This window comes from Lycium barbarum, chromosome 10 (assembly GCF_019175385.1).
Source record: "Lycium barbarum isolate Lr01 chromosome 10, ASM1917538v2, whole genome shotgun sequence".
In the NCBI taxonomy this organism is placed as follows: Eukaryota; Viridiplantae; Streptophyta; class Magnoliopsida; order Solanales; family Solanaceae; genus Lycium; species Lycium barbarum.
In genome coordinates, this window is record NC_083346.1 from 49,909,232 (window position 1) to 49,981,320 (window position 72,089).

A 72,089-nucleotide genomic window follows, 5' to 3' on the forward strand; every position below is an offset into this window, starting at 1 on the left:
TAGTAAAAGAGATAAATCATTTCTTCAATTTGAAAAGTCTTAAAAGAAATGAAAAGAATAATTTTTGAAAGAGGGAATTTTTGGACAACTCCTTAAAGGTTTCTTTTTGAAATGATTTTTAAAACTTGTTTTGGGCCCAAGCCCACCTAATTGAAATAAAACAAGAACCATATTGTCATGACCCAATCGAAGGGTCGCGACGGGCACCCGGTGCTAGCCCACGCGGGCACCTCTTAACATACCTTTACATTTACATTTAGGTGAGCCACATATTGAATCATACACTTCTATTCATCAACCATACTAATCCCATTGGACAACAATACCTTTATATCAACATTAGCAATTATTCCCATATCAATGTACATAAGCCGACGAGGCTAACAAAATGATGTCCAAAATATAGACCGACAAGGCCAAACACATCTAACTATATACACATGTCTACAAGCCTCCAAGGAGAGTATGTCATATTATATAGGCGGGACAGGACCCCGCTATGCCCATAAATATGTACACAAAAGAATAAGTACCAAAATCTATAGCTCCGAACGAGATGGAGCTCCGCTATGTAGTCCTTGAGAAATATAGCTATGGATCAAGCCTGTCTCCATGGCCACCTACGGGCATGACGCAGTGTTCACAAACAAAAGGACGTCAGTACGAAGAATGTACTGAGTATGTAAAACATGATCAATATCAATATAGAATCATAATAAGAAACATAAGAAATAGCATAATATGGGAGATAGTAGTATCAACATCATAAGCACTTACTTGCCTTTTATAGGGACTTTACATTTCTAGTGTGTGATTGTGTACATACATCCGTATCCGTATGCATATCCGTACTCATTTACATTCGTATCCATAATCGTATTCATATACATATTCTTATTCATATTTGTATCATGTTCGTATTCATACTCATATCCATATCATATCCACGGGGATGAACTAGGCCTGATAAAGCCTTTCTCAAGCAAGTCTTTCAATTGCTCTTTCAACTCTTTCAATTCTGCGGGAGCCATTCTATAAGGAGGAATAGATATAGGCTTGGTGTCTGGCAACACATCAATAGCAAAATCAATCTCCCGCTCAGGAGGGAGGCCTGGAAGCTCTTCCGGGAACACATCCGGAAATTCATTCACCACGGGAACTGACTAAACAGTCGGCGGTTCAGCTTCTACATCTTGAACCCGAACTAGATGATAAATGCATCCTTTCGTGATCATTTTCCTTGCCTTTAGATAGGAAATAAACCTACCTTTTGGTGACGCGGTATTCCCCTTCCATTCTAAAACTGGTTCTCCCGGAAATTGGAAACGAACCATTTTCATTCTACAATCAACATTAGCATAGCAAGAAGCCAACCAATCCATGCCCGTAATAACATCAAAGTCTACAATTTTTAACTCACGCAAGTCAATCATAGTACGACGGTCACAAATCACAACTATACAGTTTCTATATACTCGGCTAGCTATTACCGATTCACCAACGAGTGTAGACACCTCAAAAGATTTGATCGACTCCGGTTCAGCTCTAAACTGACCCGCAACATTCGGAGTAACATATGACAATGTGAAGCCCGGATCTATCAAAGCATATACATCATGAGAAAATACCGATAATATACCTGTGACCACATAAGGAGAAGACTCAAGATCTTGACATCCAGCCAAAGCATAAATACGGTGCTGAGGACCGCTAGAACTGGGGACTCTCCCTCTGCCTCTACCAATGACGACCGGCGCATGTGAACCTGGCCCCATAGGGCGTATAGATGATGAAGATCTGGCTACCGACCCTGAAGGCTGGGTCCTACCTCTAGCACCAACTGAGGGGCAATCACGCATAATATGGCCTGGCCGACCACATGAATAGCAAACCTCTAAACCTAATCGGCATAGACCCTAATGTAACTTCCCACACTGGGAGTATCGTGGCATGGGTGGCCTCGCCTGATCGGAATAACCTCTGAACTGCGAACTGGAAAAGCTCTTACTCGGTACGGAATGAGTTGATCTATCAAATCTCTGGGCTGAAAACCGTGGGGGTGTACTAGTCATAGAATGGCTTGAACACCTCGAAAACTGTTGTCTGTGCGCACCTCTAAACTCACTCATCGGACCCGAAGATCTAGCCCTCTTGCTATGTCCCCTATAATGCTCACACTCACGTCTTTGTTGTTGTAGGCTTTCTTCTAAATTCTGAGCATGGGCCTGAATGCGTGAAATATCCACGTTGTCCTGAAGGGACGTAGTCAAGCACCTATCCATCAAATGTGGCCCTAGGCCTTTCACAAATCGGTGCACTCGGTCACTCATATCGCTACCATGGCCGAGGCATACCTAGCCAAAGAATTGAAGCGGAGACTATACTCTAAAGCACCCATGCTTCCTTGCCTAAAATTCAAGAACTTATCAGCTCTAGCTCGCCGAACCTCTGGAGGAAAATAATGTCGGAGGAAAGCATCAACAAATTCTTGCCATACCGGGAGAGGCGCATTGGCTCCCCGTGAAGCCATCCAAACCGTGTACCAATGAACCGCAACATCCCTCAACCTATAGGATGCTAATTCCATCGATTCGGTGTCCGAAGCATGTATCAAGCGAAGCGTCCTCAACATTCCATCAATAAAATTCTGAGGGTCCACATCCGACTTTGATCCAAAAAATTCCGGAGGGTTCAAGCTAATGAACTCACGGGCCCTTGCACTAACAACCCTATCACCTTGCCCCGTACATTGCCGCTGAGTCTGGCCAGCAACCAATTGAGTAAGCAAATGAATGGCCTCTTTTACATTTTGGCCTGAAGCATCCGGTGGACGAGCCGGAGGTGCTGCAGCAGGGGTTGAGGCTCCCTCACGCTCCTCAGAATTAGGCACTGACTGGGAGGACTGAGATTGAGCCGTATTCTGGGACTCACTTTCCTCTACAACTGTTGGCGGTGCTTTTTCAGCCCGCTTTTTTGCCACTGTCTTGCCCTTTTGGGCTGCCGTAACCTTTCTCTTTACAGGCATTTCTAAAATACATAATACATACGGTTAAGGAGAAGGAAGTTCTTATATCATAGCTCTATCGCACGATGTTATGAAGAAAGAAGGCCATTCATTCCTAAAATGCTCGCAGCCTCTTATTTATAAGTATGGCGCATAACACACCCATAACAAAGACTCTACTGGACACGGCTCGTAGACACACCCTAGGATAGAACTGCTCTGATACCACTTTTATCACGACCCAACCGGAGGGTCACGACGGGCACCCGGTGCTAACCCACCCGGGCACCTCTTAACATACCTTTACATTTATATCTAGGTGAGACACATATTGAATCATACACTTCTATTCATCAATCATACTAATCCCATTGGACAACAATACCTTTATATCAATATTAGCAACTATGCCCACATCAATGTACATAAGCCGACGAGGCTAACAAAATGATGTCCCAAATATAGACCGACAAGGCCAAACACATCTAACTATATATACACATGTCTACGAGCCTCTAAGGAGAGTATGTCATATCATATAGGTGGGACAAAACCCCGCTATGCCCATAAATATGTACACAAAAGAATAAGTACCAAAAGCTATAGCTCCGAACGAGATGGAGCACCGCTATGTAGTCCCTGAGAACTATAGCTATGGATCAAGCCTGTCTCCCTGGCCACCTGCGGGTATGACGCAGCGTCCACAAGCAAAAGGACGTCAGTTCAAAAAATGTACTGAGTTTGTAAACCATGATCAATATCAATATAGAAGCATAATAAGAAACATAAGAAATATCATAAGATGGGAGATAGTAGTATCAACGTCATAAGCACTTACTTTCCTTTCATAGGGACTTTCCATTTCTAGCGCATAATTGTGTACATACATCCGTATCCGTATCCGTATTCATATCCGTACTCATTTACATTCGTATCCATAATCGTATTCATATACATATTCTTATTCGTATTTGTATCATGTTCGTATTCATACACATATCTATATAATATACATATCCATATCATATACATATCATTTACAAAGCATACCCGACCACGAAGGTTCGGTGTTTCACGTACCCAGCCATGGTTAGGCTCGGTTATCATACATACCTGGCCAACCAAGGCTTCAAGGTTACACATACCTGGCCCTACCAAGGCTTCAGGGTTATCCGTACCCAACTGCAGTGGTGCGCGCACATCGTCATATATATATATATATATATATACATCTATATATTCTACCCGTCCATATAAGCTCGGGGTTTCATAATAGCCATACATAGGCACACATACATATAAGCTCATAGGCATCTTTAGCATATCACTATTATGACTGTCATCATTATCGCTATTGCTATTATCGTCGTCTTCATTATCATCATCGCCATTATTGTCGCCATCATTATCGTCGTTCATTACATCTATCCTTATAGGATTACTCGTCACATGAGGAATTTAGTACAATCGTGATATATATCAAGAATTATAAGCTTTGTAGCTTTTTGAAGATAAAATCATTTGGAGAGCATCATAAGCTCATAGAAGAATAGATGTTTGTCCAAAGAACCATGCCTTATGAAAGAAGGGTTAGCTTTACATACCTTTCCGTTCAACTATTCTATCACTTGAACGTTCTCCTCCAATGCTCACGTTTCTACCTTCATTAGAGTTATACTATAATTAGAAAATCGATAGCCAGCATACATGACTAAAGCCAGAGAAAACTGGACAGCATCTCCTTTGTTTATATGACTTCCTCCATATAATATATCAACTCCCAAACATCAATGATACATTCACAACATCATAATAATAGTCTTTATTCTACTACATTATCCATATTCTTCAATTCACTTCAAGTCACCCATATTTGTGGTCATAGAACACTATTACATTCGTTCGTATACAATGTCTATCCCATGTTCTTAACATCATTTACAACATGATTATAATCATATCATATCACGAATCATTACTCAATCCAAACTATTACTCAAAGATGACACTATTCCCACATTCAAAACCCATTTTCTATATTCTCTTACAATCCAAGTGTTTCAACTTTCAAACACCTTAAACAACATATAAATACCATAAAACTTACCTTAGATGGTGTGGGAATGAATCTTGAGTGGAAATACTTCACTTGAACCAAACCCTAGTTCTCCTCCAATGGAATTTCTTGTGGTCCACTAACCCTTGGATGCTTTCTAACACATAAACACTCTAGCCTTTCATCTTTGTGTTCATTGAACTTGAGTGGCATATGCTTAGAGGAGGGTTTTTAAGCTCTCAACACTTGTAGAATATGAATAATGAAGTAAAAGAACCCAAGGCGTCTATTTATACAAACATTGAAAATCAGCCCATCAGGACTTCCACGGACACTTATACGGTCCGTATAGTATTGTACGGTCCATATAAGTGGTCGTGGTTCACGAACCAGAAAATCATCTGCCTGGTGGGAGTTATACGGACACCTTATATGGACCGTATAAGTGGTCGTATAACTCCGTTTCTCTGAAATGGTTTCCGTCGTTTCGTTCAATCTCCAATCCTTATGCAACCTTCTTAACACTTTTATAATACTTCACTGACAATCTAAGGGATGTTATAACTCTTCTCCAAAACATCATTAAGTCATCATTAACTTGGTACTCGTAAATATTTTTCGATACATAACATATACCTTGCCTTTCCTCAGCAGCTTTCTTCCCTTATCTCGAATGTCTTTGAAATCTTAATTAGGGGCATCAAAATGTCATCTCTCACTTATCGAAATACCATACACTTCGTGCTCTTTGTTAGTCTATTCACCGTGCATCAACGAAAAATTTTCCGAGGTGTAACACTTACGTAGGCCTAAGTTTGAGAAAGGGTTTAAAGGGATATGGTTGGCCTTCAAAAAAAAAATAGAATGACAATTTTAAAAGGACACTTGTATGATCTTCTGGCATATTTCTTACAAAACATACACTTTGAAAATCTTTCAAAACTTATAAGGACAACAAATAGGACATAACATTGGACAAAATAAAAAGTTGGACTCTACTCAAAGGGAAACTTTGGGTGTGTCTTGGTCCAAAAATGAAATTACTATTCGGACCTTATATGAATCTTTCAAGAAAAACTCAACTCTTTTAAAATAAAAGAAGTTTTTAACCCAAAAGAATTCAAATGATATGCCATGACTTTGTATACAAGAATTTGAACTCTTTTAAGCAAATAAACAAAAAAATTACACTTTGAAACTCCAAGGTCAACCGTGTGAAACTCCTATTTTGACCTATATCATCCCCCATCATCGGCTGTAAATTGGAGAGAAGTGATGGAGCTTGAGAAGTCGGAGATTGTTGATCAAGTTGCTTCTTTCTTTGTTCAAGTTTAACCTGTGTGAGAGTAGATAGCTCTAACAATCTTTTAATTTAGGTAGCATCAAGTTAAGATAAATTGACCTTCACCTCGTATATTTGATTGTACTTGATTTTTATTTTCTTTTCCTTGTTTTTTTCTCAATTTTCCTAATATTAGTTTCTTGTTTCTCCAACTTTTTTAAAAGGTAGGTTTCAAGTATAACTAACTTTTTAAACTTTTCATTCTCAGTGTGACTCAAATACCTGCTTACTATAATCTTAGCCTCAACTTCTTCTGGCGAAATAGTAGGAAAGCTTTCTCCAGAACTAAAAATTACAAGGGCAATTGGTATGTCACATAGGATAGACAAGTCTTCTGCTTTTTGGACAAACTAGCTATTCTTCTAGCTTTTCTTCCACTTTAATTTGAATTCCTAGTCATGTCTAGTAACACAAACACACACACACACAAAAAGACACTTTCGTTCAGAGCAAAATATATGAATGAATACTTAATAGTGAAGATAGAGGAGGAGCATTGAAATGTATAAATATATGAATAATAAGAGTTGTTTATACCATTTGGGAAATGATTTTGAGTAAATCTAGATAATTTGATCCGAATTTAGTTATAAATTTATTAGAAAATTTTGAATTTTAAAAAATTAAATATTTTCTTAAAGTGCTACAAAAATTCAGGATTCTAACTACAATCTCATACTATATTTTGGGAGTTGTAAAATCCTAATGATCCATGGATGATTGTAACGACCCGTTTGGTTGTTTAGGCTCTTTTGAATATTTTACCCCGTTGACCCTTCCTCTATCTCCGTCAGAGTTATTTTGACCCGTGGGGATGGTTGGCACGATTCCCAAGGTAGTCGGGTGAGACTTGATGGAATTTGAGGGAGTTAGAAGTTTTTAAGTTGAATAAGTGAAAAATTATTAACCAATAGTTGACTTTTGGGTAAATGAATCTTTTTGGGAATTCCGTCGGTTCCATTGCGTCCAGACAGGTCAATTATAACTTGGTAGGATGTTTGGTTCAGTTGCCGAGTCACTCGGGGGAGTTTTTGTCTTTGGGTCAAAAATTTTATTTTTTGGTGGTTGACTTGGTCAAGATGACCAATTTTGGGATTTTAAAGGGCGTGAATGGGTTCATAGCGTGTTTTTATAGTGGGTTGCTTGTTTCGTTTTTATCCGGAAAGTCTCAGATGAATTTCGGGTTTCGGGTGGAACTTGGTGAAAAACTAGATTTTTCTAGTGTCTAGTGTGTCGCATCTGCGGACTTGGTTTCGCATCTGCCAGCCCGCCTATGCGGGACTTGGTTCACAGATGCGAGATACGAGGTGTTATGTATGGTCGCATCTGCGGACAATTCTCTACAGATGCGAGGTCGCACCTGCAGAAAGGGGTCTGCAGGTGTGAAATCGCTGGAAAATCAGTATCTTAAATTCCCAAATTCGAAGCCTTTTCTTCCATTCACCAAAATTGAGACCTAGAGGGTTTTGTGAGGAGATTTTTAGGAGCTTGGTGAGATTCTTCCTTTGGGTAAGTTCCCTATCTTCATTTTATGGTTATGTTACCTCTAATCATGGGAAATCATGTTTGAAACCATGTTATAAGTTGGGGTTTCGGGTGATGAACCCTAAATTGGTTTGATCTATTTTCTACTGAATTGAGTTTTGTTGGGAAGTTTCTGTCACAACCTAACCCGAGGGCCATGACGGGCACCCGGAACTAACCCACCCGAGTACCTCACATGCTGCTTACACAACCATATCTAGGTGAGCCACATGGCTGACTCGCAATTCATGTGCATCAATAACAAAAATCTTATCGGGAAAGGGTACCTTTATATCAACATCATCAACCATACCCATATACATATACACAAGTCGACGAGGCTAACAAAATGATATACAAAATGTGAGCCGACAAGGCTAAGAGACATCTAGCTATACACAACTGCCTACGAGCCTCTATGAAGAGTATGTAACATCATAAAGATGTGACAGGGCCCCGCCATGCCCATATATATATGCACAAAAGAATAGTACCAACAGCTGCAACTCCGGATCAAATGGAGCTCTTCTAAGCAGTCTCTGGATAAGAAATCTAAGGATCAAGTCTATCTCCCTGTTCACCTGCGGGCACGACGCAGCGTCCACAAATCAAAAGGACGTCAGTAAGAATAATGTACTGAGTATGTAGGGTATAATCAATAACATAATAGAAGTATGAAAGATAACATAAGAAATAAGAGTCAGGGGATGATAAAGCCATTTATACCTCCAACAACGTTCATTGCAATTACTTACCCTTTTTCTGGTGGGAACCTTCCCTTATATATACTTACATTTATAGTAGTACCATACCCGGCCATAGAGGTTTGGTGTTTCACATACCGGACCATGACAAGGCTCGGCGTTATACATACCTGGCCCTACCAAGGATCAATGTTATCCGTACCCAACCTCAGTGGTGCACGCGCAATATATATTGTACCCGGGCATGTAAGCTCGGTGTTACATACTGGCCATATATATATGCACCTAGGAGTACCTACACAATGTTAACATCATCATTTTCAATATATGTTTCCTTGGAGGCTCAACTATCATAAGGTGAGATCAACGATATTATCAGCTTCTGTGATTCTAGAAATAAAATCACCGTGGAAGATATTGTGGAGTTCACATGAAGGTATACATCAATGGGATCATGCTTTAAGAAAGAAGAGTTGGCCTTACATACCTTTGTCTCCTTAATTATTTAACGTTCACCTCCAAAGCTTGAGAAATCTACATTTAAAAGGATTCATACCATGGTTAAGTCTTAAAGACACTCTTAAATTCAAACTAGAATAATTCATGAGTTAACGAAAATTGGGAAGCGTTTCCCCTATTTCATCGACTTCCGCCATATCGTAAAACAACTCCCCAACAACTATAAGAACATCAATAATATAATAATCAAGTAGTCGTATTCCATTAAGTCTCAAGATTCATTCTCATAATCAATTTATATCCACAACTTAACCTTAACCCTTTGTACAATTGTATGCAACACTTCCTTGTCAGTATTATCACCCTTCTCAACAAGAATTTACTCATAGCATTGTAAGGATCATATCTGAAGCTAATTTACTAGTCAAAATATCATTAATCCTACATTTGAGCTTCATTTTCTACTTTCTTTCCTCACCCAAGTTATTCAACAACCAAGCATGCTTAAAAACATGAAATATACGTGAAAACTAACCTTTTATCTCATAGAAATGAGCTTGGATCAAGTTACCAACTTGTATGAAAACCCTAGCTTCAATACCAAAGAAATTCTTGAAGTTTACCAATCCTAGTGAGTCTCCCAACACATGGGTATCTTGATTCTTGCTATTTGATCTTTGATATCTCTTGGGTTTGAGTGTAATATGCTTGACAGAAGGCTCTAGAGCTTTTAAGAGTTTGGGAGAAGTGGGAAATGAAAAATAAGACAAGGGTCGTCTATATATAAAAAGAAAAAAAAAACCGGCCCGACTGATTATATGGTAATTTATGCGGTCCGTATAACTTATACAGTCTATATAAATGGACCGTAAAATCTCACCATGGGATTATCCTTCTTTGGAATGGTTATACGGACCATTATACAGGCCGTATAAGTTATACGGTCCCTATAAGTTATACGGTCCGTATAAGTGGATGTATAACCCAAATTTTTCGGAAATATCGTTTGTCGATTCATTCAACCTCCAATCCTTATGGAACCTTATTGACACTTATATAACACTTCATTAATCATCTAAGAGGCCCTATAGCTCCTCCTCAAGACATTACTAAGTATGTATTAGCTCAATTATTGCGAAAACCATTCCAAACATTACTTGCATTTCACTTCCTTTGACAAACTTAGTCCCACCAATTCATATGATTTCAAAATCTTGTGGTACGCTCTTAAAGCTACCAAATAATATCCTTAATCTCATAAGGACTTCATGTTCATCTTAATCTCGCGTTAGTCCACTCACAATGCAATAATCCGAAAATTTTCGAGATGTAACAGTTTCTTAGTCTCTAATTATTTAATCAATGGGTAATTGGTCCCTAAGCTTAAATCTCCGTTTTTATTCAAGAATCTTGTTATGGAAGTTGAGAGTTTTCTCCAAATTGGGGATTTTTGATTATTGATGAAATTGAGGTTCAATTGGGGTTAGCATTGCATGAAACTTGAGGTATTGACTACTTAGACTTTGGGTAACCTAATCTTTTCTAATGAATTCCTATTTTGCCCATGTGGACCCGGGGTAATTTTCAGGGTAGTTTTAGAAGTATTTCGATATGTGTGTCCTTAGACTCGTGTACTAACATAGAGTATTAATTTGATAGACTTTGACCATTCCAAGGAAATCCGAAAGGGGAAAGCTCTAGTAGAGTAGTTCGTGGCACTTGTTCAGCTGTTGAGGTAGGTGATGGCTTACCTTGGGTTAGCCTCCAATTAGCGAAGCATATGTAGATGTTATTTATTGACAGAGAAAGCATGATAGGTATAATGATCCGTTTGGCCGTTACCAATTTTTTCTCAATCTGTGTCCAAACAAACCTTGTTCAGATAGGCACCGTTAATTGTACGTATGGGATTTTTAGTTAAGGTTGACCTTTAGTCAATTTGGAACGAAATTAAATTCGATCTAAAAGCTCCAGGTTTATTTCCTTCGCCCCAACACGATCTCTTCCGCCATAGCGGAAGAATTAGAATTAATTGTGTCCGACCCCACGAATGAATCTTCATCAGCAGGTGATCGCCCTAGCGGACCCAGAACCACCCCAGCGAGAATCGTTGGGCAGACCTAGTATTTAATGCCCCATTTTGGGATTTGAGCACATTTTCCACAAAACATTTATTCCAAGCCAATTTGAAGAGCATTTTCAGGGGAAATTCAGTGTGCCCTTGGGAAGGGTAAGTTCTAAACCTTATATACTCTAGCTCTCTTTAATTCCCTCTTCTACTTATTAAGGAATTGATGTTAGGGCTTAATAAATTGGGAGATTTCTTGACGTGTAAAACCCTAGATGGGAAGAATGGCTTTTCCTAAATTAATATCATAGATTAGTTGAATGAATTTCTCGGCCTCTAGTTTAAGCTAGTTACCCAACACAAAGCTTCTATTCTTTAAAATTGCAAATGGGTAAATTCTTGAGTTATCTTGAAATTAAGGGTTTTAAGGATGAAAGAAATTGGTGGCTTGCTTGGGTCTAGATGACTATGAAACTTAGGTTATTAATCAATGGAGACTTAGAAAATCTAGTTTGAGAAGAAGTTCTGAATTTCACTTGTGGGTCTGAAGTAGTGTCTTAGGTAATCTAGATTTCTTATAGAGTTGTGCCTTTCTTATATTTTTAACACTTTGCTTACTCGAATTACTTACCTTTCCTAGTGTCACGACCCAACTAGGGGCCGTGACGAGTACCCGATACCTGTACCGAGCACCCCGTATCTATCATTTTACCTTTTCCTCTTAGCAAGCCATATTAACAGTGCCATATTTTTTTTCTCGTTACTGAACATTAACATTAGCAGCGTCATTATGAACATAGACTAGTAAGCTTCGCTATTACTTCATACAGCAGCATTAAGATGCCAAAATACCACATATTTAACTATACATAACTGACTGTGCATATCTGTCTACGAGCCTCTAGACATAGTACACTTATACATAGGAAGGGCCGAGTACTGTCGTGCTCGAAAATACATACACAAAATAGTACCACGGAAGTGAGGCTCCGGAACAACTGGAGCGCTGTCAAGTGCGGCTGGTATAGCTCTTAAGGATCAAGTCCACCTGTATGCTGACCTGCGCGGCATGAAACGCAGCGTCCACAAGAAGGGACGTCAGTACGAATAATGTACCGAGTATGTAAGGCATGGAAGATAATACAAGCAGTAACATAGAGTACGATTAATAATATCATGGAATCATAGGACATATAATGAGGCAAGGAGGTAACCTGTACATAGGAAGGCCCCTTTTTGGGCGGCTATCATGCATGGCTTGTCTTTCCTTTTTAAAAATGTTTCCCCTCCATGAACGTAGAAAATAGAACTTATATTATGTCGTATCTTATCGTATCATATCCTATCGTGCACTACCGTATCTTATCGTGGCGTGTCAGGTCGTGTCCTATCGTATCTTATTATGGCATATCGTATCGTGTAATATCATGTCTTATTACAGCATGTAGTATCGTGTCATATCATGTCAATGTCATAGCATAGCGTGTCATAGCATAACTCGTCATATCCTGGCATAGCTTATCGTATCATAGCATAGCTTGTCGTAGTATGTCATGTTATGGCATATCATAGCATATCATGTCATAGCATAGCTTGTCGTATCCTAGCATAGCTTATCATAGCATAGCTTATCATATCATAGCATAGCATGTCATAGCATATCGTATCATAGCATGTCTGGTCATGACATGGTAGGTCATATCATAGCATAGCGCCGAATGATGCCGGCTCACCCACATAGCGCCGATATACACCGGCTCACCCATATATCCCGCGTCCGGGCACCCCGCGTCTGGGATGATAAACCAGGTGATCAGGTGGCAATGAAACATGTTTCCCTTCCCATTCCCCCATATATCCCTTCCCCCCATCCCAGGGTCATATACATATCTTACATACATATACATGTCTTTATATTCATGTACATAGTTTGTATACATATACATGTCTTATATACATTTACACATCTTATATACATATACATGTCGTTATATTCATATACATAGCTTGTATACATATACATGTTTTATATACATATTCATATCTTATATACATATACCTGTTTTATATACATATTCATATAAGCATGCAAGGGAGCCCAAAGAAAAATCATGTAGCCATCGGAGTGACGTAAGGTCGGTGACCTCCGATTACACTATGGAATACTCGTGATCGCTTCGTCTCGCCTTGAAGGGACGAGTATTTTAAGGTGAGACTATCAACGGAGAATAATATTAAAGTAAACATAGAATGAAATCGGGGGCATCATAGATGTCAGTTCATAGGCTTTGAAACCCTTAGAAAATAATGTCATAGCTAAGGAATATAAATAAGATTCAAAAATTAGTTTGTCACTTTCATATTCACATAGAATACTTAGCTTAGGAATCTTAGTCATAGAATCGTTCCGGTAGTACTTATCATAGGCATATCCCCTCGTCTAGCATAATTGTTATCATTATCATCATGGAAGTCTCCTCGTTAGAGTAGTTATAGTACTTATCATTTGGTAACAAAATCGGGATCAAAGGATTCCCTTGGATTCAACTTCTAGTAAGTCCAACAAGACCATAAGGAAAATCCGAGAGTAATGGGCCCACCTCGGGCCGGATGAGGTAGCGTATACTATTTGCATATGTTACATGTCATAGCGTTACTTGTGAGGGTTCTAGGGTAATCGGGTCCCATTTGTGCAAGTTCTAGGGGTTTAGGAGGTCTTTCCATCATTTTGCACTTTCTAGTTCAATTCTATTGAACAAAAGGAGAAAACTTTAGGTGCGGATTCCGGGGAACGGAGTTGTCCCCGAGGCTCGTACCCAACTTATTACAGCTAAGACATGCCATAAAAGGAAGGGTTAAGCCTTACATACCTCTTTCCGCTCCTTTTGCTATTCCAAATTCATGTTGCAATCTCGTCAAAATCTGCAAATTGGTCATGTTTACCAAAAATTCTTATTAGGATACTTAGCGTTAGAATCTTAATGAAACACTTGGCTACCGAAATTTCGGCAGCACTTCCTCTGTAAATATACCATCCTCAACATTCAACATAGCCAAATTCTCATCATCCACAATCCGGGAATTCAAACCCGGCCAAACTATTAACATAATTCAACAATCACACTAGCAATTCACATATTCCATTCAAGATGCATGATCTCGATTTACTACTTTCTTCAAAACCTTCCGACTTCAATGAACACAATAGCAACCTTATAATATATATTCCAACAACATCATACTAATATCATGACATGCTATCCATGCAAGAACATTATTTTTCAATATACACAATCTTCCAATTGCCAATACTTCACCAAACTTATCAAGTCTTTATTTGCGATATAACATCTACAACACAACGACTAAGATATTAATTACAACTCGCTCATTATTCTTTCACAACTCACCAATATACACGACTATACATCAAGTATACACGGCCACATACACACCACACACTACACGGCCATATCATGCACACACAACTACATTATATCCAAATTCATTCCACTTCCATTTTCCACATATCATTTACAACCATAACAACCAAACACTAGAAAACATAATTGAATCATGACTCCTACACATATATATATATATATGCACGGCCATATACTATATTTCTCTCCTTCATGAATTTCATCCATTTTAGCATACTACAACACATATAAACCATATATAACACATAAAACAAGATTAAAACTCACCTTTCTTCTTCAACTTCTCACTTGGCTACAACTTGGCAACTTGTATGATTGTGAGTTTTTCTTGCTCCAACAACAACTCCACCTTGTTAAGCACCCTTTAATTGGTAGGAATTGATTTTTAAGAGAATTTTTTCAATTTTTTCCTAGGAAATCCTCTATGGCCGAATGGCCCCTTGGATTTTCTCCTTCTTTTCTTTCTTTTGTTTTCTTGAAATTTCTAGACAATTATATGATAAAGATGACTTAGTCATCTATTTAATACCATGAATTAATTCCCCACATGGGCCTAGCCCATGCATGGCCGGTTGGGCCTCTTGTTTTGGCTTAAATTTTCAAGCCCAATTACCTTGGCTAGTCCTTGTAGTTTATGGAAATAATTTTTTTCCAACTTCCAAATTTGCCCTTCGTCTTCCTTCATATTTCCACGAGTCATATTGCGAGTTTCTCTTTTATGACCTTGACCTTTACTAATACTCCCACTTCAAATTTTTTATAAACAACTTGTACACCAAACAAGATCAAAATTATAATCTTGCTCTTAATCTCCCGCAATTACCTTAAATTATCCGAATGCGAAAAATGCGGGATATAACATCCTCCCCCCCTTTAGAACATTCGTCCTCGAATATTAAACTAGCCTCATAGTGTATTGTAACACTTCGGGGAGGTCTCCTCTGTAGATACCTCATGTTACTTAGCATATCCATCTTAGGAGCTTAGGTTGCCTTTTGCGATCTTTACGGTTGTAATCCCTTATTCGTGGCGTCCATCGCGTCTATCCCCTCACTAGACATGTTCCCGTACATCAACACACCAGGGATTTCTTACCTTAGTTAGTGTGGACTCAATATCGGTCTCACCCTATGACATCTGTACTTTTCTCCTTCATCCTCGAAGCTTTCTGTCGTCATGCCTTCCCCTTTTCTGTTAGTTTAGTCCGTCTCAGCCTACATGACTCGTATGGGGTTTCTAACCACTTTCCACACCCCAATTTACTTTGGGCTGCCTACTTTTACACTCGTCTCTTGTTCCCGCATTTATGAAATTTTTTGGCATATTTCCCAGGGGGTCACCCATCATGAAATTGCTCCCCCCTGAGCACGCTTAACCTTGAAACTTTAATGCATTTTAGTGTCTCAGTGTTAGTATTTTTACCTTCGTTTCCCCGCACTGCCTACATCACATAATACGGGGCAAGTTGGGGTCTTGACAATGTTTAAAACGCACTCGTAACACATATTTCTCCTTTAATGACTATTTTAGCCTTCGTGGTCACTAATATTCACCTTTTTACTCATGTGTATGGTTGCTCTTGTCCTGCATTTTCCCGAATTCTTTATATGTTCCGTAATACAAGGAACGGTGCAAGATAAAGAAAAATCCAATTCAATTTAACTCCCATATATTATAGAAAAGATGCCGAAAGTGTACCTGCGGCCGCATCGGTGGAAGGTCCAGGATCCTGCCGTCCTGTCAATGCATATATACGGTGTGGAGGGCCGGCTGAACTGGGTGTCCCTCCTCTGCCTCGGCCACGGCCTGCTGGAGCCTGAGAGGCCTGTCCCGGAGGGCGCACAGACGGTGATGAACTCACTGCTGACCCGGCGGGCTGAGCTCTGCTTCTCTCATTCCTTAGCGGACAATCTCGCATCAAATGGTCAGTCCGTCCGCAAGCATAGCACGCACCTGTATCCCGGTAACACTGTCCCGAGTGTGGCCTGCCACACCGGGTACACCGTGGCGGGGGTGGCATCATCCTGCTGGATTCAGCTCTATACTGGGACCCCGAAGCTCTAGTGTCCTGACCTGCTCCCGAATAAGTAGAACGGTCAAATCCCCTATCCGCAAATCGAGGAGGTGCACTGGCCGCCGATTGGTCTGAATACCTAAATTGCTCCTGTGCCTGTCCCCCTCTGTACTCGCTTCTAGTCCTGGAAAACCTGCCTTTTTTTTCTGGAACCCCTATCTGGATAACGCTCCTCTCTCCGTGACAGATATTGTTCCTCCAGATTTTGGGCGTGGGCCTGGATGCGAGTAATAGTCATCCCATCCTGGAGTGAAGCCGTCAAGCATTCCTTAACCAAGTGTGGCCCTAGCCCGCTCACAAATCGGTGTACATGATCTCCCCTATCCGCTATCATGGCTGGGGCATACCTGGCTAACGAATTAAAATGGAGGTTGTATTCTCGAACGCTCATATTTCCCTGTCTCAGGTTCAAGAACATATCAGCTCGGGCTCGTCGAACCTCTGGCGGTAGGAAATGTCGTAGAAATGCCTCTGTAAACTCCTGCCAAACCGGAGGGGGTGCATTTGCTCCCCTCGAAGATATCCAGCTGCTGTACCACAGAACTGCCACATCCCGCAGCCTGTATGAAGCCAACTCTACGGACTCCGTATCCGAAGCATGTATAATCCTCAGAGTCCTCAGCATCTCATCTATGAAACTCTGCGGGTCTTCCTCTGGTTTTGATCCATAAAACTCTGGTGGCTTCAGGGTAATAAAGTCACGAGCCCTTGCGCTTAGCGCCCTGTCTCCCAGGCCTACATCTTGCCGCTGAGCCTGTGCGGCAACTAACTGGGTCAATAACTGGATGGCCTCTGTCATCTGCTGGCCCGGAGCTACCGGTGGTGGGACTGGAGGTGCGGGGGCTGGAGCTGGAACTCTTTCCTGCTCTGCTGGTGCAGGGGGAGCAGGAAAGGTTTGAGGGGGAGCTTCATTATGAGATTCTCCTTCTTCTAGCTCCCGTTCAACTCTCCTTCCAGCCACTGTCTCGCCCTTCTGGGCTGCCCTAGCTTTCTTCTTCGGCGGCATTACTGAAACCATAACATAGGATTAAGAAAGGGGTATGGAAACTTGGTAGCATAGCTCTATCGCACGATCTTAGAATACAAAGAAGGTCATATTTACTAAATGCCCTATAGCCTCCTGTCTATAAGTGTGGCGCGCTACACACCCATAAACAAGACTCTACTGGACACGGCTCGTAGACAAACCCCTAGGACCGAACTGCTCTGATACCACTTCTGTCACGACCCAACTAGGGGCCGTGACGAGTACCCGATACCTGTACCGAGCACCCCTTATCTATCATTTTACCTTTTCCTCTTAGCAAGCCATATTAACAGTGCCATATTTTTTTTCTCGTTACTGAACATTAACATTAGCAGCGTCATTATGAACATAGACTAGTAAGCTTCGCTATTACTTCATACAGCAGCATTAAGATGCCAAAATACCACATATTTAACTATACATAATTGACTGTGCATATCTGTCTACGAGCCTCTAGACATAGTACACTTATACATACGAAGGGCCGAGTACTGTCGTGCTCGAAAATACATACACAAAATAGTACCACGGAAGTGAGGCTCCGGAACAACTGGAGCGCTGTCAAGTGCGGCTGGTATAGCTCCTAAGGATCAAGTCCACCTGTATGCTGACCTGCGCGGCATGAAACGCAGCGTCCACAAGAAGGGACGTCAGTACAAATAATGTACCGAGTATGTAAGGCATGGAAGATAATACAAGCAGTAACATAGAGTACGATTAATAATATCATGGAATCATAGGACATATAATGAGGCAAGGAGGTAACCTGTACATAGGAAGGCCCCTTTTTGGGCGGCTATCATGCATGGCTTATCTTTCCTTTTTAAAAACGTTTCCCCTCCATGAACGTAGAAAATAGAACTTATATTATGTCGTATCTTATCGTATCATATCCTATCGTGCACTACCGTATCTTATCGTGGCGTGTCAGGTCGTGTCCTATCGTATCTTATTATGGCATATCGTATCGTGTAATATCATGTCTTATTACAGCATGTCATATCGTGTTATATCATGTCAATGTCATAGCATAGCGTGTCATAGCATAACTCGTCATATCCTGGCATAGCTTATCATATCATAGCATAGCTTGTTGTAGTATGTCATGTTATGGCATATCATAGCATATCATGTCATAGCATAGCTTGTCGTATCCTAGCATAGCTTATCGTATCATAGCGTATCATATCATAGCATAGCATGTCATAGCATATCGTATCATAGCTTGTCTGGTCATGACATGGTTGGTCATATCATAGCATAGCGCCGAACGATGCCAGCTCACCCACATAGCGCCGATATACACCGGCTCACCCATATATCCCGCGTCCGGGCACCCCGCGTCCGGGATGATAAACCAGCTGATCAGGTGGCAATGAAACATGTTTCCCTTCCCATTCCCCCATATATCCCTTCCCCCCATCCCAGGGTCATATACATATCTTACATACATATACATGTCTTTATATTCATATACATAGCTTTTATACATATACATGTCTTATATACATTTACATATCTTATATACATATACATGTTTTATAGACATATACATATCTTATACACATATACATGTTTTATATACATATTCATATCTTATATACATATATCATATAAGCATGCAAGGGAGCCCAAAGAAAAATCATGTAGCCATCGGAGTGACGTAAGGTCGGTGACCTCCGATTACACTATGGAATACTCGTGATCGCCTCGTCTCACCTTGAAGGGACGAGTATTTTAAGGTGAGACTACCAACGGAGAATAATATTAAAGTAAACGAAAAATGAAATCGGGGCATCATATATGTCAGTTCATAGGCTTTGAAATCCTTAGAAAATAATGTCATAGCTAAGGAATATAAATAAGATTCGAAAATTAGTCTATTACTTTCATATTCACATAAAATACTTAGCTTAGGAATCTTAGTCATAGAATCGTTCTGGTAGTACTTATCGTAGGCATATCCTCTCGTGTAGCATCATTGTCATCATTATCATCATGGAAGTCTCCTCATTAGAGTAGTTATAGTACTTATCATTTGGTAACGAAATCGGGATCAAAGGATTCCCTTGGATTCAACTTCTAGTAAGTCCAAGAAGACCATAAGGAAAATCCGAGAGTAATGGGCCCACCTCGGGCCGGATGAGGTAGCATATACTATTTGCATATGTTACATGTCATAGCGTTACTTGTGAGGGTTCTAGGGTAATCGGGTCCCATTTGTGCAAGTTCTAGGGGTTTAGGAGGTCTTTCCATCATTTTGCACTTTCTAGTTCAATTCTATTGAATAAAAAGGAGAAAACTTTAGGTGCGGATTCCGGGAAACGGTGTTGTCCCCGAGGCTCATACCCAACTTATTACAGCTAAGACATGCCATAGAAGGAAGGGTGAAGCCTTACATACCTCTTTCCGCTCCTTTTGCTATTCCAAATTCATGTTGCAATCTCGTCAAAATCTGCAAATTGGTCATGTTTACCAAAAATTCTTATTAGGATACTTAGCGTTAGAATCTTAAGGAAACACTTGGCTACCGAAATTTCGGCAGCACTTCCTCTATAAATATACCATCCTCAACATTCAACATAGCCAAATTCTCATCATCCACAATCCGGGAATTCAAACCCGGCCAAACTATTAACATAATTCAACAATCACACTAGCAATTCACATATTCCATTCAAGATGCATGATCTCGATTTACTACTTTCTTCAAAACCTTCCGACTTCAATGAACACAATAGCAACCTTATAATATATATTCCAACAACATCATACTAATATCATGACATGCTATCCATGCAAGAACATTATTTTTCAATATACACAATCTTCCAATTGCCAATACTTCACCAAACTTATCAAGTCTTTATTTGCGATATAACATCTACAACACAACGACTAAGATATTAATTACAACTCGCTCATTATTCTTTCACAACTCACCAATATACACGACTATACATCAAGTATACACGGCCACATACACACCACACACTACACGGCCATATCATGCACACACAACTACATTCTATCCAAATTCATTCCACTTCCATTTTCCACATATCATTTACAACCATAACAACCAAAAACTAGACAACATAATTGAATCATGACTCCTACACATATATATATATGCACGGCCATATACTATATTTCTCTCCTTCATGAATTTCATCCATTTAAGCATACTACAACACAAATAAACCATATATAACACATAAAACAAGATTAAAACTCACCTTTCTTCTTCAACTTCTCACTTGGCTACAACTTGGCAACTTGTATGATTGTGAGTTTTTCTTGCTCCAACAACAACTCCACCTTGTTAAGCACCCTTTAATTGGTAGGAATTGATTTTTAAGAGAAGTTTTGCAATTTTTTCCTAGGAAATCCTCTATGGCCGAATGGCCCCTTGGATTTTCTCCTTCTTTTCTTTCTTTTGTTTTCTTGAAATTTCTAGACAATTATATGATAAAGATGACTTAGTCATCTATTTAATACCATGAATTAATTCCCCACATGGGCCTAGCCCATGCATGGCCGGTTAGGCCTCTTGTTTTGGCTTAAATTTTCAAGCCCAATTACGTGGGCTAGTCCTTGTAGTTTATGGAAACAATTTTTTTCCAACTTCCAAATTTGCCCTTCGTCTTCCTTCATATTTCCACGAGTCATATTGCGAGTTTCTCTTTTATGCCCTTGACCTTTCCTAATACTCCCACTTCAAAATTTTTATAAACAACTTGTACACCAAATAAGATAAAAATTATAATCTTGCTCTTAATCTCCCGCAATTACCTTAAATTATCCGAATGTGAAAAATGCGGGATATAACACCTAGACACCTCCCGTCTCGTCTTTCTTTTCCATCAATAGAAGGTGAAGCTCAAGTGGGCGTTCGCGGCACCTCTCGGCTTCGAGGTAGGTTATGGCTTACTTTAGTTAGACTTTGATTAGGATTTCATATGTGAATAGTAGAGATTGACAGTGAAAGCATGCTTAGGTCCTCGGACATGGTGTTGGGATGGATACTTCTAGGGTGGTACTATTATGTGTGGCTTGTCTCCTTTGTGATGTTAAACTCGATGCCTTCATTTGACTATGTGGACTAGTAGTTTCTTAGTATGATTGGACTAACGCCATGTAACTTATGGACTCCATTTGGTGAAGTATATGTAGAGTTAGTTATTGATGGAGAATGCATGTTATGCCTTCAGGTATGAAGTTGGGTGTTATATCCTGTGTTTTCACACCTTTGGAAAAATTGGAAATAATTTTGACTTGTAAGAAATAATGTTATAGTTGATTTTATTTAACATAAGAGTTGTGCATGAAATAATATTAATGTGGAGGTGTCGAGGAAGACTAAGGGCAAATTTGGAATTTTGGAAATTAGTTTCGGGAATTACAAATATGATATATAAGCCATTTGGGCTCAAAAATGAGAATGGAAAAATTGAGGCCCAAATCTTGGAGCATGGCCGGCCATGGGGTGGCCCAACCCATGGCCTTATAACATTTTCCATGTGATCAATTAACTATGGGACCATATTATATATATTATATATCATCTTCATCTTATCTTTTAGAAGACTTAAGATAAGAAGCAAGAAAGAAAAGCAAGCAAGAAAGAAGAGCAAAAAAAGGGGGTTCGGGTTTGGCATGGAAAAATTAGCCCTCTAAAATCTTGCCTCAAAAATTATTCTCTTGTTAAATTCTCACTAATTCAAAGTCCCTTTACAACTTGGTGTAGTTGGTTTGGAGAGAGAGGCATTAAATTCATCAAAGTGACCATACACTCAAGTGAAGAAGAGTGAGGAAAAAGGTAAGAATTATTCCTTGTTCTTGTGTTATGAAGTCATGTTTGTGTTGTATTATGTAGAAATGAATTGATTGTATGTAGAAATGGAAGTTTGCAAAGTGGGTAGGAGATATAGTATATGGCCGTGTGTGTATATATGTTGTATAATTATGGTGAGTTGAAATTATGTTATATTCTAGTTGTGATTGTGGTAAAATGCATATTGGGAATGAATTTAGTTGAAATTGGTAAGGTGGTGTTTGGCCGTGTGGTTTGGAGTGTGTGGGATGGAAATAGATTAAATTTGTTTAATGTGTTAGTTGTGTTATTATGATGCTTGCAATGTATATGGAGATAAAATGATATAAGTTTGTATTGAAATGGAATGTAGAAGCTTATGTCGTTTTAGTACGATTTTACGACATTATGTAAATGAAGTTATTAGGTTGCTAAATTATAATGATCATTGATAGATTTGGAAGTTGGAAACATGTTATGAATATGTATGCCAAAGATTAGAAGCTTTGGATGAAATATGACTTTGGCGGAAAGTTTGCATATTATGTATATCGTGTGTATAATTTAAGGAAACGATATGAAATGCTGCTAAACTATATCGTGGTGATCTAGATTGATGATGAATGTGAAATCATTGAGATTAGTTTGAAAGTGAAGGTTATGACGTTGTATTGAAAAGATGGCTAAATAAGTTATATTGCGTTTATAGTGGTTGTTGTTGTTGTTGATGTTTGTTGTTGGGTTGTTGTTGATGGTTTTGAGCTGAGTTGAATTCTCGGGGATGCTATATGTACAGGGGAGGTGCTGCCGAAATTTCGGTAGACAAATACGAGTTAAGTTGAATTCGTAGCATCAATAACTCACAATTGGTAAATGTGACCATTTGCAGATTTTCGACGAAACGGGGAGTGAGCTTGGACAGGCGTGGAAAGCTCAAAAGGTATGTAAAGATACCCCGATCCTTCTTTTAGCATGCCTAAGTGTATTAGAATCGGATTCGGGCTTCGAAAGATTTTCTGCCCATCGGAATCCGCAATTGAAAATCTCGTTTTTCCTTCAGTAAGATTGAACCCTTTTGGTTTGTATTCTTGAAAATCATGCGAACTTTCCCTAAACTACTTGGAAAGCTATAGAACGTCCGTAGAACCTTTGTAGGTGACCCCATAAGTTTAAAATATGTAATTTGAGCCCACCGCCTTGCTTGTCCCGAGGTGGGCCCGCTATTCCCGGTTTTGCCCTTATTGTACTCCAGTCTTACTTTCGAGCGATTTTTGAAAGAAATGTTTTGACTACCATTCTAATTACTTAACAAATATTGTTTTAAATATTCCATTAAGTCTGATAAATTGTTTTGACACTCGGAACGACTTCAGAAAGGTTATACTCTGTAATTCACTATGATATCCGAAACTCATTTATTATGATCCCTTCCGACTTCATTGGATTGGTTTGTTTTTGATATGCCTCATCGAGTCTATGGAAACATTTATGATATTTTAACTGCATTAGTCTCTCACTACTCCATTCGTCGATGCCCCAATGTTTCCCACACTGAGCCCGGGCCAGGATATGTTGTCAAGCGTGATCCTTTGCATTGTTCGCCGTGCCTCGATGTGAGGGGGCAGGTATACGCGTACATGGGTTTGTGGAGTATGCTGTGCCATGTACGCTTGTTCTGATATGATTTGCTATGGCCATCTGATATGACATATTATGTTACGGGGTTATGCCCCTATTCTGATTCTTCTGTGTTGTGGCACCAGCGTCGGGAGGGTGGCCACGTTCTGTCTGCCGAGTCCCTTGGCAGGGGCCGGATTTAATATAACATATGTTTTTGTACATACTCTCACTTTTCTGTACGTTCTGTACCAGTTATGATTCTGTCTCTATAATCCAGGCTTTACATATTCAGTACATATTTCGTACTGACCCCCTTTCTTCGGGGGCTGCGTTTTTATGCCGCGCAGGTACAGACGACAGGTTTGCTGATCCGTCCGCTTAGGATCTTATTCTGCTATTTTGGAGCGCTCTCTTTTCCAGAGCCCATCTTTTGGTATAGTCTGTCACTACTGTATATATATATTCTCGTTCATGGGTACAGCGGGGCCCTGTCCCGTTATATGATTCTGTCGGTCTGTTTAGAGGTCTGTGGACATGTTTGTGGGTTGGGGTCTTTCTGTACAGATGCGGGTATATGTTGTGTTTGGGCGATCTCATTCGCCGCGGCGGCCTGTCCGCATATGTTAAAATGCTGCTTTGTTGGCCCTGTGTGGTCTTTTGTTGGTATTTTCTGTGGGCAGGGTTATTTTGGATAGTCTGTAAAAAAAAAAGGAAACTCTGCCGAAATTTTTCTTGAAATTATCTAACTTCAAATTACAGCCTTGTCGGCTTCTGCTATATACTTGAATGTGTTGGATAAATATGGATATAGAATTTGATAAATGTGTTTGGGTGCCCAGATCGGGCACTAGTCACGGCCTGTTATATATAGTCAAACTGAAGCTAAAATCAATACGGAAACTGGCAAAGGAACTCCAGAGGTACATACCGTCATCATATATACACATACTCATATAACCTCTCCTGAGGAGTCACAACTAATCAAAACATAATATGATACGCAAGCTGACAAAGCTGCCACTACATATCAATATCATACGCAAGCCGACAAGGCTGCCACAACATATCAATATCATACGCAAGCCAACAAGGCTGCCACAACATATCAATATCATACGCAAGCCGACAAGGCTGCCACAACATATCAATATCCATAGCACATCGTATAGACACAGCTGAACAAACCTATACACAACCCACACATATGTCTACAGACCTCTAAGAGTATCAAAAATGACATATGACGGGACAGGGCCCCGCCGTACCCCTGGATAAACATATATATATACATACACCAAAAGGATATGTACCCAAAAGTCTAGGCTTCGGAACAATGGAGCACTCCAAGATAGCTGAGTAGAAGTCCTAAGTTGGAGGATCACCAAAGCGAGCATCTGCACCTGTAGGCATGAAACGTAGCCCCCCGAAGAAAGGGGGTCAGTACGAGATATGTACTGAGTATATAAAGCATGAAATACATTAAGGAAGATCATAACTAAAGTAGAGACTCCAGGAGACAAGTATGGTAATCAAGAAATCATTGTACCTGTGCCTTACGAAAAAAATCATGCATATCATTATCATATACCATACCCGGCCCATTATGTGACTCGGTGAATAAAGTCGTGTACACGTATACCATACCCGGCCCATCATGAGACTCAATGCCATACTCATATCATCATATCATCATATCATCGTATCATCATATCATCATATACATATACCGTACCCGGCCCTCTAGTGAGGGACTCGGTGAATAATGCAGCGAAACTGTGCACGAATACATACCCAGCCCCGGACTCGGTGAATGATACGATAACAGCATGCACGAGTAGAATATCATGAGGAACCATACACAACTAAATCATCATCTGAGACTCAATAGAATAAGTAAAATAAACTAACACTCGAGTATCAAAGGCGATAGTCATGTTAAGTACCCTTTGAATGTCACTATGGACTATATCAAATAGAGCCTCAAGAATCATAGACATGTATCAAGATAATATGAAATAGCTTATGGAAGTCAAGGACATTAGTCATCGTAGAGTCTCTACGCATAGGAGCTTATACAGGCCGACTACTATCCAACGTATAGAAGACTTGAGAGGCAAAAACTCAAATACCTTAAGAGTTCTAACATCAAGAAGTGAATAAGAATCATGAATCACACTCGAAACTTATGAATAGAATTACCCCAAAGCTCATATCATACGTCATTTATATCTAAGACATCCCAAAAGAAAGAAGGGATAGCTTTACATACCCGTCGTAGATCAACCGTAACCAAGCTTGCTTCGTCGCTTCCTTTAGCCCATTAATATGAGACTAACACTATTGTCAATAAACTACGACTTCCCAAACTTAAAAATCTACAACCCATCACTTATGGGAATCACTTCTTAATTCATACTTCTTGATTAGTGTTTGATTAGGTAAGAACTTAACGAAAAGCAGGCAACATTTCCTCTATATAACTTGCCTAACCCGAACTTCCAATTAATCTCTGATTATCACAACAATACCAACAACAACGATAACAGAAATAATCATATCAAATCTTTAAATTCCAGCCCATAAACAACTCAATCAACCACCAACCACCTACACGACAACAACCACATCCACAGTAACAACAACACGACAACGACATCAACTACCACACGTTCAAGTACTATATCAATTAGCCAAAACAAGATTCAAGAATGTTCCGAGACAGCCCGCACAACATTCCAAATCAGCCCACACATTACGACATTCCATAATCTTTAACATAACGACTACGACATATTCAAGTTATTCTTAATAATCTATAGCCACAACACTTTATCGCCACGACCTTACAATAGTCCAAAAATTACAACAAGAACAACAACACAACCAGAACCAAATCCTTCTCGAATGCAATACAACTATTACTTTCAATATCAAATTCCTTCACTTTCATCATATAGTCAATGGAAACAGTAACGACAACATTAATCAAAATTAATCCACCATTTTTTTATTAGAATAGACCCAACATGGCCCAACGGAATCTTAACATTAACATATACAATTCCTTCACGTTTAAAACATAATTCATAACAATAATAACAACAACAACAATCAAACCAATTCTAATTTAAACAACTTCAATTCTGTCCATTTCAACACCAACACTTAATCATGCAATTTTGTTACTTCCAATTCCACTTAATACAATTTAATCTCTCCATTATCACATCATTAACTCCAATTTCATGACAAAGGAAGAAATATTACCTCAAATTTAATTTGGACAGACCTACAATAGCTTGCACAATTCGCACCACTTCATCTTCTTCAATTTAAATCCCTAACCTTGTTGTTCCTTTTAATACTTAGAACACTTTAGGAATTTGCTTCTTTTACCATCAAAACATGGGTTGATCAAGGGCTGCCATGGCCGTGAGCTTGGCAACCATGGTTGGTCATACTTCCTTCTTCAATTCAAGGTGAAGATTAGCAACTTATTGGTGTAAAAACAAGGCTGGCCGTGAGCTTCAAGGGCTGCTTCCATAGTCGTGACTCTCTTTCTCTATTTGGTGATGATAATAGCTTCTCTCTCTTGTTCAATTTAATTGTGAATGATGAATTATGAATAAGCTTGATCATCAATTTGCTATATATATGCTGCCCATATTAGTGACACATGTCCAGCCACAATGACATGTGTCCCACTCAACCAAGCACCAATCAAATTCAGCCACATTTTATGGGGCCCACTTAGTGGTCTAATTAAGTTAATTAATCATAATTAATCACTAATCCCCACTTAATAATATAATCATGGTTAATTAATCCCTAATCTCCACTAATATTTCTATACTAACAGAAAATTGCAAGCAAGTCGTGCACTTATTAAAATCGGGGATTAAAAGTCCTTGTCTCATATCCATAAATAATCTTGTCCTTAAACTTATCTCGATTAGCTTAAAAATTTTCCAATGTATAAAAATACGGGATATAAAATCCTTCCCCCCTTTAGAACATTCGTCCTCGAATGTTAACTAGCCTCACAAGGTCTTATAAGGAGTTCGGGGGAGTCTCTTTTATTGCTATAACATATGGTGTCATCTACCTATCAACATAATCAATTTAGGAGTTTAGTTTGCTTGTAAGCATAGGTCACAAGTAAGGATACTTATTCTTCATCTCCCTTTCGGCTTCCCAGTTCATCTCTTCCCTATTATTATTTCGCCACAATACTTTAACGGAAGTCACATCCTTAGTATACAACTTTCTCACTTGACGATCAAGTATAACTATAGGGTTTTCCTCGTAAGACAATTCCTCCGTTACTTGGACATAATACTCTAGAAGGGTCAATAATACATTTGCGAAGCATCGATACGTGAAAGACTGGTTGCACTGCTTCCAAATCAGATGGTAGGTCCAACTCATAGGCAACCTTGCCTACCCTACGAATAATTTGATAAGGCCCAATGTACCTCGGGCTAAGCTTCCGTCTCTTGCCGAATCTCATTACACCTTTCATGGGTGACACCTTCAGGAATACCCAATCGCCAATCTGAAACTATAAGTGTCGACGTCAATTATCTGCTTATGACTTCTGTCGACTCTGGGCTGCTAATAACCTTTCCTGAATAAGCTTCACATTGTCAACAGCTTGCTGATTCATATCTGGGCCGATTAACTTGGCCTCACCAACATCGAACCAACCAATAGGTGACCTGCACTTCCTGCCATACAAAGCTTCGTACGGTGCCATCTGGATACTAGAATGGTAGCTATTATTATAAGCAAACTCAATAAGTGGAAAATGATCATCCCAGCTACCTCTGAAATCAATAATACAGGCCCACAACATATCTTCTAGCGTCTGAATAGTACACTCGGCCTGTCCGTTAGTCTGAGGGTGAAATGCTGTGCTAAGACTCACCTGTGTCCCCAATCCCTTCTTGAATGATCTCTAGAAGTTAGCTGTAAACTGAGCTCCTCTGTCTGAGTTAATATATGTGGGAACCTCATGAAGTCTTACTATCTCCTTGATATGTAACTTCGCATAGTCCTCAGCTGAATAAGTAGTCCTGACTAGAAGAAAATGGGCTGATTTTGTCAGCCAATCTACAATAACCCATATAGAATCGAATCATACTTCCGCGGGGTGCGAGGTAAGCCTGTAATGAAATCCATATTCTGGAATCTTCAGCCTCATGTATTACTTCTCGACTTCTTTAAAAGACTTTAACTATCACTCTACTTTTTAGCTCTTAATATCAATCCTTAGAATTGGCTACCGAGTAGCGCTGGAGTTCCCTCATATAATAACTTTACATAGTTGCTATGTGCTCTGTCTATCATTAACTGGTATAATTCTGAAAGAATTTTTCTGATTTGACATATAAATTCACTATCTTCTAGTAACCAGCTAGTTCTGATCGTCTCGCTTACCATTTCATAATTTCCCCTAACCTAATTTGTAACACTTTAGGCACATTATCTCGTGTCGTTTCTTTATCTTTAATTCAAATTCTACTATTGCCTCTTTACTCATATTTTGCTCGTAGTTCTCCTATCACGCGCCCTATTGCAATCCTTACAAGAATATGCGTAGGTGCTCAAATTAGCCCAAGAAATACCTTAGCGTCGTCTCACTAGTCTTCATGCTTTACCTTGCCTTCTCCTCTTCTTATCTTACAATCGATATCGTGATAAACCTTCGACTCAACTATGGTCATGTCCTATTTTCCCTTAGTATTAATTCCATCTCGGTAATTTAGCTTAAAACATCTTTACATCTTTCCTTGATGTACCTAAATTATCACAGTTGCATTGTTATTACTAAATCCTTACTCTTCTTATCAAGTACCCACTTGGTCTCATTCTTAGTATACAAATATTCGTTGGTTGCATAACTATTCTTGTACCACTTGTATAAAGTATACTCAATCTTAGTCATAGTCTTTCCTTCTCCTGGTTCATTCTGCTTTACATATCTCCTCCATACTAAAATTTGCTCGTAGCCTATCTTGTCATACTTCTTTCCCTTCCTTTATTCACCCTTTGATTTTCTCACTTCCTACTATATGAGATTTTCTATTCCTTCTCACTTGCTACTTTTAGGTCATAATGTCATTAGCGAACAACTCTATTGCCAACATCTTAGCCTCTAATCCAGCACAGCATTACTATCCTTTACAATATCTCTTAAATTACTCGATACCATTCTCTTGTCGTACTCTTTCTTTTTATGAGCACCCACTCTCTAATGTCATATCATTCAAGATCTCTACAAATAATTCTCAGCGCTATCTCGAATACCATCCTGACTTCTATCCATTTATTGCTGGCTTTTAGATCTTACTAACCTGTTTCAGCAGAGGATCTCACTTGAAGTTTAAACATCCATATCAAATATATTGCAGTATCAATTGTTTCCATCTTATACTTGCATTTCTCTTACCCCCTTCCCTCCTTAAGGGTGTACTTATACCATTATGTGTTTATATTCTGCTCTATTGCCCTACTTCCAATCTCAAATGCATCCGATCCTTTTTCTAATTCACTTGGTACTGTACCATATCCATGTCTTTTCCTTATAATCTATAACTTTGATTATCCACATACCAGACCTTAACAAAATCACAAAGCGGCGAGAACCTTTCTATATATAGTAGAAGATCTCATCTGATAATCTGTACTCGAGTAATGCGACCAATGTAGCAACTCATCCAAGGCCACATTCCACTTATTCCAATCAATAATTAATTAGTACTTGTAGTCGTTCCAATCTCAATTAGGTGGCACTTATGTTCCAACGATAAGTGTCCAAAGTTCTCTTGTAATATTATCTTTATCCTAACCTATATCATCTATTTCCTTTAATAAATTTACAATACATCATTTGCTCCTCAAGCCTACCGTCTTTGTCCTTTAAGGATTCCACTATTTCCGAGGCGAAGTCGTGTACACACAGTACTCCTTTATGCCTTATGCCCTTTTACCCTTGTTGTGTGCTCAGTACTGACTTCTAACTTACTCAAAATCATGTCAAGTTCATCTTAATGATAGTCTTATCTTATCACCTTGTCATCGTACTACACCTTTAAGTCCGTAGCTATATATTTCCCTTTTATTTTACTCTCATACTCCATTTATTACGTCTATCTTGGGTACTTCCTTTAGAATTCCCTTATCATTTCTCCCGTCTATGTCTATCTTTTATTCTATGCACGAGGAATCTTATGCTACCTCTGTATCCTTCGGAAAACATCACTTGTGCATAACCCCTTTCTTATTTTCAAAACGTATTCTGTTTATCCCTGTTTATTCTTATCGTACCAGTTATTCCTCTCACTCATTCTACATCGTTGCTAATTTTTCTATAACTTGGTCTTTCACAGTTCCGTCACTTATAGTACTCGTGTCCTCGGCTACACATGACCTATTACCACACTGTTATCTCGCTTCCTTCTTATTTCCTTCTTTCAATTACTCCTTCTTTTCTTGTACTGGCTATCATTTTCGTTATCATATAACCTTTACTCTAAACTTTCCCTATAGAACTTGATAAGTCTTTCTTATTCGTTCTATAGCTCGCTTTTCCGTTTCACACTTACCATTACATTCTAGTCATATAGATCACGTCATATCTTTGGCCACTTCCTCACTAAACTTTATTTATTTTCATAACAATCATCATTATATTCACATTATACCTTGTTCGTATTCGATCCCATAGTGTAACACTTCTTAACCTTATTCACGATTCGTATTATGGGTTAATTACACCCTGTGGAGTAAGCATACTTAACCTTTTACCCTTCCTAGTCAATCTTATCCTTTAATACCTCACAAGCTGTCTTACCAATACATTCAAATCCGTCACAATTCTTTTTCCTTTGTACTCTTATCTTAATTATACTATTACTTCTTTTAACTATAAAATCGTCATAATTTATCCCTGCTTATTAATTCAGCCGGTACCTTAATATGAAATTCTATCAAGATTTGCTAGCCTTTTCTAAATCATCTCTTAGTATCACAAGCCCTTTCCAAATTCAAATTCCCTTTTTTTCCATATCAATATCGACCTCCTAATTGCTATTACCATCAATTCAGCAGTTAACTTATTTCTCGAGGTCAGCCGTACTAGCAACTTAGTCAAATCCTATCATTACTATCGACACGACCTTTCAGGACATATTACAAACCGATATCTCATTCTCTTTTTATTTCTAGGAAAATTTTCGCAGAGTTTCCTCTGTATTTCTTACTATCTCAAAACCTGCACGCAGGAAATACCAACAATGCCTCATAGGGCCAATATATATATATATATATATATATATATATATATCATATCATATCACAGCCACACAGGGCTCCCAATATCAACAACAGTATGAAAATGATGAACTTACCTCGTATGTCCAACTCAAACTGCACCTGTTACACTTTCCTGTTTACTTTCCCTTTCAATCTTCAACTTTACATTTCAATCGAACTTCAAATACCTTTCCCGACATAGATCTTTCGTACCGTTGCTTACCTGCGTACTTTATAACTTCCAATATCATCAGTCACTTTCTTCTGTCGATGCCATTCTTCTGCTGAAATCAAGGGTTAGTATAAGGAATCTCATTTCCTATGGCTTGTCTCTATCGCATGATCTTAGATATGAAAGAAAGGTAACATCCTAAATGTCCTGTAGCTTCCTATTTATAGATGTAGTGCACAACACACCGATAAAGAAGACTCTACTAGACATGGTCTGTAGACATTCTGAGGATGAACTGCTCTGATACCACTTTTGTCACAATCCAACCCCGTGGGCCATGACTAGTGCCCGACCTGGACACTCATATACGTACCTGTTATATATAGTCAAACTGAAGCTAAAATCAATACGGAAACTTGCATAGGAACTCCAGAGGTATATAACGTCATCATATATACACATACTCAGATAACCTGTCTCCTGAGGAGTCACAACTAATCAAAACATAACATGATACGCAAGCTGACAAGGCTGCCACTACATATCAATATCATATGCAAGCCGACAAGGCTGCCATAACATATCAATATCATACGCAAGCCAACAAGGCTGCCACAACATATCAATATCATATGCATGCCGACAAGGCTGCCACAACATATCAATATCCATAGCACATCGTATAGACACAGCTGAACAAACTTATACACAACCCACACATATGTCTACAGACCTCTAAGAGTATCAACAATGACATATGACGGGATAGGGCCCCGCCGTACCCCTGGATAAACATATATATATACATCAAAAGGATCTTACCCAAAAGCCTAGGCTCCGGAACAATGGAGCACTCCAAAACAGCTGAGTAGAAGTCCTAAGCTGGAGGATCACCAAAGCGAGTATCTGCACCTGCGGGCATGAAACGCAGCCCCCCGAAGAAAGGGGGTCAGTACGAGATATGTTCTGAGTATATAAAGCATGAAATAAATTAAGGAAGATCATAACAGAAGTAGAGATTCCAGGAGACAAGTATGATAATCAAGAAATCACTGTACCTGTGCCTTACGAAACAAAATCATGCATATCATTATCATATACCATACCCGGTCCATTATGGGACTCGGTGAATAAAGTCGTGTACACGTATACCATACCCGGCCCATCATGAGACTCGATGCCATAATCATATCATCGTATCATCATATCATCATATGCATATACCGTACCCGGCCCTTTAGTAAGGGACTCGGTGAATAATGCCGTGAAACTGTGCACGAATACATACCCGGCCCAGGACTCGGTGAATGATACGATAACAGCATGCACGAGTAGAATATCATGAGGAACCATACACAACTAAATCATCATCTCAGACTCAATAAAATAAGTAGAATAAACTAACACTCGAGTATCAAAGGCGATAGTCATGTTAAGTACCCTTTGAATGTCACTATGTACTATATCAAATAGAGCCTCAGGAATCATAGACATGTATCAAGATAATATGAAATAGCTTATGGAAGTCAAGGACTTTAGTCATTGTAGAGTCTCTAAGAATAGCAGCTTATACATACCGACTACTATCCAACGTATAGAAGACTTTAGAGGCAAAAGCTCAAATACCTTAAGAGTTCTAACAGAAAGAAGTGAATAAGAATCATGAATCACACTTGAAACTTATGAATAGAATTACCCCAAAGCTCATATCATACGTCACTTATATCAAAGACATGCCAAAAGAAAGAAGGGATAGCTCTACATACCCGTCGTAGATCAACCGTAACCAAGCTTTCTTCGTCGCTTCCTTTAGCCTATTTAATATGAGAGTAACACTATTGTAAATAAACTACGACTTCCCAAACATAGAAATCTACAACCAATCACTTATGGGAATCACTTCCTAATTCATACTTCTTGATTAGTGTTTGATTAGTTAAGAACTTAACGGAAATCGGGCAGCATTTCCTCTATATAACTTGCCTAACCTGAACTTCCAATTAATCTCCGATTATCACAACAATACCAACAACAACGATAACAGAAATAATCATATCAAATCTTTAAATTCCAGCCCATAAACAACTCAATCAACCACCAACCACCTACATGTCACACCCCAACCTTACTTGGGTGTGATGGGCACCCGACCCCATATTCGGAGCCGAGCGAACCCGCTAACTCTTATTACACACATAACCTTTTTGGGCCTTTAAATCAAATAAATGTGATATACATAGTAAGGCTAGCCGAAATATTCTTTTTCTTTGTTCTCAAATCAAAAAATTTGTAATCATATGGAATTTATCATATAATACAAAATGACACATCGGCTGATGGAGCCGCTTACAACACTGACATTCTATGCCCACGACTCTGTCTGCAAAGTCTCTAACATCAATCAGAATCATAGCACATATACCCCCTCTAACATCTTCTATAATAGCGTCAACTCATCCGGGTGTACCTGCGCAGCATGAAACGCAGCCCCCGAAGAAGAGGGGGTCAGTACGGAATATGTACTGAGTATGTAAGACATGGAATACAGAAAATATAGACATAACCGGAACAACGGTACAAAAGTAAGTACATTAGTCAGAATATTAAAGTGCTTATTTTTCGAACGTAAATCATGCTTACCGATGTCATATGTCAGAAAAAGTACCGAAAATGAGTAAAACATCCAGAGTACCAAAATACTTGCTTTCCAAACACAGATCATACGTGCTGACATCATATGTCACCATATACATATACCCGATCCACCTGTAATATGATAGTGCCGAGGAACGTACGGCCCGGTCCATACATAACATATTAGTGTCGAGGAACGTACGGCCCGATCCATATATATATATATATATAACATATACTGCCGAGGAACGTTCGGCCCGATCCATATACATATAACATATACTGCCGAGGAACGTTCGGCCCGATCCATATATATATATATAACATATACTGCCGAGGAACGTTCGGCCCGATCCATATATATATATATAACATATACTTCCGAGGAACGTTCGGCCCGATCCATATACATATAACATATACTGTCGAGGAACGTTCGGCCCGATCCATATAACATATACTGCCGAGAAACGTTCGGCCGGATCGATAAATATAATATATATACTACTGCGGAACGTGCAGCCCGATCCATACATATATTTGACTGCTGCGGAACGTGCAGCCCGATCCATACATATATTATACTGCTGCGGAACGTGCAGCCCGATCCACAAATATATTATATACATATGTCCATAGTAATACTTTCTTTAAAAAACATTCCTAGTCCATATATATATATATACAGAAAACAGAACATATCATGTTGCCGAGGCGTCGGCTCCGATCCCTTTACCCCCATATAATATTGCCGAGGCGTCGGTTCCGATCCATTTATAACATAACATGTGGGTGGTGAGTATAACATGGTGCACAGAATGATATATCCGGCCCGAGACTTGGCGAACGATTTAATAGTAGTACGCACGAGCGGAGTATCGAGAACCATATGTATATAAATCAATTCTACGACTCGATGGATAAGTATACTCACCGACCCCTGACAGCTCAGAAACAAGTTTCGGGTCAATCCGACATAGTATGAGAAAGTTACGAGCGTTTGAAGTACAGAACGCTCTATAAGCATTTCAGGAGCTATTTTTGGGAAATTAGAGCCATAATCATGTCAAGTGGCCTTCGGATATCGTTATGGATCAAATCAAATAGAACCTTGGAATCATATGTACGTATCAAAACATATCAAGGCTCGATGGAACAATCGAATGTGTTAACATTTGGAAGGTCAAAACTATAGTCATATCATTTGTTTCTCAAATGCCATTCAGAAACATATTGGCCAAACTTCGGACATCATAGGTACACATCATCGGGCATCATAGATACACGTCATCGGACATCATAGATGCATAGCAAAACCATACAGAACAGCTTATGGGAACTCAAAGACGGTAGCCACCCTAATGGCTCTAAGAATAAGAATCTTTCTGAAGTCGTGCAAATACGTCATATACTTATTTTATAAGGATCATGCCAAAATGAGAAGGTTAGGCCTTACATACCTGTGCCACGCCTTATTAGCTACGCTTATTCGTCCAAACATGTTATTCTACATTCAAGAGAATTGACATAATCATTAGATTCATCGACATATACTTGTCTAAGTCTTTCAAATGAATTCATTTGTATTCTACCGAAATTTCGGCAGCATTTCCCCTGTAAATACAACATCCCCGAGAATCTAACTCGGCCAATTTAACAACAACAAACCCGAGAATGCAACTCGGCCAAATTATCAATAACAATACAAACAATCATATCTTCCAACTTCAACAATTAATTCAAAATACATTCCAACATTAGTAGCTCCTTTACATAATTCAATAACATTTCCTTTATATTCAATTCATAATTGTTCACATATTCACATATTAATCCGAAACCATTCAACAATATTCAAGAACACTTCAAAAACCCGCACAACATTTCAAACGGCCCAACCAACACATACACTACCCGAATTCTTCCAAATTCAACAAGAACAATTGCAACACATTTCCTTTCTTCCAAATTCATAGACTACATCAACAATCTATACTTTAGCAATGTCATTCATTCTTATAATCATAAGAAACCATACTAATATCACATTAACTTCTTCCATAATCCATAAACGATTACAACTTCATTTCAAACCATTAAATCCTTATTTTACATCATGGAATTCACAACCACAACAATCAAATTACTAAATAAAAATCAATTCATCTTTCCTACACCATCAATCCCATTCGGCCACCCTCAACATACATCGATTTCATGAATTTCATCTGTTTCTTCATGCTACAATACTCACAAGTCATATATAACACATGAAAGAAGATTGGATACATACCTTTTCCACTTGGCTCTTCTTGCTCGGCTAGGTTCCCAACTTGCACAACAGGTGCTCTACTTTCTTCAAAAAACACTCCATGTTAAAAAGGACATTTAAATTAGTTAGATTGCTAGAAGAAATAATTTATTTTGATCATCTTCCATGGCTTCCATTTTTGGAACCATGGCCAAATACCTTAGCTCCCTCTCTCTCTCTTTTTTTTTTTTTTTTTTTTTTTTGTTTCTTCTCCACTCTTCTAGATTTAGAAGACAATTATAATATATATATATATATATATATATATATATATATATATATATATATATATATATATATATATATATATATCCTTCCACTACTTATCTATATTTATAATTAAGTCCCTTAAATAAAAATATGGGCACATGGCCCTTCTCCCTTTTTCTTGAATATTCTAGGTAATGAAATGAAAATATGACTTCTTGGTCATCTTTTATACATGTGGAAAATTCATTTATTTGGGCTAAATCCCACCCCATAGGGCACGGCCACATGGGCCTCTTTTATTCAAGACTGATATATTTATTTTTTTGGTCTTGCAATTCATGAAAAATAATTTTTCCTAATTCTAAATTTGCCCTTAGCCTTCCTTCATATTTTATGAGTCGTCTGGCGAATTTCCCTTTTCGCCCCTAGCCTTTCACAATATTTCCATTCCAATAATATTCATAAATAACATTCATAACAACTTGCACATTAAAGTAATAATTTTTTAAAATGGTCTTGCCCTTAATTTACCACGACCATCTCGAAATATCCGAACGCACAAAATACGGGCTATAACATCCTCCCCCCCTTTAGAACATTCGTCCTCGAATGTTCAACTGACCTCATGGGGTGTCATAGTACTCCGGGAGGGTCTTTCTCATAGTCATTCTTTTCTTCATGCCCATTCCCTATCTTTTACGTTACTTTCTTTATGGTCGAACCTCTTAGTCTTTACATGAGTCTTCATTCCGTGTCATGGGTTTTCCAATCCATTGCACCAACTTATTATTCTTGTCCTTCCTAGGTCATCTCTTCTGTTATTGTTTCGTCACCACACCTTAACAGAAACTATGTATTTGGCACGCAATCTTCACTTGACGATCCAATATGGCCACAGGTTGTTCCTTACTCTTATTTTATCTATAGTGTCACAGTCTCGCTTACCCTGCCATAAGTTCCCATTGGCCTTTGGTGTTATCTTTTCTTCACCCCCTGTTTCTTTATATCTTTGTCACTATCCCTTTTTAATCTTTCATTCTTTACCTTTATGTCGGCCTCACGGTACACTCATTGTCAATTCGTTTCTACTTCTTCTATGTATCCTTTTGATGTGCCGACATGTTTCGAACTCTGGTCCCAAGCTAATAAATTTTTCCTCCTCTGGAGCCTGTCAGTTTTACGGTTCCTTTTTAAGTCTAACTTAACGTGCTCTCCCTCCCCCCTTTTTAGGGGTCCCTCATATATCAATAGTGTTCGAGTACCTTCGTCTACGATAATTACCTTATTCCCCGTATTTCTTTCCAACTCTGTGCATAATATATCGAGACTTTTTATTGTAAGTTTTTCTTTCATTTTGCGCCTATATAATCATTCTTATCTATGTTTCCATGTCCTTCCATCCACTATTAATCCTTTCATTCATTTAGCTCACTTACTCATGATTTTTCGTAGCGCTAGTCGCTGGGGCACACATGCCCACCGATGCATTCACATGTGGAATATCGTACTCCTCCATATATACATATATATAATTACTATCAACTAGCCCGCAAAATACCTCCAAACGTCATTCAAGCCTATCTAAATTTCAGAGCTGTGTTGCACCTTCTGTCGTTCCTCCAGTCTAGCCTACCTCGTCTTACGCGACCTCTTAAGGTTTTCCAGCTACTCCATATACTCTAGTTTCCCTTAGGTTACTCTAACTTCTCATTTGTCTCTTATGTCTGGATATATAGAATTCTTGCATACTTCCCAGGGGGTCACCCATCCTAAAATTGCTCCCACCTTAGCACGCTTAACCTCGAAACTCTGATGAAATACAGTGCCTTAATGTTAATATAATCGCGTTCGCTTCCTCACATGACCATTATTACATGCTTTGGAGCGAGTCGAGGTCTTACAGATTCCGAGACATTCTCGTAACACGTCCTTCTTTGTACAATTACTATTTTACCCTTTTCAATTCCCAATGTTCACTTTTCATGTGTATGATTATTTCCTGTCTTGGACTTCCGGATTCCCGATGGCAGCGAACGTACCTTCGTCGCCGTTACTTATGCATACTGGATTATTAGCCTGTTCGGACTTCCACTCACCATCCTTACATAATAATTTACAACAAAACCAATTGTCGACCTTCCCTGAATTCTCTAACGGATCTTGGTCCTACTGAGCCTCGAACGTCATCCATTTTAATCCTTCAGACTGCTACTCGTCTTTCTCACAATCATTTTTCACGCCATGCCCCAATTCGTAGCTTTTCTAAAATATCACATCCCACTTATCGTCTATTTACATTATTTCCTTTCCACGTTCTTCCTGCTAGGTGTTCCAGATCAAATATCCTGATTTGAAAAGCATTCGGACCGGGTCTCCTTTACCATTCCTACTATTCAAAATTTGTACATAGCAAATATCGACAATATCTCACAGAACATACGGCTATATATCACATCCCAACCATCCAGAGCTTTCTGTTTCGGGTAACAGAACAAATATATCCAGACTTACCCTTATAACCTTTCCATATCGTCACTTGCCTTCTTCCGTTGTATATAAGGCTCACAGAAAGAGTTTCATTTTCCTATGACTTGGCTCTATCGCACGATCTATGACAGAAAGAAGGTCAACAATCCCTAGATGCCCCGTAGCCTCCTGTTTATAAATGTGGCGCGCTTCACACCATAAATAGGACTCTACCGGACACGACTTTGCAGACAACCCCTAGGACAGACCTGCTCTGATACCACTTTGTCACACCCCAACCTTACTTGGGTGTGATGAGCACCCGACCCCATATTCGGAGCCGAGCGAACCCGCTAACTCTTATTACACACATAACCTTTTTGGGCCTTTAAATCAAATAAATGTGAAATACATAGTAAGGCTTGCCGAAATATTCTTTTTCTTTGTTCTCAAATCAACAAAATCTGTAATTATATGGAATTTATCATATAATACAAAATGACACATCGGCTGATGGAGCCGCTTACAACACTGACATTCTATGCCCACGACTCTGTCTGCAAAGTCTCTAACATCAATCAGAATCATAGCACATATACCCTGACTTGGCAACACTCCAGGAGCAATAGGAGCTCGCCATCTCCGCTGGAACATCTTCTATAATAGCGTCAACTCATCCGGGTGTACCTACGCGGCATGAAACGCAGCCCCCGAAGAAGAGGGGGACAATACGGAATATGTACTGAGTATGTAAGGCATGGAATACAGAAAATAGAGACATAACCGGAACAACAGTACAAAAGTAAGTACATTAGACAGAACATTAAGGTGCTTATTTTTCGAACGTAAATCATGCTTACCGATGTCATATGTGAGAAAAGTACCGAAAATGAGTAAAACATCCCGAGTACCAAAATACTTTCTTTCCAAACACAGATCATACGTGCTGACATCATATGTCACCATATACATATACCCGATCCACCTGTAATATGATAGTGCCGAGGAACGTACGGCCCGGTCCATACATAACATATTAGTGCCGAAGAACGTACGGCCCGATCCATATATATATATATATATATATATATATATATATATATATATATATATATATATATATATATAATATATATACTGCCGAGGAACGTTCGGCCCGATCCATATACATATAACATATACTGCCGAGGAACGTTCGGCCCGATCCATATATATATATATAACATATACTGCCGAATATAATATATACTGCTGCGGAACGTGCAGCCCGATCCATACATATATTATACTGCTGCGGAACGTGCAGCCCGATCCATAAATATATTATATACATATGTCCATAGTAATACTTTCTTTGAAAAACTTTCCTTGTCCATATATATATACAGAAAACAGAACATATCATGTTGCCGAGGCGTCAGCTCCGATCCCTTTAACCCCATATAATATTTCCGAGGCGTCGGCTCCGATCCATTTATAACATAACATGTGGGTGGTGAGTACAACATGGTGCACACAATGATATATCCGGCCCGAGACTTGGCGAACGATTTAATAGTAGTACGCACGAGCGGAGTATCGAGAACCATATGTATATAAATCAATTCTAAGACTCGATGGACAAGTATACTCACCGACCCCTAACGGCTCAGAAACAAGTTTCGGGTCAATCCGACTTAGTATGAGAAAGTTACGAGCGTTTGATGTACAGAACGCTCTATAAGCATTTCAGCAGCTATTTTTGGGAAATTAGAGCCATAATCATGTCAAGTGGCCTTCGGATATCATTATGGATAAAATCAAATAGAACCTTGGAATCATATGTACGTATCAAAACATATCAAGGCTCGATGGAACAATCGAATGTGTTAACATTTGGAAGGTCAAAACTATAGTCATATCATTTGTTTCTCAAATGCCATTCGGAAACATATTGGCCAAACTTCGGACATCATAGGTACACATCATCGGGTATCATAGATACACGTCATCGGACATCATAGATGCAAAGCAAAACCATACGGAACAACTTATGGGAACTCAAAGACGGTAGCCACCCTAATGGCTCTAACACTAAGAATCTTTCTGAAGTCGTGCAAATACGTCATATACTTATATCATAAGGATCATGCCAAAAAGAGAAGGTTAGGCCTTACATACCTGTACCACGCCTTATTAGCTACGCTTATTCGTCCAAACTTGTTAGTCTACATTCAAGAGAATTGACATAATCATTAGATTCATCGACATATACTTGTCTAAGTCTTTCAAATGAATTCATTTGTATTCTACCTAAATTTCTGCAGCATTTCCCCTGTAAATACAACATCCCCGAGAATCTAACTCGGTCAATTTAACAACAACAAACCCGAGAATGTAACTCGGCCAAATTATCAATAACAATACCAACAATCATATCTTCCAACTTCAACAATTAATTCAAAATACATTCCAACATTAGTAGCTCCTTTACACAATTCAATAGCATTTCCTTTATATTCAATTCATAATTGTTCACATATTCACATATTAATCCGAAACCATTCAATAATATTCAAGAACACTTCAAAAACCCGCACAACATTTCAAACGGCCCAACCAACACATACACTACCCGAATTCTTCCAAATTCAACAAGAACAATTGCAACACATTTCCTTTCTTCCAAATTCATAGACTACATCAACAATCTATACTTTCGCAATGTCATTCATTCTTATAATCATAAGAAACCATACTAATATCGCATTAACTTCTTTCAGAATCCATAGACGATTACAACTTCATTTCAAACCATTAAATTCTTATTTTACATCATGGAATTCACAACCACAACAATGAAATTACTAAATAAAAATCAATTCATCTTTCCTACACCATCAATCCCATTCGGCCACCCTCAACATACATCGATTTCATGAATTTCATCTGTTTCTTCATGCTACAATACTCACAAGTCATCTATAACACATGAAAGCAGATTGGATACATACCTTTTCCACTTGGCTCTTCTTGCTCGGCTAGGTTCCCAACTTGCACAACAGGTGCTCTACTTTCTCCAAAAATCACTCCATGTTAAAGAGGACATTTAAATTAGTTAGATTGCTAGAAGAAATAATTTATTTTGATCATCTTCCACTCTTCTAGATTTAGAAGACAATTATATATATATATATATGCTTCCACTACTTATCTATATTTATAATTAAGTCCCTTAAATAAAAATATGGGCACATGACCCTTCTCCCTTTTTCTTGAATATTCTAGGTAATGAAATGAAAATATGACTTCTTGGTCATCTTTTATACATGTGGACAATTCATTTATTTGGGCTAAAGCCCACCCCATAGGGCACGGCCACATGGGCCTCTTTTATTCAAGACTAATATATTTATTTTTTTGGTCTTGCAATTCATGAAAAATTATATTTCCTAATTCCAAATTTGCCCTTAGCCTTCCTTCATATTTTATGAGTCGTCTTGCGAATTTCCCTTTTCGCCCCTAGCCTTTCTCATTATTTCCATTGCAATAACATTCATAAATAACATTCATAACAACTTGCACATTAAAGTAATAATTTTTTAAAATGGTCTTGCCCTTAATTTACCACGACCATCTCGAAATATCCGAACGCACAAAATACGGGCTATAACAACAACAACCACATCCACAGTAACAACAACAACACGACAACGACATCAACTACCACACGTTCAAGTACTATATCAAGATTAGCCAAAACAAGATTCAAGAATGTTCCGAGACAGCCCGCACAACATTCCAAATCAGGCCACACATTACGACATTCCATAATCTTTAACATAACGACTACGACATATTCAAGTTACTCTTAATAACCTATAGCCACAACACTTCTTCACCACGACCTTACAATAGTCCAACAATGACAACAAGAACAACAACACAACAAGAACCAAATCCTTCTCGAATGCAATACAACTATTACTTTCAATATCAAATTCCTTCACTTTCATCAAATAGTCAACGACAACATTAATCGAAATTAATCCACCATTTTTTTTATTAGAACAGCCCCAACATGGCCCAACGGAATCTTAACGTTAACATATACAATTCCTTCACTTTTAACACATAATTAATAACAATAATAACAACAACAACAATCAAACCAATTCTAATTTAAACAACTTCAATTCTGTCCATTTCAACACCAACACTTAATCATGCAATTTTCTTACTTCCAATTCCACTTAATACAATTTAATCTCTCCATTATCACATCATTAACTCCAATTTCATGACAAAGGAAGAAATCTTACCTCAAATTTAATTTGGACAGACCTACAATAGCTTGCACAATTCGCACCACTTCATCTTCTTTAATTTAAATCCCTAACCTTGCTACTCCTTTTAATACTTAGAACACCTTAGGAATTTGCTTCTTTTACCATCAAAACATGGGTTAATCAAAGGCTGCCATGGCCGTGAGCTTGGCAACCATGGTTGGTCATACTTCCTTCTTCAATTCAAGGTGAAGATTAGCAACTTATTGGTGTAAAAACAAGGCTGGCCATGAGCTTCAAGGGCTGCTGCCATAGCCATGACTCTCTTTCTCTATTTGGTGAAGATGAAAGCTTCTCTCTCTTGTTCAATTTAATTGTGAATGAGGAGTTATGAATAAGCTTGGTCATCAATTTGCTATATATATGCTGCCCATATTGGTGACACATGTCCAGCCACAATGACATGTGTCCCACTCAACCAAGCACCAATCAAATTCAGCCACATTTTATGGGGCCCACTTAGTGGTCTAATTAAGTTAATTAATCATAATTAATCACTAATCCCCACTTAATAATCTAATCATGGTTAATTAATCCCTAATCTCTACTAATATTTTTATACTAATAGAAATTTGCAAGCATGTTGTGCTCTTATTAAAATAGGGGATTAAAAGTCCTTGTCTCATATCCGTAAATAATATTGTCCTTAAACTTATCTCGATTAGCTTAAAAATATTCCAATGTACAAAAATACGGGATATAACATCTGGGCTGTGTACGGAGTGACTTGTTCATGGACTTCGCGGGTCCCCCATGGGTCATGACTATCGAGGCATGAAGGATATCCGTCCGTAGCATATGTGTACGATTGGTGGTATTGGGCATTGCATTGCATACATTTTCATGCCTGAGTATTGGATTTATATCTTGGTGATTTTTTTGTGTTCTATTCCTTGGGGGTGGTTTGCTCATTAAAAGATTTTCCAGTAACGTAGTAGAGTTTTCCTTGGTAAAAATGTCAAAAAGTAGGGATTAGATGTGCGACTTTGAACGTGAACCAAATACAGTAAGACTACTTCTAATTGATGAGTTAAAACAAGTTTTACGTGTATGAGTACGTATTTATAGAGCAAATGGAATTGTCACGACCCAACCCCGTGGGCCACGACTTGCACCCTACTTGGGCACCCAGACAGACTTACATATCCAATTATCAAATCCAAACTTAACTCAAATTTCATATTAGCCATTTAAACATAATTCAAATCAAAACTTGTCTTAAGCGGTCACACGTATGAAAATATCATATCAGAACAGAAAGGAGCGGCGGAATACACATCGCCGTACAAATGCACATATACAAATATACAGGCCATTTGGCCGTATCCAAATCTGATAGGTTGGCGGAATATACGTCGCCAATCGTATGTACAGATACAACATAAGGGCCATTTTGGCCACCATAACTGACGGACCGCACTAAGACACAAATCGTGACTAAAGCAGACACACATAGGACCCTCAAAAACATATGACAGGACAGGGCCCCGCCGTACCCCAAATAGTCAATTATACATATGCATATACATCACAAGGGATATGTACCGACATATGGGCTCCGGATCAAAGGAGCACTCTGTAATAGCAGAACGTGTGGCCTACACTGGCAGCTCACTGATCTCTGTACCTGCGGGCATGAAACGCATCCCCTGAAGAAAGGGGGTCAGTACGAAAGATGTACTGAGTATGTAAAGCATAGAGTACAGAAATGTAAATCACAACTGAAAAACAAACCGGATACAAAAAGGGAAATACTGACCAGTATATCAAAATTTGTACCAAAACATATCTATATATAATGCAGATAAAATCATGCAAAGCTCAGGAACGTGGTCACCACTCCGACGCTGGTGCCACACACAGCATAACACCAGAAGGTTCAAATCTCCGTACATCCCCGAACACACATATCATCATAGCTTATCGCCAGCCATATCACAACATAACTCCAAACGGAACCCGACCCTATGGCGAGGTCTCGGGAACCGTAACACAGCATACGACCGAATTAATCATAGGGCGCACGAATCATAACCGGCCCGGGAACCGGTGAACGAAATCATAAATAAGGGCACGAGCGGAGTCGTGAGCAAACAATGCAATTTGTATGTCAAAAAATTCTTTGAAACTTGATAAAATCATAAGTAAACTCCTTAGTCAAAGTAGTCGAACAATTAGTTAGTACGGAGTTCATTTCACAAAAGTGTTCCCGAAATGGTATTTATGGCCCAAAATATAGTTTAGCATATTGTGGTAATCAAAACATTATTTTGTAATAAATAATTTCATAAACAAAGATCCCTTATCAAAATTTTACAAAAAGAGAGCCTAATAGAGCAAACAAGGGAATCTCGGGGTTAGCGGGCCCACCTCGGGTCAAGTTGAGGTGGCGGACACGAATCACTAACATTTGGGGTCTATGGGATCATACATGAAGGTTTCGAAGTGATACGACTACAATTGCTTAAGTTTCGGACATTTGGTTACTTTCCAACCAAAATAAGATCTTTAAGGTTCAATTCGATTGAATGAATAGTGTGCATTTTCTAATTCGGATTTCGAGGAACGGAATTGCCCCCAGGGCTCCGATGTCGACCTAGCATACCTAAGACATGCCAAAAGAAGGAGTGGGTAGCCTTACATACCTTTCTCACTTCATACGCTCGTTCAAACTCGATTCCTGTTTCGTCCAAAATCTGCAATTGGTCATTGTTACCAATTAGGAATTGCAAAACTTAAGAATTCACTTAACTTCATGTTTGTCTGCCGAAATTTCGGCAGCACCTCCCCTATACATATAACATCCCCGAGGCTTAGCTCGGCTCAATATATATCAACAACACAACCCACAATACCAAAGTTATCACGAATCACATCAAAATGGTTCTAACGTCAATATTCTTCTTTTCTACATAAAGCAATACTTCCATTTCAAATTTCAAATTTCCAAACAAGTCTCAAGGATTTCACATTCATCATTAACAAAATCATCACAATATAATTTGGAAACACTTCATATCATTTGTACGAAATATTCATTCGATATACAAAATATACAACTTTCCACCAAAGTCATAATTCATTCAAAACTTCTAATCTTTAACATACTTATTCATAACATGCATCCATATCCCAAATTCATCAACAATCATCATAATTTGCACCTTAACAACTCCATTTTCATAATGTCATAAAATCATACTAGAACGACATAAACTTCTACATTCCATTTCAATGCAAACTTATATCATTTCATCTTCATTTGCATTGCAAGCATCACAAGGACACAACTAACATGTTAATCAAAATTTAATTCATTCCCATTCCATTTCCTATATCACACGGCCAACCTATGCATTTCCAACTTCAACCAAATTCATTCCACTTTCATTCTCAATATGAATTCCATCCTACACACAACTAGTATACAACATAAATTCGATCCACCATAAGCATACAATATATATATACACACGGCCATGCACCATATTCCATACCCACTTTGCAAACTTCCATTTTTCCATACTTTCAACTCATTTCTATATACTACAACACAAACAAACCTTTATAACATAATAACATGGAATGAATTCTTACCATTTTCTCCAATCTTCTTCACTTGAATAAATTGTCATATTGAAGAAACAAATGCTCTATTCTCCCAAACAATTGCACCATGTTGTAGAGGACCCTTAATTTGGTGGAAATACTACAAGACAATAATTTTTGGAGGGAGATTTTTGATGGTGATTTTTCACCATCTAGGGCCGAATGGCCTCCAAAGCTTGCTCTTATTCTTGTCTTCTCTACTTGTTTTATTTTCTTGAAAGTTTTATATGATAATGATCCTTAAATAAATTTGCACACGGGAAATTAATTAAAATGGTGGGTTGGGCCTTAGTTGGCCGGCCACCCACTTCATGTTGGGCCTTATTTTCTCTTCAATTATTTGGCCCAATGGATTAAGATCCTTGTTTTATAATTCCCGAAACTAATTTCCAAAATTCCAATTTTGCCCTTGGCCTTCCTCCGCACTTCCACATCAATATTTTTCATGAACAACACACACATATACTAATTCAAATCACCAAATGACCTTGTTCCTTACAAATCAAAATTATTTGGAATTTTTCCAAATATACGAAAGTACGGGATATAACAGGAATGAGGATTAGGAATTTACATTTAAGCTGTGATCTGTAATTATTTGTTTAAGGACACTACCTGATCTTGCTTAGCTACTGAGTTGGTTCCCTATCAATCCTACTTGTTGATCCCTATTGTTTATTATGTTTTCCTAATCGTTGTCGGCCTATTATGCTTACTAGTATGAGTGTTGTACTGATTCTACTCTTGCTACACCCTATTTGGGGTGTAGATTTTTTACAGGATATGTTTGAGATTCCATTAGATTTCGAAGACCTCCTGATATCCATTCTGAAAACTTCTGTTAAATTTTATTCTAGAACAGAGGTTGTATTTGATTTGTGTTGTAATCCAGTCCAAGTTGTAAATCTTAGAAGTTCTCGTACAAGTCTAGACCCGGTTTTGGGATATGGTATTAATTATGCACTCTTGTTATTTATTTCTTCGAAAATGTTGTTTGGAAAATGACTATGATAATATTAACACTGGTCTTATTTGGGATTAATTGTGTTGTGTTTCGGAAAGGGTTCGCCTATCGGGTGGGATTGGGGAAGTACCCGCATAATCCGTGATTTGGGTCGTGACAAGTTTGTATCTGAGCCTTAGGTTACCTGTAACGACTTTCCCGATCGTTATGGAAAGTATAGGATCACCCTCCCAATAGAACCTTTCCAGGGGTAGAATGAGCCAATAGAAACTCAAATGTGGAAGCCTAAGAACTGAAAACATGGCTTGTTGTGATTATTGTTCGGTTGTGTTGAGTCCATTGGGGGGTGAAGTAGGAAATTAGACCTCCATTAGGGATTCTGAGGCCACGGGTGAGTCTGTATGGTGTTTTCACATTAATGTGCATGTTTTGATTGTGTTTGTGAGGCCTCGGATGATGTGTTGTGTGGTTGTGAGGCCTTGGATGATGTGTTGTGTGGTAAAGTGAAAACTAGTGGAATTAGCGAGCTCACTGGTTCAGTGGCACTGCTATGGCAGAAGGTGTACCGATGCGGCGAGGCCGCTGTAGCGACGTACTCCTCGCCGCCGCGGACATATGGGAAATGGGGTGTCCGCTACCGCTATAGCGCTTGCGCCATAGCAAGTTTGTGATTCGCTACAGCGGAAGATTGGGGAAAGTCGGTGTCTGCGCCCGCTATAGCGAGACCACCGCAGCGGACAGAACTACCGCCACAGCGGTCGACTCGGGCAGTGAGCCATATTTTAGACACTTAGTTCCGAATTATTTATTCATAAAACTCCAAAACACTTCCCAAGAAGAGCCTAGGGCAATATTTTAAGGCCAGGGCAGGAATATTCTTAAGAGGTAAGTCCCAACCCTTCCTTCCTTCATTACGCATTAATATCTAAGATTATGATCATGCTAATGGGTATACAATGGTGAATTGATGATTAGTAACCTCAAAACTTAATAGACCTTCAATAGTTGGTGGGTTATGAATTTTATTGTGTAATTATCATCTAAAGGATTGGGTTATCACTTTCTAATCAAGAATTGAACCATTAGAGACATGAACTAAGTGAATTGAGACTTAGGGTTTCATAATGTCACGGCCCATTTTATCTTAGGTTATGCGAGCAACTACCTTACCCACCTCGGTAGGCGAACCCTTAGCTCAACATTCACAATAATAGAAAATAGCGAAAGAAGTAAAATAACATAAGTCTCACAATAGAATATAATGTTAACAAGTGCGGAAGTAAATGAAATCCACCCCAGTATCTGGTCTGGTCATACAAGAGCATCTAAATCCGAATACTAAAGTCTGAATAATAATACATAAGTAGTCCAATCATGTCTCTGAATGGAAAGAAAGACATAAGTAATAGAAGAGTCTTCGAGGTCAGCAGACGCCATGCTCACCCAGGAAAACTCAAGTGGAAGCTGAAGAGTCGATCAGCCACAAGTCACAGAAGTAGATCCGATTAGGTACTCTACATTCATAAAAGAATGCCGCAAGTGCAGGTCAGTACAAACAACAGTGCTGGTAGGTATCATCGGCCGACTAAGTATAGTTAACACAATTCAGAAAATAAAGTAGATAAGCAAGGAATCTAACAAGTATAAGACAATATGATCACAACCAAGTATTCGTCATCACCTATGTAAGCATCTAAACCCCAATATGATAAGTCTGAGTATATCCGATCCAATCTAATATCCAAAATAGAATCAACACAATCCAGTCATCACAATAGAAACATAACAATCCAATCATCACCACACTCGATCAAGTAATAATGCAATGCAATAATGGTATGAATGTGATGCCGTGCTATGCAAATGAGGTGTACATAAGTACTCCGGACGGAAATATCGACGTCTCGGTAGCACAACCCAGCGTGACTTCAGAAGTCTCAGTGCCACCTGTCCTGGATGTTTACCCAACAGACAGACGGGACCCTGGCTAATTGCTCATAGGGGGGGGTCTCACCGGCACCACCCTAGGGGACCCGCGGAGTCCATGCACTAACAACGATTTCGGGATAACATCGAAATTGGCCATGCAACAACGATGCCCGAATATAACCATCGGACATCGACCTCCTCACAGTCACTCAAAGGAGTCTGCCAAATATTAGTTTCACAAATCAACGATTCCAGAATTGAACCTTGGACATCGGCGTTCTCACCATCACTCAAGCAAAAGAGTTTATCAAATACTAGTTTCATATAAACAATGATTCCAAAATGGATCTTCGGCCATCGGCCATTTCACAATCACTCTAAAAGAGTTTATCAAATATCAGTTTTGCTCAATCAACGATACCGGATCACCACTGGGTATCACCCATGTATGAATATGAGAGAATGCGTGCAATACATATGTCAATCATCAACAATCGTGTTTAATGTCACAAATACCACAACGAGGTATACCAACAATGTATCGCCTCACAACACCGCAGTGGGTATGCCAAAATATATCAAGTCAAGTACCAACAGTAGGTACGCCAACACATATCAATAACTCAAGCACCAACAGTGGGTACGCCAACATATATCGAGCACAAACACTAACAATTATATGTCCATTCTATCCAAATTAGGATGACAAGCAGGACTAGATATCTATCAACTACACATGGCATCAAGCCAACACAATTAATCAATCGACACACATAACGGGGTGGCTAGTCCCAACACACATCAGGGCCCAACCTAAGGCAATATCTATCCCAACTTTATACCCGAAGATTCACATGCTGTCTCCAACCTCATGATCCAAATATGTGATTCACTATACGAAGTCTCATAAAAATAAACCATAACCTACCTGGATTGCCGAACAGCAACACCAACAAGTCACTCTATTGCTCTGCCCTTCCTTTGAAGCTCAGAACAAAAGTAGTCTAAGCATAATCAAATTCTATGTTAGAAATCATGAAGAATGATACTAAGATTGCTATGATATCGACTAGGTCCATTTTGACCCTAGAAATTGGGGAAGTGGGCCCACAAGGGTAAAACGAGAAATTTGCGGGCAAAATATCAAATTAAGTACAAGGGAATCCTAACACAATTAATTGTTGATTTAACCCAAGAATTGTTCTAAATCTGAATTCAACTAAAAACCCCCAAATTGGGTATAAACTCCCAGTCTCCAAATTCGAAATTCAATGTTAAAAGTGGAACATACATGATTACTAAGCTTAGATTCATCAAAGTTTAGCATCAACATCATCAATTTATCATATATGACCCTAACTGAAAGTCTCCCAAAGCCCTCTTCCAAATTCCATCTCTAAGGGAATGTTAAAGGGAAGGGAAGAATTAACATGATCGTGATTAAGGAAGAGTAAGGGATTACGAAAGGTTTACCTCCAAGAGTTTCTTCAATTTATCTCCAAGAGCAGTTTCTCTAAGCTCCAATATCGAGATATGAAATAATAAGGGTCTAAGACTTATTTAATACACATTTCATGAAATATAACTGTCTGTCACTGCCACAGCGGTTGGAATGCCGCTACAGCGGCACTGCTACAATGGCTACGATACGGCCACAGTGGTTGGCCCACATCACACATGACCGCCCCAGCAGTTATCACACCACCACAACGATGACGCTGGGGAGGCTCTGGTCCCGCTATTGCGGGCACCAGACACCAGATTTCCCAAACTTTTCTAGGTCCTCAATCGAACATTCGGATTATTCCCGAGGCCATCTGCTCACAAACCAAACATATAGTCACGCACAAAATTATGCTGCGAACGCGCTCGCGGTCTCGAAATTCCCAACGAAGGCCTCGTTGACTGAGTCAACTCTCGATGCCTAAATCCCATTTCCCATCTGATGTACAGAAATGCATCCGAATGCATTGGGACCTGAACAAAATACCCTTATAGGTTCTAAACAACCATCCGGACCTCTCAGAATTGACGAAATTCCTGAAAAGGTTCGGTTGCCCAAAAGTCAACTCCGGATCAACCCTTTTTACTTAATGCCTATATTTTCACCAAAGTTTCCCGCATTCGGCCTAAGCACCTATGTCACGCCCCAAATCTAGAGTGGAGTGACTAGCACTCGATGCCAACCAGGCCCGAGCAAACCACTCTATGTCTGCAACTTTGGGGGAGTAAACCCCAACTTAAACAGATAATACCTACCTAAACACAGGAAATACCCACAAACAGCAATCTGGATATATATAAATACTGACTGTCTCATCTAAAGTGGTATACGCACACCAGAAATATATATATATATATATATATATATATATATATATATATATATATATATATATATATATATATATATACAATTGAGCCAGCCGACAAGGCTGCTATGATCGTACAAAGCAAAACAGTATCCGAAGAGACCTATACAAGCCGACAAGGCTATCACATAGACATACTATGTACAAGACTCATCTACAAGACTCTAGGGAGGGTGTGACTGTACCATACAATCTATAATAAAACAGGAGAGACTCCAAGGACTTGGCAACTCCGAACAAAAAGGGAGCTCACTAATCAGTTGATGTCAACTCCGGCCTACTGGGGGGGTCTATCAATCTGTCGATCCGTACCTACAGGCATGAATGCAGCGCCCCCAGCAAAAGGGACGTTAGTACGAATAATGTACCCAGTATGTTGTTCCACTTCGAAATTGTTTTTGTTGACGCACAGTGAATAGACTAACGGAGGGCACGAAGTATACAATGTTTCAACAAGTAAGAAATAACATTTGATGATCGTAATGGAGATTTCAAAGACATTAGAGGTAAGAGAAGAAAGTTGGCCAAGAAAGGCAAGGTATCCGTTATATATCGGAAGAGATTTACGAGTAACAAGTTAATGGTGACTTAATGATGTCTTGGAAAAGAGTTATAACGTCCCTTAGGTCTTTAATGAGGTGTTAAACAAGTGTTAAGAAGGTTCCATAAGGATGGGAGATCAAACGCGAGTGGATGAGAACGAGTTCGAAAAAGCTGGGCATTATACGGTCCAACATACTAGCCGTATAAAATATACTGGCCACATATTAGGCCGTATATCCTGCCCAGAATGGCAACCCTTACTGGACCAAATGTACGGCCAGACATACAGTCCATATAAATTATACGGACCGTATGTTGGTCCGTAGAATTGAGCGGGACAGATTTTTAAGTTATTAAAAGGGGACCAAGTTCATTCCATTCATTTCATTTTCTCAGTCCACACATGAAGAACTCTCTAGAAAGCTCTCCACACTTCTTCCACAAGAACTCAAGAGAGATTTATGATCAACTTCATCAAACCAAGAGAATCAAGTGTAAGAAACTCATTAGGGTTAATCCAAGTAAAGAAATCCCATTGGAAGTGAATTAGGGTTTTGGCTCAAGTGAAGTATTTCAACTCAAAGCTCATTCCCACACTATCTAAGGTAAGTTTTATGATCATTCCATGCTGTTTAAGGTATTGAGAAGTTGAAAGACTTAGATTATGAAAGGAGATAGAAATGGGTTACAAATATGAGAATAATGAGATTTTGAGTAGTAGTTGGCAATGTGTCATGATTCTTGATATGTTGTGATTATGATTATGTTATAAATGATATTAAGAACATGGAAAAAACATGATATTGTGAGTAAATGAAATAGTGTACAATGACCATGGTTATGGATGAATTGAAGTGAAATTTGGGAAATGTGGATAATGTAGGTGTATGAAGATTGTTGCTTATGATGTTGTGAATGTTATTATAGAAATTTGGGAGTTGATTTAGGATATGAGGAAAGTTGTATAAACAAAGGAAATGCTACCTAATTGTCTCTAGCTTTAGTGGAGCATGTTCATGTGATCGATTAGCTAATGTTAATACGAACTCTCTTGAAGGTAGAAACGTGAGCATTGAAGGAGAACAATCAAGCGATAGAATAGCTAAACGAAAAGGTATGTAAGTCTAGTCCTTCATTCTAAGGCATGACTCCCATGGTATGAATTCTCCTATTTACCCATGACTCGCTTACATCCCGGAAATTATGAGTCTATGATTGTAAAGAGCTTCATATGAGATTGAGAAACGGGAGATGTTATGAGCATGATAGTGATGATGATAAGTTAAGCCTAAAAATTCTAAAGCTAATGATTCTAACTATGATCCCTTGATGTTGTTTATTATATGCACTCACCTTATATGCTAATTCCTTCAAGGTGAGGCAGAATGCTTGTGAATGCTCCACAATGGAATCGGGGGTTCACGACCTTATGGCACCCCTATAAAGTATAGTTGTCTTTGAGTTTTTATGCATGCATTATGATGAGTACATGATGATGATATTACACCGTGCCTATATGGCCGGGCAGACACCGCTTAGGCGGGCAGCGTATACACCATGTCTAGATGGCATGGGCAGACACCACTAGTGGGCGGCATAAGATGGTTACCTCGGACGCGGGAGGCTTGGACGCAGGCTAATGATGATCACACCGTACCTATATGGTCGGGAAGCTTACACATATATATATGCATACATGATATGATGATGATGTTTATGAAGTAAGTCAACATGCATTATTTCTATTAAGACTGACAGTCAGTTACAGATTGTTCTTCATTTGATATCCCCCTATTTCATTGATGTATTGTTGTTGTTTATGCCTTACATACTCAGTACAATGCTCGTACTGACATCCTTTTCTTTGGATGTTGTGTTCATGCTCACAGGTAGACAAGGAGGTACTCCAGATTCACAGGAGATGTCAACAGACTTTGAGAGCACTCCATTGTTCCGAAGGTACCATTGCTTATTATTTTGTGTACATATATTTTGGGCCCAACGGGGTCCTGTCTTGTCCATATGTCTAGTACTCTATTAGAGGCTCGTAGATACGTATGTGTGGGTAGTATGTCTCACGATGTCCTTATTGTATGTATATCATTTTGATAGCCGAAGGGCTTATGTATATAAAGGTAAATATGTTTCAAAGTGAAAATGGTTCTTATATGATTATAGGCATGAGATTAATGAATGATCGCAGGATGAGTATGATTACTAGTAGTGTGAGCGGTGCTCGGTGGTTAGCCCCGGGTACCCGTCATGGCCCCTAGTCGGGTTGTGACAAAAGTGGTATCAGAGCAGTTCAGTCCAAGGAAGTGTCTACGAACCGTGTCTAGTAGAGTCTTGTTTATGGTGTGTTGCGCGCCACACTAATAAACAAGAGGCTACAGGGAAAAGATTTTATGAAATCATGCGATAGAGCCGTGTTATAAGATTTCCTCCTCCCTAATAGTGTGTTATGATTTCAGAGATGCCGGTAAAGACAAAAGCTAAAACCGCCCGGAAAGGCAAGACTACTATAGAAAGGCGGTTAGAAAGGGAGCCGCCAATGGATATAGAAGAGGGCGAATCACATAATGAGGCTCCATCTAATACTTCTCCCACTCCGCATAATTTAGAAGAACAAGAGGGGGCTTCAACTCCAGCTCCTCCATCGACTGGTTCGGGTCAATAAATGACCGAAGCTATCCATTTATTGACACAGTTATCTGCCGCCCAGGCACAGCGATAGAGTTCGGGTCCAAGTGACCGGGCAGTTAGTACTAGAGCCTGTGATTTCATGAGCTTGAATCCTCCGGAGTTTTTCGGGTCAAAGCCGGATGAAGACCCGTAAGGTTTTATTGATGAAATGTTGAGAACATTAAAAATTATTCATGCCTCCGAAACCGAATCTGTGGAGTGAGCATCTTATAGACTCAGGCATGTGGCGGGCTTATGGTATAATAATTGGATATCCTGAAGGAAAGAGAATGCGTCTCCTCCAGTTTGGCAAGAATTTGTAGATGCCTTTATCCGCCACTATTTTCCACCCGAGGTTCATTGATCTAGAGCGGATAGATTCTTAAATTTGAAGCAAGGAAATATGATTTCCCGAGAGTATAGCCTTCCGTTTAATTCGTTGGCTAGATATGCTCCGACTATGTTGGTCGACATGGGGGATAGAGTGCACAGATTTTTGAGTGGCTTAGGGTCACATTTATTCAACGACTGCTTGACGACTTTATTGTAAGATGGGATGGATATTTCCCGCATTCAGGCCCATGCCCAGAACTTAGAAGAGCAATAACACCCACAAAGAGGTGAGCGTGATATTGATAGAGGGTAAAGCAGGAGGGTCAGATCTATGAGTGCAGGTAGGGACTATAGAGGGGGATCGAGGTAGTCATATCCTAGATACTCAGGCCAATGGGCGACTAGGGAACCTCCACGATTTGTAGGTAGGAGACTTGACCGCTCCATTCATTCAGGATAGGGTCAGAGTTCGAGAGCTTCAGGTTCCCAATTTAGGGGTGATTATAGTCAGAGGAAACCCCTAGTACCACGATATAGCCAGTGCGGTAGATTACATTCCGGACAGTGTCGCCAAGGTTCAGATGCCTGCTATGCCTGTGGCCAGGTTGGGCACATGATGCGAGATTGCCCGTCGATGAGTGGAAGAGTTGGGGTTCATCCCACAGGATCAGCGGTTGGTTCTTCTTCTATGCGCCCGGTAAGGTAGACTCCCCAGGTTCCATCAGGCTGAGGTAGAGGCAGAGGGGGAGCGCCCAGTCCAGGTGGCACTCAACCCCGTATCTATGCTTTAGCCGGACAATAGGATCTTGAGTGTTCCCCGGATATGGTTACAGATATAATCCGTATTTTCCCATGACGTATATGCATTGACATATCCGGGTTCTACCTTATCTTATATTACTCCGTATGTTGCTGGTTGTATTGGGGTGAAACCCGAGCCAATTAAACCTTTTGAGGTATCTACTCTGGTTAGTGATTCTGTGGTAGCTAGACAAGTATACAAAAGTTGTGTAATTGTGATATGTGACCGCCAGACTAAAGTTAATTTAGTTGAGCTGGAAATGTTAGATTTCGATGGGATTCTGGGCATGGATTGGTTGGCCTCATGTTATGCTAATGTTGATTGTCGGATAAAAGTGGTTCAATTTAAATTTTTAGGAGAGCCCGTGCTTGAATGGAAGGGTAATACAACATCTCCAAGGGGTAGGTTTATTTCCTACCTTAAGGCAAGAAAGATGATAGCTAAAGGCTATATTTATCACTTAGTCCAAGTTCGTGACACCGAAGCAAAGTCGCCAACTTTCCAATCCGTTCCAGTGGTGAATGCATTTTTGAATGTATTTCGCGATGAACTCCCAGGCCTTCCTCCGGAAAGAGAGATTGATTTCGCTATTGTAGTGTTGCCAGACACCAAGCCTATTTTTATTCCTCCTTACCGAATGGCTCCTACAGAATTGAAAGAGTTAAAGGCATAATTGAAGGATTTACTTGAAAAAGGATTCATTAGGACTAGTTCATCACCTTGGGGAGCACCAATCCTATTTGTGCGAAAGAAAGATGGTTCTTTACGGATGTGCATTGATTATAGGCAGTTGAATAAGGTGACGATCAAGAATAAATATCCTCTTCCAAGGATCGGTGATTTGTTTGATCAATTGCAGGGTGCTAAGTGGTTTTCCAAAATGGACCTAAGGTCAGATTATCATCAAGTGAGAGTTAAAGAAAAAGATATTCCCAAAACAGCTTTCCAAACGAGATATGGCCATTATGAATTTTGGGTGATGTCATTTGGGTTAACTAATGCCCCGACAGTGTTTATGAATTTGATGAATAATGTATTTAGGCCTCTTTTGGACCTATTCGTGATAGTGTTCATTGATGATATTCTGGTATACTCTCGGACAAAATCAGAACATGCAGACAATTTACGTATTGTTCTTGGAATTCTTCGAACTCGAGAATTGTAGCAAAATTTTCAAAGTGCGAGTTTTGGCTGAATTCTTTGATATTTTTGGGTCATGTTATTTCAGACGATGGCCTCCGAGTGGATACTAAAAAAATTGAAGCTGTGAAAACTTGGCCAAGGCCTAAAATGCGCACGGAAGTCCGTAGTTTTCTGGGATTGGCAGGTTAATATAGAAGATTCGTGGAAGGATTTTCCTCTATTTCAGCCCCATTGACGAAGCTAACCCAGAAGTCAGCTAAATTTTAGTGGAATGATGCTTGTGAACGTAGCTTCCAAGAGTTAAAGGACAGATTAACTTCAACCCCAGTCTTGACACTCACAGAAGGGCTAGAGGTTATGTTGTATATTGTGATGCTTCTGCCATTGGGTTAGGATGTGTATTGATGCAGCACGGTAAGGTTATTGCTTATGCTTCGAGGCAGCTGCAGAAACATGAAAAGAACTACCCAACTCATGACCTTGAATTGGCTGCAGTTATTCATGTACTAAAGATGTGGAGACATTACTTATATGGTGTTCACGTTGATATTTACACAGATCACAAGAGTCTTCAATATATTTTCAAGCAGAAGGAGTTAAATCTACGGCAGAGGCGCTGGTTAGAGCTACTGAAAGATTATGATGTGAGTATTTTATACCACCCTGGGAAGGCAAATGTAGTAGCTGATGCGCTTAGCCGTAGATCAATGGGTAGCCTATGTGAAGCTCCTCCGGAGAAGAAGGAATTAATTCGTGAGCTCCACCAGCTAGCTAGCCTTGGGGTTCGTCCAATTGATTCAGGCAGTGCAGGAATTGATATCAATAATCCAACTGTTTCATCCTTGGACGTGGAGGTGAAAGAGCGTCGATTTGAAGATCCTCAGTTGAGCCACTATAGAGACACATTTCATGAAAAAGAGAAGTCTCCATTTGAAACTTCTATAGATGGAGTTCTTAGATACCGAGGCAGGCTATGTGTCCCGAATGTTGCAGAATTACGTCGTCGAATTCTAGAAGAAGCTCATTATTCTCGGTATTCTATTCATCCAGGAGCGACAAAGATGTATCATGATCTCAAGTTAATGTATTGGTGGGATGCAATGAAGAAAGACATAGCAGAATTTGTAGCTCAATGTCCAAACTGTCAACAAGATAAAATCGAGCATCAAAAGCCAGGAGGGTTATTACAAGCAATGGAAATTCCAACCTGGAAATGGGAGGTGATTAACATGGATTTTATTGAGGGGTTACCTCGTTCCCGAAGCAAATATGATTCCATATGGGTGATCGTGGACAGACTCACGAAAGCAGCTCGTTTTCTTCCAGTCAGAACCACATACTCAGCAGAAGATTATGCAAGGTTATATCTTAAGGAGATTGTATGACTTCATGGTGTCCCAGTGTCCATTATTACTAACAGAGGAGCACAATTTATAGCTAAGTGCTGGAAATCCTTCCAAGAAGGTTTGGGTACTCAAGTAAATCTTAGCATGACATTTCATCCACAAACTGATGGGCAAGCCGAACACACTATCCATGTTATATCCCGCATTTTTGTGCAATCGGATAATTCAAGAGAATCGCGGGAAGACAACAAACAAGGCCTTATTTTTGTTTTGTTTGGCATATGAGTTGCTTATGAAGAATTTAGAAGCGGAATTATAAAGAAAGGCTAGGGGTAAAAAGGGTATATTCGCAATATGACTCGTGGAAATATGGACGGAGGCTAAGGGCAAATGTGGAATTTTGGAAAAAATTAATTTATGAGTTGCAAGACCAAGAGAGCAAAATATGGGCTTGGAAATTAAAAACGGGCCACTTGGGCCATCCACATAGGTGGGCCTAGGCCCAACTAAAGCCTAAGTGGTCAAAATAAAAGAAGACTAAGTCTTCTAATTGTCCATAATCCTCTAGAAATTTCAAGAAAGAAGGAACAAAAAAAAAGGGAGAAAAACCCCTAGGCCATTTCGGCCAAGGCAAGATCAACAAAAATTTTGGAAAAATTTTTCTTCAAAAATTATTTTCTACTAGGTGAAGGTTCTTTAGCAAAGTGAAGTGGTTAGTGGAGCAAGAAAAACCTATATTCATACAAGTGGCAAATTCTAGCCAAGTGAAGAATTGAGGAGAAAGGTAAGGTTTAATTCTTTTCTTGTATGTTAAGGATGATTGTGTATGTTGTAGTATGTAAAAGTGGATGAAATTCATGGGAGAGTGAAAGTATGTTGTAGCCGTGCACCTATGTGTGTGGGTAGGAGTGATGATTTAATTATTTTATCTAGTATTTGGTTGTTGTTGCTGTGGGTGTTATGTTGATATTGAAAATTTCATGATTCTAGTGAAGTTGTGGTTGTTTGTGGATTATGGAAAAAGTTAGAATGACATTGGTAGGGTTTCTTATAATTGTAGTAATGATATTGCTAATGTGTCGGGTGGAGTAGTGTATAAATGGAGTCATTTGAATGTTATGCGAATCGAATTAAACATGAATGAAGTGTTGTTGAATGGTGTGACAAAGATTGCTAATGTTAGAATGTATCTTGGGTTGATTTTTGAAATTGTTAGTATGATTGTTGACATTGTTGTTGATAGTTTGGCCGGGTTGGATTCCCGGATTGTTGTTGATTAAAAATTGGCTAAGTTGAATTTTGGGGATGGTGTATTTACAGGGGAAGTGCTGCCCAAATTTCGGTAGACAAGTGTTATCTTAAAATTCAACTTCTAAATGCTCTAATCAATGTTTGGTAAATGTGACCAAATTGTAAATTTTGGCGGATTTGCACCTTGAATTTGGAGTAGCATAAGGAGCGGAAAAAGGTATGTAAGGATTTACTCTTCCTTCTTTGGCATGTCTTAGACATACTAGGTTGGATACGAGCCTCGGGGACAACTCTATTCTCCGGAATCCGCGCCTAAAGTTTCCCCTTTTTCATTCAATAGAATTGAATTAGACCTTTCATGAATAGTGGGAAGAATTGCCTAGCTATCTCGAACTTGTACAAACGAGACCCGACTACCTTAAAACTCTCACAAGTGACGTCATAAAATGTAACGTACGTAAATTGTGTACGCCGCCTCATTTGACCTGAGGTGGGCCCATGGTTCCCGGATTTTTCTTTATTTTTCCGTTTATCAAACGATAAGTGTTGTGACTACTCTAATGAGGATATTTCTATGATGATAATGATAACGATGATGTTAAGAAAGAGAATATGTCTATGATGAGTATGACAAGAATGATTCCGCGACTAAGAGCCTTAAGTTAAGGATTCAATATGAGCATGAAAGTATCAAACTAGATCTTGATCGTTAATTCTATTCCTTGGTTATGACCCTATTTTCTAAGGATTCCAAAGCATATGAATTGATGTTTATGATGTCCATAATTTTATTCTATGTTTTCTTAGTGTTGTCCTTCGTTGATAGTCTCATCTTATAAGTATCGTTCCTTCAAGGTGAGACAAGCGGCCATGGTTATTCCATAAGGTAATCGGAGGTTACCGACTTTACGTCACTCCGATAGGGTTATAGCTTTTCTTTGGACTTTCCTGCATGCTATGATATGATATATATATATATATATATAGGTATGTGGGGAAGACGGGAAAAAGGGCAGAGCGCTATAGACGCTGGGATATACACACGGTACATGTATCCGTATTTGACTTGATATCATCCCGGACGCGGGATATATATATATTTATGGTTAAATGGATCGGCTGCCGACGCCTCGGCAATATGACACATTCTATCCTCACATGTATATGAGTAAGAAATGTTTTTCAAAGGAAAGTTAAGTATGCATGGTATCCGCCGAAAGGCACTAATATGTACAGGTTATTTTCCTACCTCACGACATGCTCTACATTTCTATTATGTCATTATCCCTGTTCTATATTGTCCGAATGTTATTATTCATGCCTTACATACTCGGTACATTACTCGTACTGACGTCCCTTCTTGTGGACGCTGGGTTTCATGCCGCCCAGGTCAGCAGGTAGACAGATTTGACTCTTAGAAGCACCATCAGCAGTACTGTGTCAGCGCTCCAGTTGTTCCGGAGCCTCAGCTTCTTGGTACTACTTTTGTGTACATATTCGGGCGCGGTAGAACCCGACCCTTCTTATATATATATATATATGTGTGCTATGATTAGAGGCTCGTAGACAGATATGTACAGTCAGATGGTTTGTACTTTTGTTCGTTTTGGGTTTGTATAACATGCTAGTAGATTTTATTAACACCTGATTACAGTTATGCTATTAATGATAGAATTAAGTAAAGAAATAACGGTATTACCACTATGGCCCACTCAGTAATCAGAATGAGATACGAATTAGGGAGGTGCTCGGTACAAGTATCGGGTATCCGTCGCGGCCCCTAGTTGGGTCGTGACAATCCAGACCTTGGAGGATATGCTAAGAGCATGTGTTCTAGACTTCAGTGGTAGTTGGGATGACCACTTACCCCTTATTAAGTTTGCATACAATAGTAACTACCATTCCAGTATCCAAATGGCTCCGTATGAAGCTTTGTATGGAAAGAAGTGTAGATCCCCAATTGGGTGGTTTGAAGTATGAGAAGTACAACTAATAGGCCCCGAGTTGATTCAACAAGCTGTAGAAAAGGTCCAGGTCATCCGAGATCGGTTGTTGACAACCCAAAGTCGCCAGAAATCTTATGCGGACAACTATCGACGAGACTTAGAATTTCAAGTTAATGATTGGGCATTCTTAAGGTGTCGCCAATGAAAAGAGTGATGAGATTTAGTAAGAAAGAGAAGTTAAGTCCTAGATACATTGGAACTTAAATCAATCCATCCGGTTTTTCATGTCTCAATGCTCCGCAAGTGTGTTGGAGATCCTACAAGGATTGTTCCAGTAGATGATGTTTAAGTAACAGAAAAGTTGGCTTATGAAGAAATACCCAATGCCATACTAGATAGGCAAGTACAGAGACTTAGAAACAAAGAGTGGCCTCAGTTAATGTTTTATAGAGAAACAATAACCGAGAAGAGATGAATTGGGAAGCGGAAGAAAATATGAAGTCCAAGTACCCGCACTTATTCCAACCCCCGGAAGAGATCCAAGATGAAATGTCAATATTATGAGGTATGTATGTTTTTGTTTTTATGCTTTTGGGTCGTGTCTGGCCAACCTTTATTGGTATTATGTTGTAGCCCTGTGAGGTATTGTTATTATGGGCTGTTGTGATAGGATGGTAGTGCCATATTACAGGGAAAACCCTGGAAATTTTTTTGTAGGATTCCCAAGTGCTTAACATTCGAGGACGAATGTTCCAAAAGGGGGGCAAGAATGTTACACCTCGGAAAATTTTTCGTTGACGCATAGTGAATAGAATAGCGGTGGGAACGAAGTATACAATGTTTCAACAAGTAATAAATAGCATTTGATGATCCTAATGGAGATTTCAAAGACATTCAAGGTAAGAGAAGAAAGTTGACCAAGAAAGGCAAGGTATACGTTATGTATCATAAGAGATATACGAGTAACAAGTTAATGGTGACTTAATGATGTCTTGGAGAAGAGTTATAACATCCCTTAGGTCTTAAATGAGGTGTTAAACAAGTGTTAAGAAGGTTCTATAAGGATGGGAGATCAAACGAGTCGACGAGAACGAGTTCGGAAAAGCTGGGCATTATACGGTCCAACATACTGGCCGTATAAAATATACTGGCCGCATATTAGGCCGTATATCCTGCCCAGAATGGCAGCCCTCACTGGACCAAATGTACGGCCAGATATATGGTCCATATAAATTATACGGATCATATGTCTGTCTGTAGAACTAAGCGGGACAGATTTTTAAGTTATTAAAAAGGGGACCAAGTTCATTCCATTCATTTAATTTTCTCACTCCACACTTCAAGAACTCTCTAGAAAGCTCTCCACACTTCTTCCACAAGAACTAACGAGAAATTTATGATCAACTTCATCAAACCAAGAGAATCAAGTGTAAGAAACTCATTAGGGTTCATCCAAGTCAAGAAATCCCATTGGAAGTGAACTAGGGTTTTGTCTCAAGTGAAGTATTTCCACTCAAAGCTCATTCCCACACTATCTAAGGTAATTTTTATGATCATTCCATGTTGTTTAAGGTATTGAGAGGTTGAAAGACTTAGATTATGAAAGGAGATAGAAATGGGTTACAAAGTTGAGAATAATGAGATTTTGAGTAGTAGTTGGGAATGAGTCATGATTCTTGATATGTTGTGATTATGATTATGTTATAAAAGATATTAATAACATGGAATAAACATGATATTGTGAGTAAATGCAATATTGTACAATGACCATGGTTAAGGATGAATTGAAGTGAAATGTGGATAATGTAGGTGTATGACGATTGTTGCTTATGATGTTGTGAATGTCGTTAGAGACGTTTGGGAGTTGATTTGGGATATGAGGAAAGTTGTATAAAAAAAGGAAATTCTACCTAATTTTCTCTAGCTTTAGTTGAGCATGTTCATGTGATCGATTAGCTAATGTTAATACGAACTCTCTTGAAGGTAGAAACGTAAGCATTGAAGGAGAACGATCAAGCAATAGAATAGCTAAACGAAAAGGTATGTAAGGCTAGTCCTTTCCTTCTAAGGCATGACTCCCATGGTATGAATTCTCCTATTTACCCATGACTCGCTTACATCCCGAAAATTACGAGTCTATGATTAAAAAGAGCTTCAAATGAGATAGAGAAACGGGAGATGTTATGAGCATGATAGTGATGATGATAAGTTAAGCCCAAATATTCTAAAGCTAATGATTCTAACTATGATCCCTTGAAGTTGTTTATTGTATACACTGACCTTATATGCCAATTCCTTCAAGGTGAGGCAGAATGCCGATGAATAAGCCATAATGGAATCGGGGGTTCACGACCTTATGTCACCCCTATAAAGTAGAGTTGTCTTTGAGTTTTTAAGCATGCGGGCTGACACCGCTAAGGCGGGCAGCGTATACACCATGTCTAGATGGCATGGGTAGACACCACTAGTGGGCGGCATAAGATGGTTACCCCGGACGCGGGAGGCTTGGATGCAGGCTAATGATGATCACACCGTACCTATATGGTAGGGTAGCTTACACATACATATATATATATATATATATGCATACATGATATGATGAATTTGTTTATGAAGTAAGTCAGCATGCATTAGTTCTATTAAAAACTGACAGTCAGTTACAGATTGTTCTTCATTAGATATCCCCCTATTTCATTGATGTATTGTTGTTGTTTATGCCTAACATACTCAGTACAATGCTCGTACTGACGTCCTTTTCTTTTGACGTTGTGTTCATGCCCACAGGTAGACAGGGAGGGGATCCAGATTCATAGGAGCTATCAGCATACTTTTAGAGAACTCCATTGTTCCGGAAGTACCATTGCTTATTATTTTGGGCTCGACGGGGTCCTGTCTCGTCCATATGTCTAGTACTCTATTAGAGGCTCGTAGATACGTATGTGTGGGTAGTATGTCTCACTATGTCATTATTGTATGTATATCATTTTGATAGCCGAAAGGCTTATATATATAAAGGTAAATATGTTTCAAAGTGAAAATGGTTCTTCTATGATTATAAGCATGAGATTAGTGAATGATCGCAGGATGAGTATGATTACTAGTAGTGTGAGCGGTGCTCGGTGGTTAGCCCCGGGTACCCGTCATGGCCCTTAGTCGGGTCGTGACAAAAGTTGTATCAGAGCAGTTCGGTCCCAGGAAGTGTCTACGGGCCATGTCTAGTAGAGTCTTGTTTATGGTGTGCTGCGCGTCACACTAATAAACAGGAGGTTACAGGGCATTTAAGAAAAATGACCATTCTTCTTCTTATGAAATCGTGTGATAGAGCCGTGTTATAAGATTTTCTCCTCCCTAATAGTGTGTTATGATTTCAGAGATGCCGGTAAAGAGAAAAGCTAAAGCCGCCGGGAATGGGCAGATTACTATAGAAAGACGGGTAGAAAGGGAGCCGCCAACAGATATAGAAGAGGGTGAATCACATAATGAGGCTCCATATAATACTTTCCCCACTCCGCATAATTTAGAAGAACAAGAGGGGGCTTCATCTCCAGCTCCTATACCTACAGCTCCTCCACCGACTGGTTCGGGTCAACAAATGACTGAAGATATCCATTTATTAACACAGTTAGTTGCTGCCCAGGCACAGCGGCAGAGTTTGGGTCTATGTGACCGGGCAGTTAGTACTAGAGCCCGTGATTTTATGAGCCTGAATCATCCAGAGTTTTTTGGGTCAAAGCCTGATGAAGACCCGTAAGGTTTTATTGATGAAATGTTGAGAACATTGAAAATTATTCATGCCTCTGAAATCGAATTAGTGGAGTTAGCATCTTATAGACTCTGGGATGTGGCGGTCTTATGGTATAATAATTGTATATCCTTAAGGAAAGAGAATGCGCCTCCTTCAGTTTGGCAAGAATTTGTAGATACCTTTATCCGCCACTATTTGCGAGAACTCTATTGTTCCCGAGGTGCCATTGCTTATTATTTTGTGTACATATATTTTGGGCCCGACGGGATCCTGTCCAGTCCATATGTCTAGTACTCTAGTAAAGGCTTGTAGATACGTATGTGTGGGTAGTATGGTCTCACGATGTCCTAATTGTATGTATATCATTTTGATAGCCGAAGGGCTTATGTATATAAAGGTAAATATGTTTCAAAGTGAAAATGGTTCTTCTATGATTATAAGCATTAGATTAATGAATGATCGCAGGATGAGTATGATTACTAGTAGTATGAGCGATGCTCGGTGGTTAGCCCCGGGTACCCGTCATGGCCCCTAGTCGGGTCGTGACGTATGTAATGCAAGATAACCACTGGAATGAAATAACAAGCTGTGCTCCGGATATCTCAAGAAAGCATCTGGAGGTAGTCTACCTGGGTTGCCTCTCTTCTAAGGCAAGATAACACAATCTATAGATATAACTCGGTGACTCGAAGGTCAGGCATAGATGACTCCATGACTCATAGGCAAGGTATAATCAACTCCATGAGCCGTAGGTCAGATATAATCAACTCCATCACCCATAGGTCAGGTATGCGCATCTCCTTAACCTGTCAGTAATCCAACAAATCCATGACCCGTAGTCCAAGCTAATACATATAATGATAACTCGAAGGCAACATAATAGCCTATGAACAACATATACACTAGTTATACTTTCGATCATTCTATCATCTTATATAACTTGACTATTCTTATACCCGTCCTTAACTTAAGAGAGTTATCGCAATAGGGTTATGGTAACCCGAGTATAATCTTCATGAATAGCACATCTTAGTGCAAATAGTCAAAGGTGGCTCAATAGTAGAAATCATGCCAATGAAAAGAAGGGATAGCCTAAACATACCTTTTCGGTCGCGTTAACTTTAACTACTCAATGCTTGTCCTCCCATGCTCGTAAATCTATATTCAAGAAAATTTATACTATTGTTAGACTCATCGTCATAGGACTGTCTTAAACCCTCAAACTAACTCTTTCTAGAATTTGCCAAAATTTCGGCAGCATCTCCCCTGTTTTTATGCCTAGCCCGAAATCTCAATTCAACAACCAACAAGCACAACAACAATACCAACATCAATCATAATATTCTCAATACCAAAATACTCCATAACCATCCCATGTGGGGTTTATCCCATATCTTTACCAACAAAACTATTATACGGCTATTTGATAGTTCTATCTCCTTAAATAAACCAAGAAGAATGATAATAACGAAAGGTGCATACCTTATTCTTATTAAAAAGATGATATCTCTAATGTTCACCATATATTCAAGTCAAATTCCACCGCAAAACGATGCTATAGTCACAACTATGCACCACCCGAGCCTTAATTAGTTAAAATCACTCAAATCCCTCAACTTTTTATGACAAAAATTCCCTTATATGTTTCTGAACTCCAGGGTTTATTTTTAGGGTGAAACAATGAGGTTCTTGTCCTTATATAGGTTGGGAAAGTCGGGTCGGGGTCACTGTAGCAGTTACTGTAGCACGCGTGTCTGATCTGTCAGCCTAACCTTTAACGTCCATAATTCTCTACTCGGTTGTCGTATCGACGAGCGATTTGTTGTATTAGAAACTAGACTCGACGAACTTCATTTTAGGCTTTTGAAACACTTTAAAACTCCTAATATACTAGGAGATATACCCCTCAAAATTTGACCCAAAATTCTGTCAAGTTTTGTTTCCCAAAATTTTCGACAAACTTATTTTCTTGGATTTGCTTGATCCCGGAACCTTTAGACTCTTGCTTAACACTTGTTAAGAGTGTTAATTAACACTATAAGGTTTCCATGACCTCTCTGAGCTTACGTTAGATTACTTATAACGCAACCGACGTGAAATATTTTTCAAGGTGTAACATTGATCCCCCCTTAGAAATATTCGTCATCGGGTTAACCTCTTAGGATTTCTACGAATATTTTGCCAGACTTTCCCCTGTATTTTTACCACTACTATCCTGTCACAACAACCCAAAATATACAGTGCCTCACAGGGCTACACAATAATGATAACAATGGCCCCATAAGAAAAAAGCGTTACGCACCTGAAGACAATGACATCTTTGTGTGCATCTCTTCTGGGAGTTGAAACAAGTATGGATACTTGGACTTCAGAACTTCCTCAGCCTCCCAAGTAATTTCTTCTCTATTATTATTTCTCAAAAAATCACTCACTGAGGCTATATCTTTAGTTCTTGGCCTCTGAACTTGTCTGTCCATGATTGTAATGGGAACCTCTTCATATGATAGTTGCTCGGTAACCTAAACAACGTCGATGGGCACAACTCTCGAAAGATCTTCAACACATCTACAGAGCATGGATACATGGAAGACTGGGTTTACGGACTCTAAGTCTGAAGGTAGATTCAACTCATAAGCTACCTTGCCCACTTTACGAATAATCCTATAAGGCCCAATATATCGTGGTCTAAGCTTACTCTTTTCACCAAATCTCCTGTTTCCTTTCATCGGTGACACCTTTAGGAATACCCAATCATTAACTTGGAACTCCAAGTATCGTCGGCGATTATTCGCGTAAGACTTCTGTCGACTTTGGGCTGTTAATAATCGATCTCGAATAAGCTTAACTTTATCTACCAGTTGCTGGATTAAGTCTGGCCCAACTAATTTCGTCTCTCCCACATCAAACCATCCAATTGGTGATCTGCACTTCTGCCCATACGAAGCTTCATACGGGGCCATCTAAATACTGGAGTGGTAACTATTGTTGTATGCAAACTCAATAAGAGGCAAGTGATCATCCCAATTTCCCCAAAAATCTAGCACACATGTCGTTAACATATCTTCAAGGGTTTGAATGGTACGCTCAGCCTGTTCGTCTGTCTGAGGATGAAATGTTGTGCTAAGATTCACCTGAGTCCCCAAACCCTCTTAGAAATATCTCCAAAAAATTAGCCGCAAACTGCGTACACCTATCAGAGATAATGGATACAGGAACCGTATGAAGTCGGTCTATCTCCTAAACATAAAGCTTTGCATAATCCTCGATGGAGTAAGTAGTCCTGACATGTAGAAAATGCGTTGATTTTGTCAATCTATCAACAATTACCCATATAGAATTAAAATTATGCTGTGATCAGGGTAAGCTTGAGATGAAATCCATATTAACTACTTCCCACTTCTATGTCAGGATCTCTATAGCCTGTAATAATCCGCCGGGCTTTTGATGTTCAATTTTCACCTGTTGACAGTTAGGACACTAGGCCACGAACTCCGCTATATCTTTCTTCATTCCATCCCACCAATAAACTTCTTTAATGTCAGGGTACATGTTATATCCTGCATTTTCACATATTCGGAAAAATTCGAGATAATTTTGACTTGTAGCGAATAAGGCCGTATTTGGACTTTACTTAGTGTGAACGTGTCGGTTATGGAAACATTGGTGCGGAAATACCGAGGAAGGTCGAGGGCAAAATTGGAATTTTGGGAGTTTGTTCCGTGAAGTACAAAATAAAATCTATAGCCAATTGGGCTCAAAAAAATTGAAAAACAAAGGCCCAAATTGGAGAAGTGGCCGACCATGGAACAAGTTACAGAGGCCCAAGCCCAAGGGTAATATTATGTGATAAATATAGAAAGGAGAGGATAAGTCTTCAAGTTGCAAGAAACTTCAAGAACAATTGAGAAAAAAAAAAAAGGCCTACGGCCAAGAAAGAAAAAAATTCTTGGAGCTCAATCCTTTGGTTCAAAAATCCATCTCTTTTGGAATTATTACTAAGTGCAAGATTCTCTACAAAGTGATATAATTATTTTGGCAAGAAAGTAGTTTTGGTGGCAAGTGAAGAACTTGAAGAAAAGGTAAGAATCAATTCATTTTCTTATGTTATGAAGTTTGGTTTATGTTGTAGTATGTAGAAATGAGTAGAGTTTATGAAAATATGGAAGTTTGCAAAGTGGTGGTGGTTGTTTGAACGTGGCCGTGTGTGTGTGTTGATGTATTGATATAATGAGTTGAATTTTTGTGTTGTATTCTAGTTGCGGTTATGGTAGAAATTATATTGGAAATGAAAGTTGAAAAAATTTGGTGGAAGTTGGAAATATAGGAATATGGCCGTGAGATGTAGGGATTGAAATGGAAATGGAATTGTTGTATTTTGTATGTTAATTATGTTGTTGTAGTCTTGTGATGAAAATGAGAAAATTGTTGTTAAGAGATTGTCGGAAAGTAGGTGATTTTATTATGGTTTATGTAATTATGAGAATGAAGTTGTAAGATGCAAATTGTTGTGGTTGTAAATGAGATTGGAAGGTAAGAATAGGTTATGGATGTTTATGTTAAAGATTGGAAGTTTAGGTGGATTATGGTTTTGGGTGGAAAGTTCTATATTTTGTATATCTTGTGAATATTTTGTGGAAATGTTATGAAATGTTTCCGAATTGTGTTGCAATGATCTTGATTAGTAATGAATACGAGAATGTCGATATTGATGTGAAAATACGAAGTTGGAATGAAGGTTATGACATTATATTGGAAAGATGACTAGTTATGTTATATTGTGTTTTATATGGTAATTGTTGATGTTGTTGGATTGTTGTTGTTGATATATTAGGCCGAGCTAAGTCTCGGGGATG